Source organism: Nicotiana tabacum, chromosome 8 (genome assembly GCF_000715075.1).
Source record: "Nicotiana tabacum cultivar K326 chromosome 8, ASM71507v2, whole genome shotgun sequence".
Lineage (NCBI taxonomy): Eukaryota > Viridiplantae > Streptophyta > Magnoliopsida > Solanales > Solanaceae > Nicotiana > Nicotiana tabacum.
The window spans coordinates 113188156-113260244 of NC_134087.1; the positions used below are offsets into that span (position 1 = coordinate 113188156).

The window sequence follows — 72089 nt, forward strand, 5'->3', positions numbered from 1 at the left end:
GCATATGCTTCGCGCCAGCTGAAGATTCATGAGAAGAATTACCATGTTCATGATTTAAAGTTAGCCGTGATTGATCATGCTCTTAAGATCTGGAGGCATTACCTGTACAGGGTGTCCTGTGAGGTTTACACTGATCATCGCTACCTACATCATTTGTTCAAGCAAAGGGATCTCAATTTGAGGCATCGTAGATGGCTTGAGTTATTGAAGGATTATGACATCATTATTTTTTATCATCCGGGAAAGGCAAATGTGGTCGCGGCGCCTTAAGCAGGAAGGAAGATAGTATGGGAATCTTGGCGTTCATTTTAGCAGAGGAGAGGCCAATAGCTTTGGAAATTGAATCCTTATCTAACAAACTTTTAAGGTTGGACATTTCAGAGCCCGGCCGAGTTCTTGCATTTGTTGTTGCATAGTCTTCATTATTGGGGTAGATCAAGGCTCGGCAGTTTGATGATCCGCATTTGGAAGTTCTCAGAGAGACGGTACTACATGGTGGTGCCAAGGAGGTTTCTATTGGCGAGGAAGGTGTTCTGCGACTCTAGGGTCGCCTATGTGTTCCTAATGTCGATAGCTTGAGGGAGAGGATTCTAGAGGAGGCACACAATTCTTGGTATTCTATTTAGCCAGGTGCTTCGAAAATGTATCGTGACGTGAGACAACATTACTGGTGGCGGTGGATAAAGAAAGACATAGTTGAGTATGTGTTAGTTGCTTGATTTGCCAGCATGTTAAGTATGAGCACAAGAGGCCAGGTGGTCTACTTCGGCAGGTGACTATACCAACATGGAAATGGGAGTGCAATATGATGGACTTCGTAGTTAGGTTGTCGCAAAATTTACATACGTTTGATGTAGTTTGGGTCATTGTCGACAGATTGACCAAGTCGGCACACTTCATTCAAGTTATGACTACGTATTCTTCAAAGAAGTTGGCCCAGATTTGTATTCGAGAGGTAGTTCAGTTGCACGATGTACCTGTTTGTGTCATATTAGATAGAGGCCCTTAGTTCACTTCGTATTTATGGAGAGCTATTTAGAGTGAGTTGGGGACCCATGTATAGCTCAGCACAACATTGCATCCATAGACTGACGGGTAGTCAGAGCGGACAGTTCAGATATTGGAGGACATGCTAAGAGCATGTGTGATTAACTTTGGGAAACAGTGGGATTAGTTCTTGCCTTTAGCCGAGTTTGTTTACAACAACAGTTATCAGTCCAGTATTGACATGGCTCCATTGAGGCTTTATATGGTCGGCGATGTCATTCTCCCATCGAGTGGTTTGAGCCCGGTGAGGCTAAGTAATATGGTACTGATTTTGAAAAGAATGCCTTGTAAAAGGTAAAGTTGATCCAGGAGCAACTTCATACAGAACCGTCCAGACAGAAGAGTTACGTGGATCAGAAAGCGCGTGATGTATCATTTATGGTAGGCGAGAAGGTTCTCTTGAAAGTCTTGCCGATGAAGGGTATACTAAGACTTGGAAAGAAAGGCAAGTTGAGCCCCAGGTTTATAAGTCCATTTGAGGTGTTGAGGGAGTAGGGGAGGTCGCTTATGAGCTTGCTTTGCCTCCAAGCCTATCAGGGGTCCATCCATTTTTCATGTGTCTATGCTCCAGAAGTATCACGCCGACTTGTCATATGTGTTAGACATTAGCACTCTTTTGCTAGATGAGAGCTTGGGTTATGAGGAAGAGCCAATTGCTATTATTGCTAGACATGATCGCAAGTTGATATCCAAGAGGATTTTCGCGGTAATCATTAAGTGGAGGGGCCAACCAGTCGTAGAGACGACCTGGGAGTCCGAAGAGGACATGCGGAGCAGATATCCACACTTATTCAGCACTTCAGGTATGAATCTAAACCCGTTCGAGGATGAACATTTGTTTAAGAGGTGGAGAATGTAACGACCTGGCCTGTATTTTGCTTTCTAGAATCCCATTTCCCAAAAAAGACCCGTAGTTGTTTTATTAATTTATGACTTACTGGGATGGTTAGTTCGGGGTTTGGAAGAGCTCGAGTTGAAATCGGAACATTTGGTTCCTTAAAGTTGGCTTAAAAGGACAAGTTTGTCTTCGGTCAACATTTTGGGTAAACCACCTCAGAATCTGGATTTAACGGTTCCAATAGGTTTGTATGTTGATTTCGTACTTGGGCATATATTCTGAGCGGGTTTTGGACAACCCATGAGCAATTCGGCACCTAATAGTGAAAGTTGGCATTTTGAGAAAATTCCATAAGAATGGGTTAAGATGGATTTTTACATTCTAGACATCTGTTGGGGATTCCAAGCCTTGGAATAGCTTCGTATGGTGATTCTGGACTTAGGAGCACATACGGAAGTGGATTCGGAGGCCCATAGGTCGCTTCCGAGTCATTTGGCGAAAGTTAGAAACATGAAGTGTTTAGAAGGTTTGACCGAGGGTGAACTTTTTGATATTAGGTTTAAATTCTAGTTCCGGAAGTTAGAGTAGGCCCGTAATGTCATTTAGTACTTGCACGCAAAATTTGGCGTCATTCCAAGTTGATATGATAGGAATCAGACGTGCGGAAGTGCTTTAGAAGTTTTTGGAGTTCATGAGTAAAATCATGCGTTTTGGCATCCAATTCGTGGTTTTTGATGTTATTTTAGTGTTTTAATCACGCGAGCAATTTTGTATGATATTTCTAAACTTGTATGGGTGATTGGTGTGGAGCCCCGAGGGCTCGGGTGAGTTTTGGACATTCGAAAGGGGTGAAAAACACACCAGATTTTTGGTGCTTCTTGGCATCAGTTGCTGGTCTCGAAAATGTGAGAAATAGTTCGCAAATGCGAACCTCGCAATTGCGAGAAGATCTTCGCAATTGCGAAGAAGCTCTACTGGGGCATGGTTCACATTTGCGACTACTGAGCCACAATAGAGACCTCAGCGCAGCCTACAACATTTGTTCAAGCAAAGGGATCTCAATTTGAGGCGGCGTAGATGGCTTGAGTTACTAAAGGATTATAACATCACCATTCTTTATCATTAGGGCAAGGCAAATGTGATTGCGTACGCCTTAAGCAGGAAGGCAGAGAGTATGGGCAGCATGGTGGTTCATTTTAGTAGAGTGGAGGCTAGTAGCTTTGGACATTCAGTCCTTAGCTAACAGACTTGTGAGGTTGGTCATTTCAGAGCCCAGTCGAGTTCTTGCGTGTGTTTTTGCCTAGTTTTCGTTATTGGGGCAAATCAAGGCTCGGCAGCTTGATGATCCGCATTTGGCAGTTCTTAGAGAGACGGTACTACTGGGTGGTGCCAAGGAGGTCACTATTGGAGAGAATTGTGTTCTGCGACTCTAGGGTCGCCTATGTGTTCCTAATGTCGATGTCTTGAGGGAGAGGATTCTAGAGGAGGCACATAGTTCTCAGTATTCTATTCATCCAGGTGCTATGAAGATGTATCGTGACCTAAGATAGCATTACCGGTGGAGGCGGATGAAGATAGACATAGTTGAGTATATGGCTAGGTTCTTGAATTGCCAGCAGGTTAAGTATGAGCACCAAAGGCCAGGTAGTATACTTCAGCAGATGACTATACCTGAGTGAAAATGGGAGCGTATTACAATAGACTTCGAAGTTGGGTTAGCACGGACTTTGCAGAAGTTTGATGCAGTTTGGGTCACTGTCAACAGGTTGACCAAGTCGGCACACTTCATTCCGGTTATGACTACGTATACTTCAGAGAAGTTGGCCCAGATTTAAATTCGAGAGGTAATTCGGTTGCACGGTGTGCCTATTTCCATCATATCAGATTGAGGCCCTTAGTTCACTTCGCATTTCTAGAGAGACGTTCAGAGTTAGTTGGTGACCCGTGTAGAGATCAACACAGCATTCCATCTACAGACCAACGGGTAGTTAGAGAAAACATTTTAGATATTGGAGGACATGATAAGAGCATGTGTGATTGACTTTGGGGGATAGTGGGATCAGTTCTTGGCTTTGGCCAAGTTTGCTTACAACAATAGTTATCAGTCCAGCATCGAGATGGCTCCATTTGAGGCTTTATATGGTCTGCGATGTCGTTCTCCCATCAGGTGCTTTGAGCCTGGCGAGGCTAAGTTATATGGTACTGATTTGGTAAAGGATGCCATGGAAAAGGTAAAGTTGATCCAGGAGCGACTTCGCACAGCACAGTCCAGATAGAAGAGTTACGCGGATCAGAAAGTGCGTGATGTATCATTTATGGTACGCAAGAAGGTTCTCTTGAAAGTCTTGCTGATGAAGGGTATAATGAGATTCGGAAAGAAGGGCAAGCTGAGCCCTAGGTTTATAGGCCCATTTGAGGTGTTGAGGCGAGTAGGGGAGGTCTCTTATGAGCTTTCTTTACATCCCATCCTATCAGAGGTCCATTCGATTTTTCACATGTCTATACTTCAAAGGTATCACACCGACTTGTCACATGTGTTAAACTTCAGTATTATTTAGCTAGATGAGAGCTTGGGTTACGAGGAGGAGCCAGTTGCTATTATTGCTAGACATGATCGCTAGTTGATATCCAAGAAGATTTTTGCAGTAAAGGTTCAGTGGAGGGGCCAACCAGTCAAGGAGGTGAACTGGGAGTCCGAAGAGGACATGCGGAGCAGATATCCACACTTATTCAGCACTTCAGGTATGAATCTAAACCCATTTGAGGACGAATTTTTGTTTAAGAGGTGGAGAATGTAACGACCCGATCAATCATTTTTCTTTATAGATCTCCGTTCCCCTAAATAAAACTTCCCGTACTTACTTTTACTGATTTATAACTTATTGGGATGGTTAGTTCGGGGTTTGGAAGAGTTCGGGTTGAAATCGAATCAATTGGTTCCTTAAGGTTGGCTTAAAAGGCCAAGTTTGACTTCAGTCAACATTTTAGTTAACGACCTCGGAATCGGGATTTGATGGTTCCAATAGGTTTGTATGGTGATTTCGGACTTGGGCGTATGTTCGGAGCGGGTTTTGGACGAGCCGGGAGCATTTTTGCACCTAATAGTGAAAGTTGGCATTTTGAGCAAATTCCATAAGTTTGGGTTGAGATGGATTTTTACATTCTAAACGTCTGTTTGGGATTCCAAGCCTGGGAATAGCTCTGTATGGTGATTCTGAACTTAGGAGCGCGTCCGGAAGTGGATTCAGAGGCCCCTAGGTCGTTTCATAGTCATTTGGCAAAAGTTAGAAACTTGAAGTTTTTAGAAGGTTTGATCGAGGGTAGACTTTTTGATATCGAATTCTTGTTCCGGAAGTTGGAGTATGCCGTAATGTCATTTAGGACTTGTACTCAAAGATTGGCATCATTCCGAGTTGATATGGTAGGAATCGGACGCGCGGACGTATTTTAGAAGTTTTTGTAGTTCATTAGTAAATTCATGCGTTTTGACGTCCAATTCGTGGTTATTGATACTATTTTAGTGTTCCGATCACGCGAGCAAGTTTGTATGATATTGCTAGACTTGTGTGGGTGATTGGTGTGGAGCCCCGAGGGCTCGGGTGAGTTTCGGACATTCCAAAGGGGTGAAAAACACCCCAGATTTTTGGTGCATCTTGGCATCAGTTGCTGGTCTCGAAAATGCGAGAAATAGTTCGCAAATGCGAACCTCGCATTTGCGAGAAGAGCTTCGCAATTGCGAAGAAGCTCGACTGGGGCATGGTTCGCATTTGCGACTCCTGAGCCACAATAGCAACCTCAGTGCAGCCTACAACATTTGTTCAAGCAAAGGGATCTAAATTTGAGGTGGCGTAGATGGCTTGAGTTACTAAAGGATTATAACATCACCATTCTTTATCATTCGGGCAAGGCAAATGTGATTGCGGACGCCTTAAGCAGGAAAGCAGAGAGTATGGGCAGCTTGGTGGTTCATTTTAGTAGAGTGGAGGCCAGTAGCTTTGGACATTCAGTCCTTAGCTAACAGACTTCTGAGGTGGTCATTTCAGAGCCTAGTCGAGTTCTTGCGTGTGTTTTTGACTAGTCTTCGTTATTGGGGCAGATCAAGGCTCGGCAGCTTGATGATCCGCATTTGGCAGTTCTCAAAGAGACGTTACTACAGGGTGGTTCCATGGAGGTATCTATTGGTGAGGATTGTGTTCTGCGACTCTAGGGTCGCCTATGTGTTCCTAATGTCGATGGCTTGAGGGAGATGATTCTAGAGGAGGCACATAGTTCTCAGTATTCTATTCATCCAGGTGCTATGAAGATGTATCGTGACCTAAGATAGCATTATCGGTGCAGGCGGATGAAGATAGACATAGTTGAGTATATAGCTAGGTGCTTGAATTGCTAGTAGGTTAAGTATGAGCACCAAAGGCCAGGTGGCCTACTTCAGCAGATGACTATACCTAAGTGAAAATGGGAGCGTATAACGATAGACTTCGATGTTGGGTTGGCACGCACTTTGCGGAAGATTGATGTAGTTTGGTTCATTGTCGACAGGTTTACCAAGTTGGCACACTTCATTCCGGTTATGACTACGTATACTTTAGAGAAGTTGGCCCAGATTTATATTAGAGAGGTAATTCGGTTGCACGGTGTGCCTGTTTCCATCATATCAGATTGAGGCCCTTAGTTCACTTCGCATTTTTGGAGAGTCGTTCAGAGTGAGTTTGGGATGCGTGTAGAGCTCAGCACAACATTCCATCCACAGACCGATAGGCAGTCTGAACGGACAGTTCAGATATTGGAGGACATGCTAAGAGCATGTGTGATTGACCTTGGGGGACAGTGGGATAAGTTCTTGCCTCTAGTCGAGTTTTCTTACAACAACAGTTATCATTCCAGCATTGAGATGGCTCCATTTGAGGCTTTATATGGTCGGCGATGTCATTCTCTCATCGGGTGGTTTCATCCCGGCGAGGCTAAGTTATATGGTACTGGTATGGTAAAGGATGCCTTGGAAAATGTAAAGTTGATCCAGGAGCGACTTCACCGCATAGTCCAGACAGAAGAGTTATGCGGATCAGAAAGTGCGTGATGTATCATTTATGGTAGGTGAGAAGGTTCTCTTGAAAGTCTCGCCGATAAAGGGTATAATGATATTCGGAAAGAAGGCAAGTTGAGCCCCAGGTTTATAGGCCCATTTGAGGTGTTGAGGCGAGTAGGGGAGGTTTTTTATGAGCTTGCTTTACCTCCCAGCCTATCAGGGATCCATCCGATTTTTCACGTGTCTATGCTCCGGAAATATCACGCCGATTTGTCACATGTGTTAGACTTCAGCACTCTTTAGCTAGATGAGAACATGGGTTACGAGGAGGAGCTAGTTTCTATTATTGCTAGACAGGATCGCCAGTTGATATCCAAGAGGATTTTCGTTGTAAAGGTTCACTGAAAGGGCCAACCAACCATGGAGGCGACTTTGAAGTCCGAAGAGGACATGCAGAGCAGATATCCACACTTATTCAGCACTTCAGGTATGAATCTAAACCCGTTCGAGGATGAACGTATGTTTAAGAGGTAGAGAATGTAACGACCTGGCCTGTCATTTTGCTTTCTCGAATCCCATTCCCCTTAAATAAGACTTTCCGTACTTGCTTTAACTGATTTATAACTTGTTGGGATGGTTAGTTTGGGTTTTGGAAGAGCTCGGGTTGAAATCAGAATATTTGGTTCCTTATGGTTGGCTTAAAAGGCCAAGTTTGACTTCGGTCAATATTTTGGGTAACGACCTCAGAATCGAGATTTGATGGTTCCAATAGGTTCGTATGATGATTTAGGACTTGGATGTATGTTCGTAGCAGGTTTTGGATGACACGAGAGAGTTTCGGCACATAAGAGTGAAAGTTGGCTTTTTGAGCGAATTCAATAAGTTTGGGTTGAGATGGATTTTTACATTCTAGATGTCTGTTTGGGATTCCGAGCCTGGAAATAGCTCTGTATGGTGATTCTAGACTTAGTAGCACGTCCAGAAGTGTTAGCCCCGTAATATTTTGTCGATGTTACGTCCTGCAGTATTAAATTACGACGATGTTGAACCCTGTAGTATTGTACGTTGAATTTGTCAAAAGGTAATTGAGATGGATTTTTACATTCTAGACGTCTGTTTGGGATTACGAGCCTGGGAATAGCTCCATATGGGGATTCTAGACTTAGGAGCGCGTCCGAAAGTGTTACGCCCCGTAATATTTCGTCGATGTTACGTCCTGCAGTATTAAATTACGACGATGTTGCACTCTGTAGTATTGTATGTTGAATTTGTCAAAAGGTAATTGATGTTAGTCCATGGAAAAGATTATTTGGAGATTATAAGGTTTATGCTATTTCAAACAAGTGATGAGTAAATTCGTGAAGGTGAGAGGGGAAGAAAGTCAAAGAAATAATTTTCGTCCAAGTTTGGCATGTTGGGATAAAATAGGGGCTGAGCGTTAATACCCCGTATTTATGGACTAGTACCATATAAGGTACCATATGATCATAATAGTATGATGTATAAGGGTATATTAAAAATGAGTAGTATTTTAAGTAATTTGGGATAATTTTTAATTACATGGACAATTGATTAATTATTGGTTAGTGGGAGATTAATAAATTATTAATTAAGTAAAACAATTAGATAAGTACAAGAAACCTTACCTTTAACGTGGCGACAAGCTAAGTTTTAACCAAAATGACTCTTAGTCATTTTTGGCTGTGGAAAACTATGTTAGTTCAATAATCCTCACTTGTAATATTTTCAGAACCAAAAAAACAGCAACAATCACTATTACCTCAAACTTAGTTTAAGTTTGAGGTTGTTGGATTTAGAGAGTTGTGGAATGTTGTTTGTGGGATTACCCCTCTCTGTCACTCTTAGCCGCCAACAATCACTCAATGTTTACCAATTTCAAATTAATCTTTAGCAAATTAAGTTCGTTGCGGCAGTGAAGATTTTCATTCTTCAACCAAAATCCAACGAGATTTCTTAGCACACTAACAACGTGAGATTTTGCGATTCTAAGGGAATACGGTGTAACCTTTTTCCAAGAATATCATACGTATTTTTCTCTACTCCAGTATGTTAAGGCTATCCCTTATTTCTTTTGGCATGATACATACGATACGAACGAAACGTGCAAATGTACAAATTCCATGAATAACTCTGTGAGGACGTGATTTTTGCCCCACATGAATTACTCCTACAGAATTCCAAAGAATTAGATTTTTCTTTTAATTGTTTGTTATTTTAGGAATTATTGTAGAGTTTTTCAAATTATTTGCATTTTTGTGTGCATGTTTAATCTTATTTAATTAAATACCTTGCATTCGCATTTAGGATTTACTTTTACATTTTTTAGATTAATTAGTAACTTAGTTGTTTTATAAAATATGAAAAAATAACAAAAATAGTTCATGTTGCATTTTAACTCTTTAATTTTGAATTTTGTAGTTTTTCTTTTAATTTAGGAGTTATTTAATTTTTTTTAATATTATGTTGAGTTTTTAATATAATTTGATAGGTTAATTTAATTTTTAAGAGTTAGTTTAGATTTATTTTAATTTGAAAAAAGAAAGAAAATTGGAAAATGAAAAGAAAAGGGAAATTAGAAATAATAGAGGAATTAGAAAAGAATTGATTTTGGCCATCCTTAGTTTAATTCCCCCAGCCCAAACATTTCCCTACAGCCCCAGCGTAAATCGGGCCAACCCGCCAAACCGCCCCGCCCCATTTTCCTCAATATATAATCCCTCTTAAACATTTCCCCCAAATTCCCCAAACCTTAGAGAAATTAGAGAAACGGTGCTACTGTTCATCTTCTTCACTGAGCCCGACCCCAACTCGCCTGGAGCTCACCCGAGTTCTCTCATTGGTCCCCTCCTCTCCACGTCACCTCTATTTTCCAACGTATTTGTCAGAGAGGAGAACGAATATTCGCTCAAAATTGCGAATTTCTGTACAAAGAGGACAATTGTTGGATGAATGGGAGTCGTGGATAGATGTGAATCAATCCACGCCCTCCATTTGTCCCAAAATTGTTCAAAACAATTCGAGGGATTTTTGGATTTTGGGCAGATTGTTTGAAGTTTTTGAAGGCTATATATATGAGGTAAGTCTTATATGCTAGGTTAGAGGAAAAATCGGAGAAACTTTTCAGAAATCTTAGTCAATTTCTAGATTTTTAGTCGTCACTTTCCTTCAAGTTTTCTTTTCCTTTTTCTTTTTCAGTCTTCTTTGTCATTTTTTTCAGAAAAGATACACAAAAAATATGGCTTGAATTTAGTTTTCATTCGAGCTTTGTTTTGTTTTTTAAGAGAAAAAATAAAAAAAAGATTGTTGAAATAGATTTCTTCTAACCTTGTTTTCTTTTTCTCTTGATTTCTGTTCTTTTTTTTAGAAAGGAAGTTTGGTTTAAATCCTCAAGTTGAAGATTGGGGCTGGAGTTTTGCATTTTCTGCACTTTGTCGATTCTGTCCGAAGTGGTCTTTCGAAATTTCGATTTGGCTTGCAAATTTTGCTCGATATTGTTGCTGAATCTCGCTGGAATTTTGGAGTCAAGAAAACAGTGTATTTGTCGATTCTATAATTGCTATAAAGAAAGATTACTTAACAGGTTCGTTCTTGATTTCCTCTTATCCGTTTAAGTTTATTCAGTTTGCATCTCTTCCCGCTAAGTGTGTTGGTTTTACTTCTAAGATTGAACATTTACGATTCTTGATTTGTTTGGTTCAGACACATTGGGTTGCAAATCTAATTTGATTTTGGGATCACTGAGTTGGTATTTGATTGATTTGAGTTTTACACATGACTATATAACTTATTTGATTAATTTTCTTGCTTTAATTACGACTGATTTATTGGTTGAAGCTGTCCTAATTTGTTATCGGAAAAGATCTGTTAGTGTCCATAATTTAACTGTGTGTCTTAAAATGTGTTTGGAGCTCTTCAAATCAACTCTGACTTTGATCGCCTATAAGTTAAGTTTTGTGAATTTGATTGTGAAAATGGGTAACTGAAATACAAACCTTGGTGTTCTTACTTAATAGCCTCATTTACAATTTTCAATTACTGGTTCCTTCTCGTTTATCAAAAGTGAAGTATGATTGAGGCGTTAAGTTTGTTGTCACTTAATTGAAGCTCATGAATCAAAGTTTTATTTTAAATTAACTTTAGGTGCTTACTGTTTTAAACGCATCATTTGACATGTATTGAATTGAAGTGATAAAAAATTCATTTTCCTTGTTTTCATTTAGCTTAGTATTATGTGACTTTTCTAATTATTTAGTCACTTAGTTCATTGAATGGCATGTGTGTGTTTGTATAAACTTTGGTGTTGTTGGGTCAAGAGTTGTTCTTTGTTGGTAAACTCAAATTAAGAGAACTGCGGCTCTTAGGTAAAATTAGCATACGTGAGTGATAAATTCCACTACAATTAATTGTTAACTTTCTCTATGAAAGAACGTTGTTTCACTTCAAATAGGCATCTAATAACATGCTTATTGTAGGAGTTTGAGTTTCTGCTATGAAAAGGCTAACAAACTGTCTCGCAACAATATTGTTAGTTCATTACCTTTGTTGTTTACATCATTATACTCGTGTCTTGTTTTAGGTCCGATTTTAAAATTATTAAGACTACGGGTACTGTTCCCGTGATGTGATTGTGATAGCTAGTTTTTAAATTAGTAAAAAAATGAGAGCACCTTTAGTTTGCCTTTAAAATATAAAACTTTTTTTTAAGAATAAGTTGAGGTGTGCCATGCTTTAAATCCATAACACTTGGCCCTCACAAATTTAGATCAAATAAATTGGGGTGTGCCATATACAAATAAAATCCTACAATTTATGGATCTTATATAAATAAAAATTAGTATAGAAATTGCCATGAAATTTCGTAGTTGCTTTAGGCACGTTAATTAATTAATTGTCATAGCTATGGCTGCGGTTCCCGTGACGTAGATGTGACACCTAGTTACTAAAACCCGCGGGTGCATTTATGTGACCCGTCTACAATTTAGTCTTTAAAAATTAAACATGTTGTAAATCGTGGGTACGGTTCCCGTGACATGATTTGCAATATGTAACAATAATTATTAAAAGCGGTTAATAAGCAAATTGAACCATAGGCTAAAACGTGTATTAAATTCAGATAATAGGCCAATAACAATAGTTTAAGCGACCGTGCTAGAACCACGGAACCCGAGAATGCCTAATACCTTCTCCCGGGTTAACAGAATTCCTTACTTAGAATTTCTGGTTCGCAGACTTCAAAAAGAAAGTCGAATTTCCTCGATTTGGGACTTAAAATAAATCGGTGACTTGTGACAACATAATAATATCCCAAGTGGCGACTCTGAAATAAATTAAATAGTCTCATTTCGAATAATGTCACTTAAATTGGAAAAACACCCTATCTATACCATCGGGTGTGTAAAAAGGAGGTGTGACAGCTCTGGCGACTCTGCTGGGGAACATAACCCAGAACTTTTGTTCAGGGATTAAGAATTCGAGCTTAGAATAACTTTTATAATTGGCTTTTATTTGTTATCTGATTGTTTATTGCATGTTTGGGCCTAATGTGCTAAATGTCTCTTTTTACCGCTTTGATTTTATTTGAATGGTATATAAAATGTTACGAAACCCTTCTCTTCTTATCTTCGGGGATGTGCACGCTTGCGTGACTCCTCTTTCTGTTAGTGTCATACCTTGAAATAAGAAAGAGGCTCGGACAAGTTACAAAGCCGGATGGCCTTTTGGTTCCCGGTACGTAGCCCCCTCCTCGGCTCGAGTTGTCCGCTCGAGTACGCAAGTCTAGAACAATATACCCAGAACAATATACCCAGGTTTTAAACTTAGAATAACTCTGACTCATGCCGGATCCCTAGTAGGAACATTTGTCTGCATCATGTGCATTTGACTTTGGGGACTCAACATAGGAGTTGGGTCCGTCTAGGACAGGTGGACCCCAGAATCAAAGACCATCCTGATGCATATTCCACTTGCTACTTGTGCAGTTATTTGCTTCGGTTTGCATGTTGACCGGTTGCTAGAATAGGGAAGGAATTGGGAAAATAAAATTGAGGTATGAGAGAATTGATTACCCTCCTTTGAAAAAACCTGATGTCCAAAATACGCAGAAACTCTGCCAAAATTTTGGAAAAAAAGAAGAAAAAAGAATTTGGTTTCAAAAGTCTCATGTCTTTTCTCTATTTTTATTATGTCAAAACTGACCGAACTACGCAAGTTTCACCGGATGTGGGATAAGTAGACAACCCCCATCGGGTCCAACTCTATTTTTTTCAAAAATAACCCGAAAAAAATGATGAAATATTGTTATTCTATTTTAAATAAAATTAGATGTGTCGTTCTTGTCTAAATAGCCTAAAATGTCCCCAAAAGGACGCCAGAAGACCGTTTTTGCAAGAATAACCACCTACTTCCCTTTTTCAAATTTTTGGCTACCTAGGAAGCACAACCCTAAAATCTTCCCTCTGAAGGGCCGTATTTGCAAAAGTAGCCGTGTTATTTAAATGTTTGCAAAATCGACCTCTTTAGTAAAATCCGCTCTGTTTTAAACCAATCACCTTAATTTAAATGTGCAGAATGAGCATGAGTCAAAACTTGCCAATAAAGGTCATGACCAAGATTCCTTTGAAACTATATATGTGGTGGGAATATCTGGGTAAATCAGAACAAGATATGGTCAATCTCTACTTAGGGGGTCTCCCCGGGTTATTGAAGATCAGGTCTAGAGGAGATATAATAAAGGCACTGGTTACGTTTTTGGATCCAACCCACAACGTGTTTCATTTCTCGAATTTTGAACTCACACCCACTTTGGAAGAGACAGTTGGGTATATCGGGAGTACTGAAGCTCTGAGACACAAGTATTTGGTCACTCCAAGAGTTGTCACTCCACTCAAGTTTCTAGATTTGCTAAAGATAAGCAGAGGGGTCCAATACCCAAATTTGGCAGCTAGTTTCTCCACTCCACAGTTCATATACCAGTAATACAGACACATAGGGGGTTTCAACAATCCAGAAAGCAAATTTGCAGCAAAGGGAACCAACTAAAATTGGAAGAACACAGGTGCTTCGCTTTCATGGTGGTATTTTTAGGTCTTCTAGTATTTCCCAGGAAAGATGGGAATATCGATATACGGATAGCTGGGGTCGTCAAAACTTTGCTTACTCAGGCAAAAAGCACCCTCGCACCCATGATAGTGTCTGAAATCTTTCGAGCTCTCACAACCTGCAAAGCCAGATGAGACTTTTTTGAAGGGTGCAACTTGCTGCTACAAATGTGGATGATTGAACATCTATGTCATCGTCCTCAATACATGAACTATGGGTCGATAGGGAAAAGCTGCATAGGGGAGTTTTACACAAGGGTCGACGGGTTTAACATGCTAGAATGGGTCACAAAATGGATATCACGCCTCCGTTCCGTCACTGCAAATCAAATAGAATGGACGTTCGGTTGGCTTTCTGTTGATGAAATCATATACATGCCAGCTACCGGGCCTCATTTCCTCCTGATGGGTCTTAGAAGTATCCATCCTTATGCCTCATACCTTGTTTTGAGACAGCTTGGGAGATGTCAAATAGTGCCCAAGGATGAAGACCTTAGCCTCCATGTGGTCGAGATCTGTTCTGATGGGCAGTTTCACGAAACAGTAGTTCGCCAGATTTGGAGTGAATGCTAATATCTAAAAATAAATACCCGAGTGTATGATCTATCTAGAGGTGAAGTCTCGCCCGGTTACCTCGCTTGGTACAAAAGGGAAGTTGAGTTTGGAAAGCCAGCTAAAAGACCCCACCTCCAAGAGTTTGTCGAGGCATCACAAGAACAATGAGAGTGGCTGGCAAAAGAAAATGAATATCGGGCCACCATAAGCAGGTTAGAAGGACAGATTAGAGACCTCAAGTTCGCTAGTAATGTTCAAGCCGATGCAGAAGAGGGTGAAAAGAAAAAGTTAGCCCAAGAAAATGAAATCCTCCGGGCCCAGGTCCAAAGGATGAAGATAACTGCGAAGAATTCGGAAAGAAGCCGAGCACATGAAAAACTCATTAATGGCCTTAGGAACAAAATATATGAGTATGGGAATGATCTACAAAAATTCGAAAGCGGTTTGGCAAGAGCTAGAGCACAGTTGGCAAAGAACGCCGAGGGGCAAGCAGAGTTTGTCCAACAGTTGAAAAGAAAATATGAGGGGACAGTCACCGATTTGAAGAGAAAGTTAACTACCCTTGAAAACGAGGTGGCCAAACCGCTTAGGAACTTTAAAGCCGAAAGGGAACATTGCTATGCTTTGATGGCCCAGAGGGAGGAAGATATGTAACAATTGCAGAATCAAAACCATCATGACACCCAAGTGTTGGAAGCTCGGAATCAGCAAATCGGGCGTTTTCTCCAAGAAAAGGGTATTATCCGGGAGAGGGTTAGAGCAATTGCCGACTACATCATCATGAAATGCCATGAATGTGAGAACATGACTCGAACTACTTTCTTTGCTATAGTAATGACATTTGTTCGCCAAATAATGAGTGATCTAGAGCGGCTTCAAGGGGATCTTGCACATAGACCCGTGGCAAGAACGAATGATGTCCCACGGGCCCCAGGAGTAGAGGCACTTATGTACTTTTGATTTTCATTTATCGAGTCTGTATTTCATTTTTTAGTTTTAAAATGTTGTTTTGAGTCTGTTTGTAGTTTTTAAAATTCCAAGAAATGAGTATGATGGAGTCTTTTGTAATAGAAATGTTTAAGAGTTTTATTAATGAAAATTGGAAATTCCTAAAAAAATTGTTTCTTTATTTTTCGCATTTATTTTCTTGAACTACATAATGATCTGATTCACAATTTTTCGCATTTATTTTCTTGAACTACATAATGATCTGATTCACACGGTGTCGTGATACGTAGGCAATCCTCATCGAATCCAGTCATGATTTTGTAAATAACTCAAATAAAATAGGGATGAGGAAGGAAAAAACCGAAAGAAAAACCAAAAAGAAAGAAAAGAGAGCCAAAGAAAAATAAAAAAAAAGAGCAAGGAAAGAGAGGAAAGAAAGAGAGGAAAATAGGAATAAGAGGAGAAGCACAAAGAGCCAAAGTGGAAAGAAAAGAAAATTGGGGAAAATAAGCAAAGTCGGGATGAAACATGCAACCATTGCGAAACATGTAGAAACACATTTAGCTGTATAGGTGCATCACACACCAACATGCGATTACCTATGTGTTAATTGCTTCAAACTGACCGGTTTGTTGTCTACTGTTAAGTCTAGGTTTTATATTAAGGTGGTTGGTTTTGTGGTAATCTGGCTTCACATCTATACTTCACAAGGTCAAAAGGAAGTATTGAAATGTCTTCAGAAAGTCATCTACCAACAATCCCTATTCCGGAGGATAGCCCGATCTCGGCTATCCCAACTTTTCAGTCAGCAACTGCTAAGGAAAATAGAATTCTGCGTCTCCGCATGATGGAAATATGGGACATCTGGGCCAACGACAGAGAACCACCAAGTGCGATACCTGGATTCCCTGAGCTATTTCCCAAGGCAAGTGGGACTTCCAACATCCCCATAAGTTATCCAAATACCCCATTGAGATATCCTACCATCTCAGCCCACTTTGTTGGAACACCTTCTGAGGCTCGCCCCCAGGTATTAACTTCAGGTGTGGCCTCGAATATATTCACCACGCCACCTTGTTCAGCTACGACACAACCCACTCTACCCAGGCCTAGTTTTGACCCATCTTCCTTCACATTTCAAGCACCATCTTTCCCACTAGAACCAGCCCAGTTTACTACCAATGCTTACCCTCAGCCGCCCCGGTAAGAGTTTACCGTGGGGTAGGAGAAAACCACAAAAAAATCCTGAACAAGTGGAGATTACCAGAAAGATGAGGAGCATAGAGCAGAGTCTCAAAAATATACAGGGTTTGAGAGGGAAAAAAAGTTTGTCCTATGCTGACCTATGTATGTTTCCCCACGTGCATTTACCCTTGGGTTTTAAAACCCCGAAGTTTGAAAAGTACGATGGGCATGAGGATCCCATAGCCCACCTCAAAAGGTACTGCAACCAATTGTACTGCAACCAATTGTGGGGAGTCGGCGGAAAAGAGGAGCTTCTCATGGCTTACTTTAGAGAGTGTTTGGTCGGCATTGCTTCTGAATGGTATATGGATCAGGATATATCTCGGTGGCATATTTGGGACGACCTGGCTTGGGATTTTGTCAGACAGTTTCATACAACATCGACATTGCCCCTGACAGGAATTCATTGTCAAATTAAAGAAGTCCTCGGAAAGCTTCCGAGAGTATGCTCTCAAATGGTGCGAACAAGCGGCCAGAGTCAAACCTCCAATGGACTAAACAGAGATGGTTAGCATTTTCCTTCAAGCCTAAGAGGCTGATTATTATCAGAACATGATATCTGCGATGGGGAAGCCATTTGCCGAGGCCATAAAAATCGATGAAATGGTTGAGAATGGGTTAAAGAAAGGGCGCATTTTGAGGCAGTCTGCAATAAGGGCTACCTCCCAAGCAATTCAAGGCGGGTCTGGAGGTGTAGTAAACCGAAAGAAGAAAGAAGAAGCGGCAATGGCAACTTCATGTGTAAGAAAACCCCGTCCACCCAGACCTTATTTCCCTGAAAGAACCCCATAACATTACTATCCCCATCAGGATGTGGTCTATGCTATGGTTCCTCAGACATATGTAGTGATGAATGCCCAACTCTACGTTAGGCCACAACAACAATTTAATCAAAACCGAGCTCCATTTTCCAGAAATCAACCTCCTCACCAAGCTCAGTATAATCCCCGACCTCCACAGAACAACTTCCCCTACAACGCTCGTACCCGGGAACCACCCAAGATGGTAAACTTCACACCCATTGGTGAGTCATATTCCAACTTTTTCCCCAAACTTGTCTAGATGGGTTTGTTGCAGCCTGTACCCCAAACCAGGCAGAACCCAGCGTCGCCCGCTTACAGAGCCGGAACTCGATGTACTTACCACTCGGGGGTAGAAGGGCATGATACAGAAGACTGTTGGACCCTAAAAAGAGCTGTTGAAAACCTCATAGAACAAAAGCAAATAGTGCTAAAGGACAAAGACGTTCCTAATATAACTAACAATCCATTACCAGCTAAGAACAACGGGCCGGTTATTGGAATGATTTGTGAAGATTGAGAGTTTGAACCAGCTCTAAAAGCCATCATTTCCATATCTGATGTGGAAAAGAAGCCAAAGACTATCGCAAAATAAGACAAGCGGGAGAAGAAGAGTAAACCCACCCCTCTGAATGCAGAAAAGAAAGTGCAAACTGAAACTGGGGTAGAACCTTCAAAAGATGTCGTTCTTTATGTTCCTCGGGGCTATAAGAAAGAATAGATGTCATTGAGCCCTCCAAGAAGGTTTGAGCTAAAAAGGGATCTAAAATGTATGTGCCTAAAGGGACCTACGTGGTGCGGGGGCCAGTAATTTCACCAACGCTGAATGAGCCCGTGGTTATTGGCAGTGCACTATAGAGGCCTATGATAGATCCCACTGCCATTCCATGGAATTACAATAAGGCGGTAGTAACTTACAGGGGTAAAGAGATCTCGGTAGAAGTTAAGGAAAATAACGTAGCTGAGCAATACCTCAATCTAGAGGAAGTGAATAATTCCACGAAGAAGTGTTTCCCACTAAAGAAGCTAGTAAGTGCTGAAGAAGTAGAAGAGTTATTTCGAAAATTGAAAATGGCAGACTACGAGATAATTGATCAACTCCAAAAGTCTCCTGCTCAAGTCTCTTTGTTGTCTCTGCTAATGAATTCAACTGAACATCAAAAAGTATTGATCAAAACTCTCAATGAAGCATATGTACCCATTGAAACCACTGTGGAACAGTTGGAGAGGATGGCGGAAAGGTTTTTTTGCAGTCAATCAGATCTCTTTCAGCAAGAATGATTTGCCACCGGAAGGAGCCGCCCACAATAAAGCCCTTCATCTGACAGTAAATGCGAGGGATATTATATGAAAAGGGTCATGTTGGATGGTGGTTCTGGAGTAGATATTTGCCCTCTCTCAACTCTGCAACGAATGGAGATCGGTACTGAGAGAATAAGGCCCAACAACGTCTGTGTGCATGCCTTTGATGGCATCAAAAGAGATACCATTGGTGAGATTGATTTGGTTCTGACTATTGTTCCGATGGATTTTGAGGTGAACTTTTAGGTCTTAGATATGGATACTTCCTATAATTTCCTCTTGGGAAGACCTTGGATTCTTGCAGCATGGGTTGTACCTTCTACTCTCCACCAGATGGTGAAATTCGAGCATGAAGATCAGGAGATTGTAGTTCACGGAGAAGATGAGCAGTCAATCTACCGGGAGCCGTCAGTCCCATGTCTCGAAGCTAGAGAAGGAAGTGAACATATAGTCTATCAAGCTTTAGAGGTTGTGGTCGTAGACCAATGTGAAGAAGGAAACCCTTGTCCTCAACTCTTTCTCTCAAATGCATCAATTATGGTTGCCAAAGAAATGATCAGACATGGTTACAAACCCGAGAAGGGGCTTAAGACTTCATTGCAAGGAATTACTGAACCTATCACCCCGGCTGCTAGTGAGAAGTTCTTTGGAGTAGGTTTCCAACCCACGCCAACTGATGGAAAATGGGCAGATGACCGAAAGAACAATGGTTGGGTCTTGCCTCAGCCGATTCCATATCTTTGTAGAACATTTGTCAGGCCAAAATACAATGAGGAAGAGGAAGATGAGGCCTTCACGACCGAGGAAATTGAAGAAATTTGTGGGGATATGAGGCAAATGTTGTATGAAACCCACATGGTCCAACCGGGAGAAGGCTCGAGAACCGCTCAGGTGTTGTATATGGGGCTCAATGCCAAGCTGCAAAATTGGAAACCTACTCATTTCCCAGTCAGGCGGGAATCCTGGTAGTTCAGTCCTGCCACCTTTTCTGTATCACGAGTTATCTCAGGGTATAACTCGGATGTTTTCTTTTTAGTTTCATGTCTTTAATTTCCCACGTAAACCCTGTTATCTTCAAAATTCAATGAAATGAAATCAATATTTCATCGTTCATCTCTTTTTATTCTTTCTGATTTTTGTTAATTATTCTTAGTTCTTCTTTCAGTTCTAATAATGAAGCTTTAAATAACATGACATGCTTGCGGACTTTATGCCCAGATCCAAACATGTTGTCTAATTATGAAATAATGAACCAAGAACCAGAATACGATGAAGAAGAGGCTTTTAGGGAAATAAATAAAGAATTGGAGCTGAGAATAAACTTAAGACAAACTTAAATGAAACCGAGCCGGTAAATTTGGGTAATTCAGAAGAGGTCCAAGAGACCATGATAAGCATTCACACAGATGAAAGAACTAGGATGTCTTGATCCAACTTTTGTTTGAGTTCGAATAAATGTTTGCTTGGTCTTACGATGACATGCCGGGATTGGGTGTCGATTTAGTGGTCCACAAGTTGCCGACTTACCCCGATTATCCCCCTATACAGCAAAAGCAAATAAAGTTCAAAACTGATATTAGTGACAATATCAAAGAAGAAGTTACCAAACAGTTGAAAGCGGGGGTGATCCAAGTGGTACGATACACCACATGGCTGGCTAATGTAGTTCCCGTACCAAAGATAGATGGGAAAACTCGGGTGTGCGTTGACTATCGAGATCTGAACAAAGCAAGTCCCAAAGACAACTTCCCTTTGGCGAACATCCACATTCTCGTTGACAACTGTGCCAAACATGAGATACAGTCTTTCATGGATTGTTATGTTGGGTATTATCAGGTTTTAATGGATGAGGAAGATGCAGAAAAGACAGCATTTACAATACCTTGGGGCACCTATTGCTACAGTGTCGTGCCTTTTGGTCCGAAGAATGCCGGGGCAACTTACATGAGAGCCATAGCTGCCATTTTCCACGACATGATGCACCAGGAAATCGAATTGTACATGGACGATGTGATCATTAATTCTAGAACACGGGATGACCATGCTCGGGACTTGAGAAATTTTTTTGTGCGACCTGAAGCTAAATCCGGCTAAATGTGCATTTGGGGTTCCGTCTGGCAAACTCTTGGGGTTTATAGTCAGTCGGAGGGGCATCGAGCTAGATCCAACAAAGATAAAGTCTATTCAAGATTTGCCTCTTCCAAGAACTAAAAAAGAGGTAATGAGCTTGTTGGGCAGGTTGAACTATATCAATCGGTTCATTTCTCAGTTGACATCCACATGTGAACCCATATTCAAGCTATTGAAGAAAGATGCGGCAATCAAATGGACAGACGAGTGTCAAGAAGCCTTTGACAAAATCAAAGAATATCTATCAAACCCACCAATCTTGGTCCCACCTGAACCGGGGAGGCCTTTGTTTTTATACCTAACAGTCTTGGAAAATTCCTTTGGTTGTGTCCTCGGGCAATACGATGTGACCGTGAAGAAAGAGCAGGCAATCTACTATTTGAGCAAAAAGTTCACAAGTTATGAAGCCAAATATACCCTGTTGGAAAGGACTTGCTGCACCCTAAATTGGGTCGCTCAGAAGCTGAGGCATTATTTGTTGGCCTACACCACTTATCTCATCCCCAGGATGGACCCCCTAAAGTACATATTCCAGAAGCCAATGCTAACAGAAAGATTAGAAAAATGGCAGATCCTGCTCTCTGAATTTGACATAGTCTACATCACCCGCACGACGATGAAAGCCCAAGCTTTAGCGGATCACCTAGCTGAAAACCCGATTGATGATGAATACCAACCCTTGAGTACCTACTTTCCGGATAAAGAGGTAAATTCAGTTGAGATAACATCAGAAGACACCAATGTGTGGAAATGTTGTTCGATGGAGCTGTGAATGCCAAAGGCATTGGAATTGGAGCAATCTTGATCTCACCCACGAGTTAGCGCTATCCAGCCACAGCCCGGCTTCGGTTCTTCTGCACAAACAACACAGCTGAGTATGAAGCCTGCATCATGGGTATGAACATGGAAATCGACCAAGATGTTGAAGAATTGTTAATCATGGGAGATTCAGATCTGATTATCCGATAAGCTCAAGGAGAATGGGAAACTCGAGATGTCAAACTAACTCCCTATAGGCAACATATGGAAGATCTTAGCAGGCAGTTCAAGTCAGTTAAGTTCAGGTATGTTCCTCGTTGTCACAATGAGTTAGTCGATACGCTCGCTACTTTGGCCTCGATGCTGCCATACCCAGGCAATGCCCATATTGATTCTTTGGAAATCCAAATTCGAGAAAGGCACGGTTACTACAATACGATTGAGGCTGAACCAAATATTCAGCTATGGTATCATGATATCAAAAGATTTGAAAACTAAAGAATACCCCGAGCAAGCCAGTGGAGACCAAAAGAGAACCATTAGATGGCACGCAAGTGGTTTCTTCTTGAGCAGTGATGCTTGTACAAAAGGACTCCGGATCTCAACTTGTTAAGATGTGTTGAAGCCGAAGAGGCCGGAAGAATCATGTATGAAGTGCGCGTAGGAGTGTGAGGACCCCACATGAACAAGTATGTTTTGGCAAAGAAAATCCTCCGAGCAGGTTATTACTGGATGACTATGGAAAAAGATTGCTTTAGTTTCATCCAGAAATGTCATCAGTGTCAGGTGCACGGTGATTTGATTCATGCACCACCTACAGAACTGCATCCCATGTCATCACCTTGGCCATTTGTTGCCTGGGGCATGGACGTCATTAGGCCGATTGAGCCGAAAGCTTCAAATGGGCATAGGTTCATATTGGTTGCCATTGACTATTTCACAAAATAGGTTGAAGTAGTCACCCTCAAATCTGTCACCAAGAAAGCTGTGGTAGACTTTGTGCACTCCAATCTCATATGCCATTTTGGTATTCTCGCAACTATCATTACAGATAATGCTGCAAATTTGAATAGCCATTTGATGAGGAAAATACACGAACAATTCAAGATAACGCATTGGAACTCTACTCCTTATCAGCCCAAAGCCAATGGTGCCGTTGAAGCAGCAAACAAGAACATCAAAAAGATTTTGAGAATGATGATTCAAAGCTCCAGGCAGTGGCATGAAAAGTTGTTGTTTGCATTGTTGGGATATCGCACTACTTTGCGCACATCAGTCGGAGCAACCCCCTATCTTTTGGTTTATGGCACTGAAGCCGTAATACCCGCAGAAGTTGAAATCCTTTCCCTCCGGATCATTGCTGAAGCTGAAACTGAAGACAAGAGTGGGTCAAAACTCATCTGGAACAATTAACCCTGATCGATGAAAAGCGAATGGCCGCAGGCTGCCACGGGCAGTTGTATCAACAAAGAATGGCCCGTGCCTACAACAAGAAAGTGCGGCCTAGAAATTTTGAAGTGGGGAAACTTGTTTTAATGCATATTCTTCCCTATCATCAGGAAGCAAAAGGAAAGTTTGCTCCTAACTAGAAAGGCCCATACATTGTCAGAAAATTGTTGCCAAAAGGGGCATTATATCTGGGAGACATTGAAGGAAATGACCCTGAAACTGTTGTAAATGCAGATGCAGTCAAAAGGTACTATGTATAATCCTTCTGCAGCAATAACATTATCTGATTGGGATAACGAAGGCTTTCATTTTCGCTACCCCAAACATTCCAATCCTTTGCTAACCCTTTGAGCCGGTTACCTTTCTTTCATTACCCTCTTTGGAACTCGAAGACGTTTGTAAAAAAAAAGAGAAAAAAAAAGAACATCAAAAACCAAAAAAAAATAGAAAGAAATAAAGAGAAAACAAAACAAAACAAAACAGAAAAACAAAAGAAAAATAAAAAAATAATGTTTCCCTGAACTACGTTCGACTTGATTCCGAAAGGATGCGTAGGCAGCCTTTCTCTAGGGTTCCGTCACACCAAAAAAAATCTAATTTCCCCAAAAAATGAAACTGGGGCAGATATTATAATGGTTCGGCGATGATCCCGCCTGAACGATTCCAAAGTTATAATTCGATCCAAGTTCTTTTTACCCAAACCTTGTTCAAGTCCTTCCGATCAATCGGTGAAAGGTTTTCAAAATCAGAGAATGCAGTTGTTTGGATCCGATGCAATCAAGATGAGAGAAATAAAATGAGAGAGTCTTATTGGTGAAAATCCACGGGCACCATAAGGCGATGGAGAGCAGAGAAACTGAAAAACGAGAGAGTCTTGTTAGTGAAAACTCATAAAGAGCGCTATAAGGAGACGGTGAGAAGAGAAATGAGAGAGGTCGATTGGCGAAAACCCGCAAAGGGCGACGTTGATAAAAAAGAACAAACCCCTCACCTCCATTGGCATCGAAATAGTCCTGGCAAGGTTTCTCATTTTTAAAACAAGGGTCGCAATGGGTTTGTGAGAAGTTGGATAGTTGTGTAGATCGAGCATCCAGTACAAGAAGTATGTCATGTCTATTGAGGTCTGCATGCACTCCAGATAAGTCCTTCTTTCCTCCCCGAAAAGGGGCACTTCTCCTTAAATTCATTTTCTTATCCTTTGTTTACTTTCCTTTGAATCCCTTTCCGTCTAACTCTGTTCCGAAACTAATACAAAGAAAAGGTGGCAAGATTGGTTTTACAGGTTTCTGTTTAATAACGGTCAAGTCCAAAGAAAAGTACCCAGCCTCAGCGGGTGCTTCAAGTCGATCCCGACTGGCCATGATGGTCGATGCTCTAAAATCAAGTTATTGAAAATAAAAAGAAATCCAAAGTCAAAAACCCCTAGAGGCAGAATAAGGTGAAAAGGCCAAAGCCCCGCACGGGTAAACAGTCATCCGGAAAGTTGGAAAGTTGAGTACCTTGGTTTTAGGAGAGAGATCGATCTTCGGAAAAGCCAACAAGCAGCAGAAGTTCTCACTAAAAGAGTTGGGCCGAGATCAAGTGATCAAAAACAATCAAGGCCACAAAATCAACCACCGTTTCAAACTAACAATTGCTCTTTGTTTGAAAATTTGAGACAAGTGCAATTCAAAGCAACAGTGCAAGAAGCAGGTGTAACCAAAAAGGAAAAGAAATGTGCAAGTGTTAGAAACAACTTTGTAGCAAAATCTATAAAAAGGAAGTCCCCTCCAAATTTTTTCCCGCATTTACTCATTCCATGAAATGAAATATAGAAAAAAGGAAAATGAAATGAAAAATAGAGATAAGAAGAAAATCAAAAAAAAATGGCAGTTCAGAATCCCCAATCTCAATTTTTTACGCTTTTCCAACATAGGGATCCAATCCCTAGTTGAGATTTTTAGATATAGGGTCTCCATCCCCTAGTTGCCTTTTGCCAACATAGGGCTTCAATCCCTAGTTGAGATCAGTTTTAGACATAGGGGCTCTATTCCCTAGTCGCCTTCTACCAACATAGGGCTATTATCCCTAGTTGAGATTATTTTTAGACATAGGGCCTCCATTCCCTGGTCGCCTTTTGCCAACATAGGGCTCCAATCCCTAGTTGAGATTATTTTTAGACATAGGGCCTTCCCTAGTCGCCTTTTGCCAATATAGGGCTCCAATACCTAGTTGAGATTATTTTTAGACATAGGGCCTCCATTCCCTAGTCGCCTTCTGCCAACATAGGGCTCCAATCCCTAGTTGAGATTTTTTAGACATAGGGTCTCCATCCCCTAGTCGCCTTTTGCCAACATAGGGCTCAAATCCCTAGTTGAGATTTTTTTAGACATAGGGCCTCCATCCCCTAGTCGCCTTTTTCCAACATAGGGCTCCAATCCCTAGTTGAGATTTTTAGACATAGGGCCTCCATTCCCTAGGACTCCATTCCCTAGTCGCCTTTTGCCAACATACGGCTCCAATCCCTAGTTGAGATGATTTTTAGACATAGGGCCTCCATTCCCTAGTCGTCTTTTGCCAACATAGGGCTCCAATCCCTAGTTGAGATTAATTTTAGATATAGGGCTTCCATTCCCTAGTCGCCTTTTGCCAACATAGGGCTACAATCCCTAGTTGAGATTATTTTTAGACATAGGGCCTCCATTCCCTAGTCGCCCTTTGCCAACATAGGGTCTCCAACCCCTAGTTGAGGTTATTTTAGATATAGGGCTCCATTCCCTAATCTCTTTCTCCTAAAGACACATGATCTTTATTTTATTGTTTTCAATATAGAAATAGTGTAGGATTTGTTACAATAACTCATGAAATTTTCCTAGTGAAAATTGGGGCAGAAAAATTTCGTTCTTTTGTTTGTTTGTTGTAGTGTCTGAGCAGGTTTTACCTCGAGGCACAAGGTTCTAGACGACCAAAATAATGAGTTTCAATCTAAAATAAAGAAAAGAAGAAAAAAGAGAAAAAAAGAATGGACTCAAAGGGCTGAAGTGGAGAAGGATGCGGATTGCTCAATATATGATTGAAGTCACGGGCTTCGCGTGTCCCAGCTTGATCCAAAGCTGGAAAAGGAACCAGCACCTACAGCTGATGAGCATCAAGATTTAGATCGGAGTCTGCAACAAAAACTAGCCAAGACTCAAGATCAAGCTTCAGGAGATTTATAGATAGCAATCTTGTAACTCGTAGCTGATAAACTTAGCTAGTTTAGCTTTTTGTTTTTTCTATTTTTGTGTAATAAGAAGTTCAGCAAGCAGTAACAGCAGCAACAATAGTGAAATCACAGCTTTCCGGTAGTCTCGGCTACGTAAACTTCAAAAACTACACTAACCTGATTCCTTTATAGCCAAGGATATATAGGCAACCTCTGAAGCAAGGTTCGGTCAGGCTCTTTTCAAAAATACTTCTCATGGAGTTTCGAACGGGCAAAAATCCCTCGTAATTGCTCATTTTATCTTTGCCCGAAAATCTTTCGTGTCTCCTAGCAAAGAGGGGCAGCTGTGAGCACGTGATTTTTTTCCCACATGAATTACTCCTATAGAATTCCAAAGAATTAGATTTTTCTTTTAATTGTTTGTTATTTTAGGAATTATTGTACAGTTTTTCTAATTATTTGCATTTTTGTGTGCATGTTTAATCTTATTTAACTCATGAAAAATACAAAAATACCTTGCATTCGCATTTAGGATTTAATTTTACATTTTTAGATTAATTAGTAATTTAGTTATTTTATAAAATATGAAAAAATAACAAAAATAGTTCATGTTGCATTTTAACTCTTTAATTTTGAATTTTATAGCTTATCTTTTAATTTAGGAGTTATTTAATTTTTTTTTAATATTATGTTGAGATTTTAATCTATTTGGAAACAGCCTCTCTACCTCAGGGTAGGGGTAAGGTCTGCGTACACACTATCCTCCCCAGACCCCACTAAGTGGGATTATACTGGGTTGTTGTTGTTGTTGGTAGGTTAATATAATTTTTAAGAGTTAGTTTACATTTATTTTAATTTGAAAAAAGAAAGAAAATTGGAAAATGAAAAGAAAAGGAAAATTAGAAATAATAGAGGAATTAGAAAAGAATTGATTTGGGCCATCCTTAGTTTAATTCCCCCAGCCCAAATATTTCCCTACAGCCCCAACCCAAATCGAGCTAACCCGCCAAACCGACCCGCCCCATTTCCCTCAATATATAATCCCTCTCAAACATTTCCCCCAAATTCCTAAACCCTATAGAAATCAGAGAAACGGCGCTACTATTCATCTTCTTCACTGAGCCCAACCCAACTCGCCTGAAGATCACCCGAGTTCACTCATTGGTCCCCTCCTCTCCATGTCACCTCTATTTCCCAATGGATTTGTCAGAGAGGAGTACGAATATTCACTCAAAATCGTGGATTTATGTATAAAGACGACAATTGTTGGATGAATGGGAGCCGTGGATAGATGTGAATCAATCCACGCCCTCTATTTGTTCCAAAATTGTTCAAAACAACTCGAGGGATTTTCGGATTTTGGGCAGATTTTTTGAAGTTTTTGAAGTCTATATATATGAGGTAAGTCTTATATGGCTTGAATTTAGTTTTCATTCTAGATTTGTTTTGGTTTTTAAGAGAAAAAATCAAAAAAAAAAAAAGATTGCTGAAACATATTTCTTCTAGCCTTGTTTTCTTTTCTCTTGATTTCTGTTCTTTTTTTTTAGAAAGGAAGTTTGGTTTAAATCCTCAAGTTGAATATTGGGGATGGAGTTTTGAATTTTTTGCACTCTGTTGATTCTGTCCAAAGTGGTCTTTCAAAATTTCGATTTGGCTTGCAAATTCTACTGGATACAGTTGTTGAATCTCGTTGGAATTTTGGAGTCAAGAAAACAGTGTATTTGTCGATTCTATAATTGCTATAAAGAAAGCATACTTAACAGGTTCGTTCTTGATATCCGTTTAAGTTTATTCAGTTTGCATCTCTTCCCGCTAAGTGTGTTGGTTTTACTTCTAAGATTGAACATTTACGATTCTGGATTTGTTTGGTTCAGACACATTGGGTTGCAAATCTAATTTGATTTTGGGATCACTGACTTGGTATTTGACTGCTTTGAGTTTTAAACATGACTATATAACTTATTTGATTAATTTTCTTGCTTTAATTACGACTGATTTATTGCTTGAAGTTGTCCTAATTTGTTATCGAAAAAGATCTGTTAGTGTCCATAATTTAACTGTGTGTCTTAAAATGTGTTTGGAGCTCTTCGAATCAACTCTGACTTTGATCGCCTATAAGTTAAGTTTTGTGAATTTGATTGTGAAAATGGGTAACTGAAATACAAACCTTGGTGTTCTTACTTAATATCCTCATTTACAATTTTCAATTACTGGTTCCTTCTCGTTTATCAAAAGTGAAGTATGATTGAGGCGTTAAGTTTGTTGTCACTTAATTGAAGCTCATGAATCAAAGTTTTATTTTAAATTAACTTTAGGTGCTTACTGTTTTATACTCATCATTTGACATGTATTGAATTGAAGTGATAAGAAATTCATTTCCCTTGTTTTCATTTAGCTTAATATTATGTGACTTTTCTAATTACTTAGTCACTTAGTTCATTAAATGGCCTATGTGTGTTTATATAAACTTTGTTGTTGTTGGCTCAAGAGTTGGTCTTTGTTGGTAAACTCAAATTAAGATAACTGCGGCTCTTAGGTAAAATTAGTATACGTGAGTGGTAAATTTGACATTGGAAAGCAGCTGATCCTTAGACATATATGTATAATGTACCCGTCTTTTACCTTTGTAAGAAATTACTTATCCATTAACACTTGGATTTGATGCTTGGGAGTTGGGATATTATCATTATTATGAAACATTACAATTTCCACTACAATTAATTGTTAACTTTCTCTATGAAAGAACGTTGTTTCACTTCAAATAGGTATCTGATAACATGCTTATTGTAGGAGTTTGAGTTTCTGCTATGAAAAGGTTAACAAACTGTCTCGCAACAATATTGTTAGTTCATTACCTTTGTTGTTTAGCATCATTATACTCGTGGCTTGTTTTAGGCGCGATTTTAAAAATTTTACGACTACGGGTACGGTTCCCGTGACGTGGTTGTGATAGCTAGTTTTTAAATTAGTAAAAAACGAGAGCACCTTTAGTTTGCCTTTAAAATATAAATTTTTTTTTAAAGAATAACTTGAGGTGTGCCATGCTTTAAATCTATAATACTTGGCCCTCACAAATTTAGATCAAATAAATTGGGGTGTGCCATATACAAATAAAATCCTATAATTTATGGCCCTCATATAAATAAAAATTAGTATAGAAATTGCCTGAAATTTCTTAGTTGCTTTAAGCACGTTAATTGATTAATTGTCATAGCTACGGGTACGGTTCCCGTGACGTAGTTGTGACGCCTAATTACTAAAACTCGGGGTGCATTTATGTGACCCGACCACAATTTAATCTTTAAAAACTAAATATATTGCAGATCGTGGGTACGGTTCCCGTGACATGATTACAATATGTAACAATAATTATTAAAAGCGGTTAATAAGGAAATTGAACCATAGGCTAAAACATGTATTGTAATCAGATAATAGGCCAATTATAATAGTTTAAGCGACCGTGCTAGAACCACGGAACCCGAGAATGCCTAACACCTTCTCCCGGGTTAACAGAATTCCTTACTTAGAATTTCTGGTTCGCAGACTTCCAAAGGAAAGTTGAATTTCCTCGATTTGGGACTTAAAATAAACCGGTGACTTGGGACACCATAATAAATATCCCAAGTGGCGAATCTGAAATAAATTAAATAGTCTCATTTCGAATAATGTCACTTAAATTGGGAAAACTCCCTATCTATACTTTCGGGTGTGTAAAAAAGAGGTGTGACAAACTCTATTCATAGAAGTATTAGAGATATCTATGTTCTTGAATTTCTATGTGTCATAATATATTATCATCTGTTCATGGGTCTCAAAAAAATACAAAAATTGAAAAGAGTTTACTTTATGATATTACTCAAAGTCAAAATGGTCTTACGACATTCCGAAAGATTTTATTAACGTACTTTTCATGCATTGCATTCATGTACATTGACCCGTGACCAGATGGTGTTATATACGCATATCATAATGGGTACTCGCGCTCACTGGGGGTGTGCAGACTCCGGGAGGGACCCCTTACGGCCCAGCGCGATATCAAGCCATCTCGTGGTATAATCAATAGGCTCTCAGTCTCATATCAAGCCACCTCGTGGCGTACAACGCAGGCCCTCAGCCTCATAATCATAAATCAGTGTATCCTCGCAACACAGGCCCCCGGCCTTACTCAGTCAGAATATCATAAGCCACTTGGGCAACAATAAAACATGATGCTCAGCCTAAATTATCATTTAAAATATCATTTAATGTATTAAAATAGAGTAAACATGGCTGAGTACAAGTATAAAGTCAAAACAGTGAGAAAATATCAGTAAAAATCCCCTAAGGGCCCAAATAGTTGGCACAAGGCCCAAATATGGCATTTCGCCCAAAACATGATAATAGCAAACAATTTTCAATCAAATACGCGGTAAAACAGTCATTCGGGACGGACTAAGTCACAATCTCCAACGGTGTACGACCCCATGCTCGTCATCTAGCACGTGTGTCACCTCATTATAGCACAACGATGTGTAATCTGGGGTTTCATACCCTCATGACAACATTTAAAATCATTACTCACCTCAATCCAGTCAAAACTCCAGCCCGCGACGCCTTTGCCCCTCGAATCGGCCTCAACTCGCATTGAATTTATCCAAAATCAGAATCACAACGTCAAAATATGCTAAGGAAACGAAGCCCATGCAAAAATAATCAATTTACAACATAAATCCCGAAATTAACCAAAACGCGACCCCCGGGCCCACGTCTCGGAATTAGATAAAATTTACATCAATAGATTCCTTATCTTCCCACGAGTTCATACATATCAAAAGTCCGAAAATCCAACCACAAATGGCCCCTCAAATCCTCGAGCCAAGATCTCCAATACCAAGACCTAGTTTCCCAAATTTTAACCCTTAATTTCCATTAATCTTAGGCTAAATCAGTGAAATAATTCCATAGGATCGATTATTAGACTCAAAAATCTTATCTCCAGACGATATCCCTTGATTCCCTCTTCAAAATCTCCCAAAAAGCTCCAACATCGACTTGAAATTGTGAAGAACAACTCAAACATCATGAAGGGGTGCTTTTATACCTTCTGGACCAAGCTTTTCACACTTGCGGTCCAGATACCGCTTTTGCGGTCCATACACCGCATTTGTGGTACTCACTTAAATCCTCAATCTCCGCATCTGTGATGCCTAATCCGTACCCGCACCATCGCAGGTGCGGTTCCTCAACTGCTTCTGCGGTTCCTGCCTTCCTAGGCTCTTTCTGCTTCTGTGACTGGTCCTCCGCATCTGCGGAGGTCGCACCTGCAGCCTCCCAACCGCAGTTGCAATTATGACAGCAGTCCTAAAAACTTTAGCTGCAATTTTCAAATTCCAAACTTTCCGCCAACCATCCGAAATCATCCCAAGGCCCTCGGGACCTCAACCAAAAGCACCAACAAGTCCTATACCACTATCCAAACTTATACCAATCTTCAAAACATGTCAAACAACATCGTATCAACCAAAACACATTGGATTCAAGCCTAAGGTTCCCAAAATCTTCCGAATTACGCTTTTGAACAAAAGTCTACCAAACCATGTCCGAATGACCTGAAATTTTGCACACACATTCCAAATGACACAACGGAGCTACTGCAACTTCCGGAATTCTATTCCGACCTATATCAAAATCTCACTTATCAATCAGAAAACGCCAAAATTCCAATTTCGCCAATTCAAGCCTAAATCTACTTCGGAATTTCAACACATTCCGATCATGCTCCTAAGTCCCAAATCACCTGCCGAAGCTATCCGAATCATCAGAACTCACATCCGAGCCCTTTAACAAATAAGTCAACATCCGGTTGACTTTTCTAACTTAAGCTCCCTCAAAAGAGACTAAGTGTCTCAAACCTTACCAAAACCTTTCCGAACCCGAGCTACCAACCCGATCACACATAGAACCGATAAACAAAGTAATAAGAAGCAGAAATGGGGGAAACGGAGCAGAAATTCATGAGACGACTGGCCGGGTCGTCACAACAAGTGTGCTAATAGATCTCCTTGTGAGACACCTAGATGGTGCACCCTAAAATATTAAAACTAGATATGAGCACTGGAAGCCTTGAAGCAATAAATATTACTTTAGTGTATCTCCCGCCCGCAGTAAAGAAAGAATGTTAGGCAATTGAAAGAGCCAAGGGATGAAGCAAGGGGAGCCAAAAGCAAAAGAATATTTTGTTCGAGTTTTTAGAGTAAAGTGGTAGAAATAGATAATTAGCGGGAGATAAGAAGAGATTTAATGAAGCATTATGAGTAAGATGTGATACACGAATGATAACGGTAGGTCAAAAAAATGATGACACTATTACAGAGTTTACAGTCAAGTGAAGGAAAATACAAAAGATGACATGCCATGAGACAATAAAAGAATATAGGCCTTAAAGTCAGATTCTCATTTCAAGAAATTAGTTCGCAACTCTAGCGCGATTAACAAGAGAAAAAAAGTTAAATCCCAGATTAATAGAAATTAATATGGACTGGTGAACAAGATAAACTAAATATGAATTAGGGATTGAGTGATTTGATAATAGTCAGTATCATGAGAATTTCATATCGCGTTCCGGCAATAATAGGATGGGCAATAGAAGAAGATTCGTGAAAACTTCAGAGAATGGTCATTCAGGAAGACGCCTCCCTAAAAGCAAGCAATGTTAGCAAAGTTAAGCTTATGAGACTGTATGTACCAGTTACATTAAGTGACAACCTCGCGAGTAAGGGAATTTGTCATCCTTAGTACAGAAGGATTGTCGCAAGGCGAGTAAGGATCATTGACGTTGAAAAACAATGCCAAAGATGAAGAGGTAAAAAATCTATATGAAGATCCTCGTGGCTTCAGCTCTTAGTACACCCCTAAAAGGGGGAATATGGAGTGATGTGACATTAAGTCAGAATTAAGTGGTTCTAGTGACTATGGAATGGTAAAGGAAGAATGCAATAAATGAAAGAGGAATGAGATGGCACTTATCCAAATCTTACAGATACGCTACGATTCAAAAATGTTGTGAAAGCACGACGTAAAGGAGAGGAAGTAAAGGTTCCTGCCCATGTTGTTATTAATAAATAAGGAACCAATGCGAGACGTAAGTTAAGACAAAGGAAATAAACAAAGAAAGATTACGAGTAATATTGATATATGAATGGGCCAACGAGTAGTTAGTAATTGGTCAGGAAGATCCCAGTTATGGCTAAATAGGAGGTTACAGACGAGTCATCAGATCATGTAAGATAAACATAGTAGAACCCAACATGGAGAATTCAACCTCGAAGAATATCATTATAATACTTGAGATATATTGAAACAAGAGTCGGGGTAGTTAAAGGTACCGTATAAGTGTTACGGGGATAAAAGAAAGTGCCACTGGGAAGGCAGTCAAAATATCAGTTCAGAAGCAACCATACAAGCATAAGGGCATGGAAGTAAGCAACTACGGATGATTATAGGCAAGTAAGGACATCAAAAAGGTCCATAATAAGCTCACAGTTTTACGAGAGTCAAGGGTTCTCCCTAAGTACTACAATGAAAGACTAGCTGAGGAGATAAGAAAGAAGGCTTCAACCTAAGCACAACGACCTAAAGAGGAAATGGTCGTGTAGCAACAATCTCGCAACAACATTGTAAGCATTCCAAAGGAAAATGGCACCTACCGTGGCTAATGAACGGGAAGTAAGAATTAAAAGTAATATTCAAGATCATATGGGTTGTATGGAATTTCAAAATATGCGGGCACTAAGATAAGCCAAATATTCATGCAACAAGTGGCAGAACGACCAAAGAAAGTAATTGCTTACATTTAAAGAAAGCTGAGAAGTAACGGAAGGAATTATTCGATCAATGATCTAGAGTTAGTTGTGTTATGAATGCACTCAAGATTTTGGAGCATTATCCAGGCAGCATATTTGTTGACAATCACATATCCACAGAGGACTCCGGTATAAGTTAAAATAAAGAATTGAGTCTAGGACATAGACAAATGATTGAATTGTTAGAAGATCGTGTCATGGATATTCCATAATGCCCATGAAAGGCTAAGGTAATAACTGATACCATGAGCCACAGATCAGAAGATAGCTTAAGCCTACGTAAAGGCTGATCAAAAGGAAGAAGAAACTAAAGAATTACAACACCCAAGTAAATCGAGAGTCTGATTATTGGACTATAGAACTTATGCTTTAGAACATGACAGAATCACTCTTAATATCAGATGTTCAAGAAAAATAATACAACAACCATAATCTATAATGGCTCTACAAGGAAGCCAGTTAGAAGAAGTACTAGACTCATAAGAAGCCATTACGAACTTCCCACCGGATTATGTATGTACCAGAGGTGCAAGTATTACAATAGAGCTTCAGGTTATGGAGGTAAATTATACCTATGTGGAAGGAAGGTTATGGAAGAAATAGAAGAATGTGAGGCAATATTTTAAGTTAATTAAGGAAAAGGTGAACAACATACAAGATAATCAAATACATAAGGTTATGAATAGTCCATATTGCGGATAAGAGGCTAGAAGCGCGGGGATTCAGTATACAGGAACGATAGCAGCGTCGTCAGTAGCATACCTTTCAACCTATGGTTTCTAAGTACCAAAAGGTCTAAATTACAAGAGTAAAAAAAGAGTTTGAGACAATGCGATGTCTCGCTCGATGTTTCAGAAATAACGTAAGGAAGTCTATGGTGCAAGCAAGTTGAAGGGAGATTGTGAGTAGTATAAATGGATATGTGTAAGTGGAAAATTAAAGTATGGTAAAGCGATAAGGTTTTAGAAAGTCGGGAATAAGGATAAGAAAGGGCGAGTAAGAAGGTGACGAGAATGGATAAGTCCTCACGATTAAGCCCATGAAAACAAGCAGTGATGATGGTTTCTCTAAGTTATACAAAGCTCAGTATAGCCTGAATGAACCCAAAGGAGTCTAAGACTAATGGCATTTAAAATAAATGGAATGCTGCTCTGGTAGTAGAATGAGGGTGTAATTATGATGGATAATAAAGAATGACATTTGGGACTTTGATTGAATAATGACTTGAAGAGGATTTCACGAATTGTAAGGGAATAAAATACCCATATAAGGTGAGTCACATTGTGATGCTATTAAGTACAGTTATGGAAATATAGTATCACCCCTAGGTGGATCAATCTAATTACTCTAGATGTCCCCGATAAGACGTGGGCCCTAGAAACAATGTATTACATAAGAATTCAAGTCATCAAGTAGTAAATTATAGATCAAAATTAAGGTCAATCAACAATGGACTAATACAAGTTACAAAGTATGACATAAGATTAGGCCATCATTCTTAAAATGAATAGTAATGAGGAAGCATTAAAAGACTTTGATTTATACATATTGGATAAGCAACAAGAGTAAGCGGGAATTTGATAGCAGATCTCAGCAACGATAAATCGAAGTAAGAGTTATGGTATAGTATTATCTACCTAGATGCAGAAAAAATTACGCGGTTAGATAACCGGTTCTATGAAATAAGATGTAGCAATAATCGCAATTTTAACAAAATACCGAGAGAAAAACTTTAGTATACCTACAAATGCCCATAGGGACACTTCATCAAGCTTTGTATATATTTGCGAAGTGAGGCCTAGAGATTGGCCAAAAGTTAGAGGAAAAACAGGAGAAGAATCGCACAGGCGCACTTATAAGATCAAAGTCGTACAGACTGCATGATAAAAGGTAGCAACAGCTACGAGATTGGAAAGATCCTCACCATAAGTCGTGGTATGAGAAAGAGGCCTAAAAGGGGGAATGTCCTAGCCTTTGGATTTATTCACAGAACAATTACCTAAGTGACAAAGAGAGTATTAAGGTATTCAAAAGAGCTATAAGTTATAAAAATGATAAGAGCATCAGTCAACATTTAAGGACGAATATTCCAAAGAGGGGAATGATGTTACGCCCCATAATATTTCGTCGATGTTACGTCCTGAAGTATTAAATTACGATGATGTTGCACCCTATAGTATTGTACGTTGAATTTGTCATAAGGTAATTGACGTCAGTCCAAGGAAAAGATTATTTGGAGATTATAAGGTTTATGCTATTTCAAACAAGTGATGAGTAAATTCGTGAAAGTGAGAGGGGAAGAAAGTCAAAGAAATAATTTTCGTCCAAGTTTGGCATGTTGGGATAAAATACGGGCTGAGCGTTAATATCCCGTATTTATGGACTAGTACCATATAAGGTACCATATGATCATAATAGTATGATGTATAAGGGTATATTAAAAATGAGTAGTATTTTAAGTAATTTGGGATAATTTTTAATTACATGGACAATTGATTAATTATTGGTTAGTGGCAGATTAATAAATTATTAATTAAGTAAAACAATTAGATAAGTACAAGAAACCTTACCTTCAACGTGGCGACAAGCTAAGTTTTAACCAAAATGACTCGTAGTCATTTTTGGCTATGTGGCAAACTATGTTAGTTCAACAATCTTCACTTCTAATATTTTCAGAACCAAAAAATGACAACAATCACTTTACCTCAAACTTAGTTTAAGTTTGAGGTTGTTGGATTTAGAGAGTTGTGGAAAGTTGTTTGTGGGATTACCCCTCTCTGTCACTCTTAGCCGCCAACAATCACTCAATGTTTACCAATTTCAAATTAATCTTTAGAAAATTAAGTTCGTTGCGGCAATGAAGATTTTCATTCTTCAACCAAAATCCCACGAGATTTCTTAGCACACTAGTAACGTGAGATTTTGTTATTCTAAGGGAATACAGTGCAACCTTTTTCCAAGAATATCATACGTATTTTTTCCTATTCCAGGTATATTAAGGCTATCCCTTCTTTCTTTTGGCATGATCCATACAATATGAACGAAACATGCAAATGCGCAAATTCCATGAATAACTCTATTCATAGAAGTATTAGAGATATCTATGTTCTTGAATTTCCATGTGTCATAATATATTATCATCTGCTCATGGGTCTCAGAAAAATACGAAAGTTGGAAAGAGTTTACTTTATGATATTACTCAAAGGCAAAATGGTCCTATGACATTCCGAAAGATTTTATTAATGCGCTTTTCATCCATTGCATTAATGTACATTGACCCATGAACAGATGGCGTTATATAAGTGTATATATGTATGTATATATATGTATATGGGATATAGGAAAGGTTATGGAGTTATATACGTACCACCACCTGATCATTTGGTATACGATGATGATTTGGCCCACAGTGGTCGATATGATATGATGGGATGACCTTAGAGGCTGATGATGTTATGAAACATATACCTATGCATGACATGACATTCATACGCATATACATGATGCTAAAAGTAATTTATGATTTACAAAGTTATCCAGACTTACAAGTTGAGTCGATTATTCTATATTTCTTCCATGTTTGTTATGTACTTATTTATGTGCCTTACATACTCGGTACATTTTTCATACTAACATCCCTTTTCCTGGGGACACTGCGTTTCATCCCCACAGGTCCCGATAGATAGGTCGAGAGCCCTCCAGGTAGGCTATCAGCTCAGCGGAAGATGTTGGTGCGCTCCATTTGCTTCAGAGTTGCTTGTTTGGTTAGTATGATTTAGACGTGTATTGTTTGGTATAGCAGGACTTTATCCCGACCTTTATGACATTTATGTACTCTTAGAGGCTTGTAGACGTATGTCGTGTATGTAAAAGATTGTACGGCCTTGTCAACCTATGTTTTGAGTTTATAAATGATTATGTTGGCCTATTAGGCCTGTATGTCACATGTATATGATGATGTAATAAGAAAGATACGTTACATTGGTACTCGGTTAAGTAAGGTACCGGGTGCACGTCGCAGCCCATCGGTTTAGGTCGTGATAAGAAGTGGATTCGGAGGCCCGTAGGTCATTTTGGAGTTATTTGGCGAAAGTCCGAAACTTGTAGTTTTTAGAAGGTTTGACCAAGGGTGGACTTTTTGATATCGGGTTCAGATTCTAGTTTCGTTAGTTGGAGTAGGCCCGTAATATCATTTAAGACTTGCATGCAAAGTTTAGCGTCATTCCAAGTTGATTTGATAGGAATCAGATGCGTGGAAGTGTTTTAGAAATTTTTGGAGTTCATGAGTAAATTCATGCATTTTGGCATCCATCTCGTGGTTTTGATGTTATATTAGTGTTCCGATCGCGTGAGCAAGTTTGTATGATATTTCTAGACTTTAGTGGGTGATTGGTATGGACCCTTGAAGGCTCGGGTGAGTTTCGGACATTCGAAAGGGGTGAAAACACACTTGATTTCTGGTGTTTCTTGGCATCAGTTGCAGGTCTCGCAAATGCGAACCTCGTGAAGAGCTTCACAATTTTGAAGAAGCTCGACTGGGGCATTGTTTGCATTTGCGACACCTGATCTGCAATTGAGACCTCAGCATTGATCGCATTTGCGGCCCCTGCATCGCATTTGCTACCTAAGCAGCTAAAGCCAGTCTTCGCATTTGCGAGTGTTTTATCGCATTTACGAACCTGGTGTTGCAAATGAGACATCAGAGGCCTGTGTCCAGCTCATTTAATGCGGGACTTAGGCCATTTATTGCATTTCACTTCACCTCTTGGGCAATTTTTGGAGCGTTTGGAAGAGGATTTTCACCTAGCACTTTGAGGTAAGAAATTTCTACACAACATGAGTTAAATACATAGATTATGGGTGGATTAACATGTAAAAATTAGTGAAAATCAAGGGTTTAGATGAAAACATAGGTTTTTGATAAAAATGTGATTTGGCCATGAAATTGGTTATGGAACTTACTAAAAATAATATATTATGTTCCTTAGGTCATGGACAACAACTTCTTTCAAAAATTTCGGGAATCCGGGCACGTTGGCCCGGGGGTCAACAACTTCCTTCAAAACTTTTGGGAATCTGGGCACGTTGGCCCGAGGGTTTTAGGAATCTTACATTTGGGGTTGGGTAATCACTTTAATAGTTAGAATATGAACTTTTGAACATACTGGTTTTTACACTATTTGAATATTTTTGGATGGTTCGGCTCCGATTTGAGGGTTTGAGCGCATTTTTGAGTTTAGACGTAGGCCTTGAGACGAGGTAAGTCTCTTTTCTAACCTTGTAAGAGGGAAATTTTCCCATAGGTGAGTTGAATTAATATATGATTATTTGTGGGGGCTACGTAGGCACGAAGTGTGAGAGTCCGTATATAGCTACTATTCATGTTATGTCTGGGTAGTTCTAGGCTTACATCATGCTTTGTGGGCACCGTTATCTGAACATACTTGTTGATTTGCATTGAATGGAAGTAAATTGAGGATTTCGAGATTTCAAAGGTTTCAAGTATTTGAAAAGAATTGAGAAGAGTTTCGTTATATTTATAATTAACCGCGTCGCAAGTATATTCCGCAAGTGGGGTGACTATTTTCACTACTCTCATGGGAGCGGGCCATTCGTCTCGGCCGGTTAATAGATGCATCTATGGTTCGCGTTGTTCGACTGTCGGCAGTACACATTTTATATTTTTATGTTGGATCGGGCCGAAGTTCTCGGTGGAATCTATGTGTGATAATATAACTGGAAGTCCCTTTTTATAATTGGTATAAATTCACTGCTTTAGAGATCATTTGTTTTAAACAGAGGAAGTGTTTTGGGCTCTTAAATATGATGGAAGACATGTTTAGTTATTTCTTGTTCTGAGTTTATTGTTAGTTCTATATATCATGCTTGTGTAGAATCACACATCATTATATTATTGGCCCTAGTAAGTGTTGAAGTCCACTCTCGTCACTACTTCTTCGAGGTTAGACTAGATATTTACTGGGTACATATTTTATGTACTCACGCTACACTTCTGTACTTGATTGTACATGATTTGAGGCAGGTGCATCTGGCCACCAGTCCGGCGCGTAGACTTGATTCCCCAGCTTGAGACTTCCCAGTGAGATGCCCTTTTTGAGCCGTTCTGCAGCAGCTGGAGTCTCTCTTATGCCTTTATTTCTTTCTATTTCCTTTCAGACAGTAGACTAGCATGGTTTTGTATATTCTACTAGATTACCTACATACTTGTGACACCGGGTCTTGACACACACACTAGTAGACTCATGATTTTGGTTTACTTACATGATTATGATTCATACTTATTGCCTCCATTTATTTAAGTTATAATTTCAAACTCCTAAATCTTTTAACAAATAAGGAGAACCTATCACTTACTAATTTATTTAAAACGGGAATTCACTAATTGATCAGTGTTGGCTTGCCTAACAACGGTATTGGGCGCCATCATGGCCTATAATGGAATTTGGGTCGTGATACAATGAGCTGGTAACTACTATATGAGCTTAAATATGAACTTTTGAGCATGTATTTACTGGTTTATATGACTTCTGATTAGTTTTGGAGTCCTCGGCGTCGTTTGAAGGGTTCTAGTGAGGTTGGAAAGCCGGATTGAGACCCAATTCCTGAGCCCGGTCGCGATGTCGCCTCTCGTGAAGACAAGGTCAGCCAGACCAAAACGGAACACTTCTTTTCAATGGTTAAATATCATAAACAGTTCTAAACATGATATAATAGCCATAATTTGCGGAAAATAGCGATGACAGTAGAAGAAACCATCCGGACACAGCCCAAACCGGGGTGTCACAAGTCACGAGTCTATTAGGGTATAAATACAACTACAAGGTCTAAATTATACGAAACAGGAATAATGAACAAAAGGGGGGAAAGCGGTGTTGTGAACGCCGGCAGCCACCTCACTAAACTCCGATAACTCTGCCTCTAATCAACCAAAACCCGCTACCGGGTGTATAAATACCTGTATCTGCACACAAGGTGCAGAGAGTAATGTGAGTACTCCGACTCAGTGAGTAATAAAGGTAAATAACAACTGAGCGGTAAGAAATCACGTAAAGCAACCAACATGCTGTATAGAAGCAGTAAAAAACCCTTTGAGAAAAATAGTGAAGCTGCGAATTCTTTAGAAATATCTTAGCTCAGTTTAACCCTTTTTTGAAATGACTTTCTCAACAGTTACGCAAATGAGTGCAAACAAATAGTGCAGATAAGCACGGAAATCCGCCCCTCGGGCATAACACTCAATTAACAGATAATGACAGGCAATCAGATAGATATCACATGAAGTAGCAAAACAACAGATAATGGCAGACAAATGAACCAAAGTAAACACATAAAACAGTACCAACACCGCTGCGGCGTGCAGCCCGATCCATATATCGCTGTGGCGTGCAACCCGATCCATATATTTCATCGACGGCACTCACTGGGGGTGTGCAGACTCTAGGAGGTGGCCCTTACGGCCCAAGCGCAATATCAAGCCATCTCGTGGCGTACATATATCAGGCCCTCGGCCTCATAATCAATCAGTATCTCACTGTTGCGGCATGCAGCCCGATCCAAAAGTATCCTCACAATACAGGCCCTCGGCCTTACTCAGTCAAAAATCACATAAGCCCCTAGGGCAATAGTAAAACATGATGCTCAGCCCAAAAATATTATTGGAAATATCATTTTCAAGTGTTAAAGCAAAATAAACATGGATGATTTTTGAAAACAGTGGAAAAAGTATAAAAATCAAACAGTGAGGAAATATCAACAACAGTCCCCGAAGGGTTCAAATAACTGGCACGAAGCCCAAATATGGCAATCAGCCTAAAAACATAATGATAACAAATAAGTCTCAGTCAAATATGTGGTAAAATCATCAATCGGGACGGACCAAGTCACGATCCCCAGTAGTAAAAGACCCCACGCCCATCATCCAGTGCGTTTCTTGCCTCAATATAGCACTACGATGCGCAAATCCGAAGTTTCAAACCCTCATGATATCATTTACAATCATTACTCACCTCAAGCCGGCCAAAACTCTAGCTCGCTATGCCCTTGCCTCTCAAATCGGCCTCCTCCAGCGTCGAATCTGACCAAAACCACAATGAATACGTCACAATAGGCTAAGGGAACAATACCCAATCAAAAACCATTCAAAACAATCGAAAATTCCGAAATTGGCAAAACCCGAGCCCCGGGCCCACTTCTCGAAACTCAGAAATTTTCACATCATTAGATTCCTTATGACCCCACGAGTTCATACATACCAAAAGTTCAATTCCCACCTCAAATGGTCCCTCAAATCCCAATTCAAAAGTTCAAAATCCCAAGCCCTAGTTCTTCCATTTTTAGCTAAATTTCCATGAATTTCTAGGTTAATTTCACAATAGAATCACGTTTTAGGTTCAAAAATATTACCTCCAATAAATTCTCCTTGAATACCTCTCCAATATCCCTTAAAGAGCTCTCAAAATGGTCAACTATGGAGGAAAAATGGCTAAAATCGCAGATAAAATGACTTATAAACTTTCTGCCCAGGTCTGACCCTTCCTTCTTCGCGAACACGGTCAACGCAGCGCGTTCGTGAAGCACATACTTACGTTGACCAACTTTTTCCCTACGCGAAGGCGTCACCCTATCGCGAACGCGATGCTTCTGCCTCCTACACCTTCGCGAACGCGATGAACAAAATTCCTTGGACCCCAATTTGCTCTACGCGAAAGCTTAATTTTGGCCTTCCTCAAATCCTTCTACACGAACGCGAAGAGAAAATTCTTCTGCAACAGCTGAACAACAATTTCTACAACTCTCAAAGCCAAAAATTGTCCCATTGACCATCCGAAACTCACCCGAGGCCCCCGGGACCTCAACCAAAAGCACCAACACATCTTAAAACCTCGTTCAAATTTGTTCCAATCATCAAAACACCCCAAAAAAACACCAAATCCACCTATTTACATCGAATTCAAGCCTAAGTTTTTCTAAAACTTCCGAAATACGCTTTCGATCAAAAACCCAACCAAAACACGTCCGAATGACCTGAAATTTTTCACACACATCCCAAATGACATAAAAAGCTATAGCCACTCTCGGAATTTCATTCCAACCCTCGGATCAAAATCTCACCTATCAACCGGAAATCGCCAAAATACAAACTTTGCCAATTCAAGCCTAATTCTACACCGGACCTCCAAAACCACTTCCGATCACTCTTCTAAGTCACAAATCACCCAACGAAGCTAACCAAATCATAAAAATTCCGTTCCGAGCTCATATACAAATATGTCAACTCTTGGTCAAACCTTTCAAATTCAAAGCTTTCAATTGAGACTGTTCTTTCAAATTCGTACCGATTTCTGTGAAAACCAAAATCAACGATTTACATCAATCATAATACATCATACGGGGCAAGTCATGCCCGAGAACTGGCGATCAAAGTACAAAAGCTCAAAACGACCGATCGGGTCGTTACATCCTCCCCCACTTAAACACACGTTCATCCTCGAACGTACCTAGAGTTGTTCTAGCAACCAAACAATAGCTGAATTGCATGCTTATACCCGGGGGTGATCCCACGTCACTCTATCTCATATAGGTCCGATAACACAATATAACTGAAATTTCACAATCCATCCTAGTCCATAAACCATAGAACCACATTTCTGCTTCTAAAATCCTCAATACGATCAGAATCTCACATTCATACTGTGAATAAGTCCGAGCAAGCTGTAACAAACCATATCTGCTATCTCAAGTGCAATCACATGATATACCACATAACTCAAACACTTGTAGCGATAACTTCTAATCACAACAGCTGCACATAACAACCAAATACCGATAAAAAACCCTCTTATCAACTAAAGTCTCGTTCCAACACTTCCATATACTACCAATGATAAAGGAAACACGCAATAAATCATAACCATTTCTCAGATCAACCATCCATAATGCTACTTCTCCTTTGGCAAGGACCATAGCAAATTTCTGAGCCGAACCGCGATATTATCCTTCCAACATGCTGAAATTGAATCTGTTCGTATTCATTAATAATCCCAACGATCTCCTCTAGTCCAGCACACCACCCTGGTGACATGACACATCAATAGAGACCTAAGTCGCAACTAGTATAATACACGCACCAATAAGCAATGGTCCGAACATACTCCAATCATGAAAGTGACTCAAATGAAATAGTCGTACTTCAAGCTCGCCAGTACCACCACAACACAAAGCAGAGAACCCATCTCACATCATGGAATAGAACACACAAATCTAGCCCGCAAGGTCATATCTCCATATAGCTTCGATGCAATGCGCGATCCTATGAAACACTACTCCACATAAGACACCCCAAGTCACTATGATCGAAAGCGACAACCACGCATAATTTGATGTCTGGAACCAAAGAAAATTCATTACACCCACGACGAAGCAATTAACATATACCACGCAAACCCTATAGAACATAACTGATACGTCATTCACCGAGCAACACCCAATTACTCTTCCCGCTCGACTTCGACTATGAACCCTAATAGAACCGCACCATATGTTCCCACAACCAACATATCATACATCTCGCAACACAGAAAGGCAACTCATAGATCTCCCAGATCACTAGTAAGCTTAATAACGGTCAAACCAACATATCCCTCAACAATACAATTTGGGGCCAACTAAGCCAACTCAGCTTGAACACGCATCCACATTGGCCTACCAGTGAACTCTCTATCAAGGGGAAACCTAAAGCTATTCCTTTAACTCCTTAACTCTGCCAGTGCCATACGACACGGTGCCCGGCACAAAATCAATACCGAAATCGACAACCCTGCCTGGAGACATGCCCGGCCACAAGAAACACATCCGAAAAGTCCCTCACCACCAGAACTGAATCAATATGAGGAGCCTCAGCATTGACACTCATCACAAGAGCCCAAGTAAGAAAGACAAATCCTTCCCAGCCATCCGCTAAGTCTTCAAAATGTAAAATCACTCTACCAGGACTTAATCCGACGCACCTCACTATTCAACCCGTGGCATTTTCGGAATAGCCCATAGCGCAATAGTCCAGAATAACCCAACATGGAGACAACCACTCTAATCCCTAATATCACATCCAGAATCTAACATACCAAGCAAAGAAAGATCCACTTGGGCCTCCAAATCCCGATAGTCGCTAAACAGTACCGAATACCCACGATCTACAACCCACATAGCCTGAATATGAGAACTCATGTCTCCACATCCACACGGCACATGAATCACCATATCTAATCCCAATTTCGTTGTCCGGACACATGTCACACCTTTAATACCCAATCATCCCACGATAGATACTCTAAAATTTCCCTATGCCAACAAGCAATCCCGAATATCACCAGTCGATCTAACAAGAAAATGCTGCAATACTACCGAAGTGTCATCAACTTAATTACATTGTCTTTTCTGAAACATATACCCTCGTCAAATCACCCCAATTAGCACTACCACTTCCTTAATCATCTCAACCTGCTTGTGCTGCCTAAGAATTCATGACTTTCCATTCAGAACTGAACCGTAACCTTCCACACGCAATTATCAATCCTCCACAACCTACCGCATATACCATACCATCTCAGGATAACATGAAAACTTCATCTTTCTTCCGAGCCACCAACATCTACGTACTCAATTGGTCAAGAACTTCACATTGGTCCCAATCTAGAGGAAAAATCACTATACCTCCCATGCTTCGCATGCCCACTGAAATATACATCTCCAAACTGCGGTAAAACCATCAAGAACTCTCCGAGTTCCCTTTGCACAAATCAGACCTGTCAAGACTGAATCATTCTAACTCGATCAAGTTAAGCAAGCCCTTAAAACCTAAGAGCATCGCCGCAAAATACCTGAAAGAGCTTATTACCTCGAACACACACAAGGATTCGGTATACTATCAAGCTACTCCATCTATTTAAATTTCCTTCTGATTCATCTTCAACTTGATATTCTCTCTTGTTGTAGCACCAAAATTCCTCAACCCAGGATTACGACACGAGACCCAAGCATACAACCACACTATCTAAGATTTATAAGCCGTTGAATACTCTCTAAAATATTCCCAAAAGCACCACATTTGAAATACTTTGCTCTGAAGAATTTCCTGTGAATCTAAATCTGTTACCTCCTAATACTGATACATAGAATCCCATAATTAATATAGAAAAAACCACAAGTCTTGACATCTTCCAATGAAACTCAGTTTCTAACCACATATGCGACTTTGGAATACTCAATTGATATAGGCAGACCCTTGAACACATTAGAATCATTCTCGCAAGTCATCCACTCTCCTCAAACAGCAATTAGCCTGATCAAACGAACCGATCAATCTGTGCCTCATTAGCACTCCGACACCGCAGAATGTGACATCATTCCATTACAACCAAGCAACTTCCTGCTCTATGCACCTAGCATCCTTTACCAATAACAACTCAAGACATTCCGTGGTTCTTACACACTTATGAAGCATACTATATACCTTGTTAAGAATATTTCCTTTACTCAAGCCATCCTCGGTCTCAATTCCTGTAGGCCATAGCTGATTCACCCGCACCCCTCAAACTGGAACCAACATAGCACCTAACCGTGCAATCAACTGCTCACAGCAGACTCCCCCACTTGGCTCGAAGCCATAGATCAAATTACACTCAATAACTCATAACGCTTATATTACATTGATGCCACAATACTATAGTGAGATTAAACTCGAATCCTTTATAAGCTTGCGAAAACACAGATCATCTAGTACTTAAATCTTTGGCAAACCTCGCACTCATTCTCACAATAGTTAAGCCCACTCTCTTAAGTGACACAAAATTCAAATTTCAACACTTACATTTCATTTGCACATGAGATCTTCTAACAGTCACATAAGGGTCACACAACCTCAGAATTTTTTGCAAGAGATAACCCACCTGCTTTGCCTTCAATTAACATTTCTGTATAACTTCCACTGTCATAATCATATGGACCTCGGTGTCGCCGCTTTCAATTAACATTGCTTTGCCTTCAATTAACATTGCAAGAGATAACCCATGTCGCCGCTTCCGAATCATATGGATACTTCTCGAAGTACTAAAATACTCATCACATAATTATCCAGCCATCACTTCCACTAATAGGGACAATACTGAACATATAAGTCCGAAACACTCGCTCACACAATCAGCACCTCGGTGCTTAAGCCATAGGCAAAGATCCGGCCTCAAGTCCTTCAGACTGGCCCAACATCAAACTCACAAAGATCACATCTCGCCCCTCGATCAGGGAATCACAAGCCATCAAGGCACATCTGATACCGAGCGCTCATGCACGCATGTGAACACGTGGAAGGAATTTCAAAAGTTACTTTTCAAGCTAAATCAAGGACGCACGATAAGAATTCAAGAATGTGAAGTTTTCCTAAAAGTTCTGCAGCCTCTCAAGGATAAATACAGACGTCTCCATACTGATCCGCGAGACTCTACAAAACCTGCTCATGACTCATGATACCTATGTAACCTAGGCTCTGATACCAACTTGTCACGACCCAATTCCTGAGCTCGGTCGTGATGGCGCCTCTCGTGAAGACAAGGCCAGTCAGACCAAAATAAAACACTACTTTTCAACGGTTAAATATCATAAACAGTTCTAAAAATGATATAATAGCCATAATTTGTGGAAAATAGCGATGACAGTAGAAGAAACCATCCCGACATAGCCCAAACCGGGGTGTCACAAGTCACGAGCATCTATTAGGGTATAAATACAACTACAAGGTCTAAATTATACGAAACGGGAATAATGAACAAAAGGGAGGAAAGCGGTGTTGAGAACGCCGGCAACCACCTCACTAAACTCTGATAACTCTGCCTCTAATCAACCAAAACCCGCTACCGGGTGTATAAATACATGTATCTGCACACAAGGTGCAGGGAGTAATGTGAGTACTCTGACTCAGTGAGTAATAAAGGTAAATAACAACTGAGCGGTAAGAAATCACGTAAAGCAACCAACATGCTGTATAGAAGCAGTGAAAAACCCTTTGAGAAAAAGTAGTGAAACTTTCTCAACAGTTACGCAAATGAGTGCAAACAAATAGTGCAGATAAGCACGAAAATCCGCCCCTCGGGCACAACACTCAATTAACAGATAATGTCAGGCAATCGGATAGATATCACATGAAGTAGCACAAACAATAGATAATGGCAGACAAATGAACTAAAGTAAACACATAAAACAGTACCAACACCGCTGCAGCGTGCAACCCGATCCATATATCCCTGCGGCGCGCAACCCGATCCATATATTTCGTCGACGGCGCTCACTAGGGGTGTGCTGACTCCAGGAGAGGCCCTTTACGGCCCAAGCGCAATATCATGTCATCTTGTGGAGTACATATCTCAGGTCCTCGGCTTCATAAACAATCAGTATCTCACTGCTGCGGCGTGCAGACCGATCCAAAAGTATCCTTACAATATGATGCTCAGCCCAAAAATATTATTGGAAATATCATTTTCAAGTGTTAAAGCGAAATAAACATGGCTGATTTTTGAAAATAGTGGAAAAGTATAAAAATCAAACAGTGAGGAAATACCAAAAACAGTCCCCGAAGGGTTCAAATAACTGGCACGAAGCCGAAATATGGCAATCAGCTCAAAAACATAATGATAACTAATAAGTCTCAGTCAAATATGTGGTAAAATCATCAAGCGGGACAGACCAAGTCACGATCCCAAGTAGTAAAAGACCCCACGCTAATCATCCAACGCGTTTCTTGCCTGAATATAGCACTACTATGCTCAAATCCGGGGTTTCAAACCCTCAGGATATCAATTAAAATCATTACTCACCTCAAGTCGGCCAAAACTCTAGCTCATTACGCCCTTGCCTCTCAAATCGGCCTCCTCGCGCGTCGAATCTTACCAAAAACACAACAAATACGTCACAATAGGCTAAGGGAACAATACCCAATCAAAAACCATTCAAAAATATCGAAAATTCCGAAATTGGCAAAACCCGAGCCCCGAGCCCACTTCTCGAAACTCAGAAATTTTTGCATAATTAGATTCCTTATCACCCAACAAGTTCATACATACCAAAAGTTCTCAATTCCGACCTCAAATGGTCTCTCAAATCCCAATTCAAAAGTTTAAAATCCCAAGCCCTAGTTCTTCCATTTTTAGCTAAATTTCCATGAATTTCTAGGTTAATTTCACAATAGAATCACGTTTTAGGTTCCAAAATCTTACCTCCAATAAATTCTCCCTGAGTCCCTATTCAATATCCCTCAAAGAGCTCTCAAAATTGTCAACTATGGAGGAAAACTGGCTAAACTCGCAGATAAAATGACTTATAAACTTTCTGCCCAGGTCTGACCCTTCCTTCTTCGTGAACGCGGTCAACGCAGCGCGTTCGCGAAGCACAAACTTACGTTGACCAAATTTTGCCCTACGCGAACGCGTCACCCTATCGCGAACGCGATGCTTCTGTCTCCTACACCTTCGTGAATGTGACAACCTTACGCGAACGTGATGAACAAAATGCCTTGGACGCCAATTTGCTCTACGCGATCGCGAGTGCCTTCTCGCGAACGCGATGCACTGCTTCCCATCCTTTCGGGAACGTGAGGCACGTCTCGCGAACGCGAAGGCTTAATTTTGGCCTTCCTCAAATCCTTCTATGCGAACGCGATGTTCCACCCCCGAACGCGAAGAGAAAATTCTTCTGCAACAGCTGAACAACAATTTTTGGAATTCTCAAAGCCAAAAATGGTCCGATTGACCATCCGAAACTCACCCGAGGCTCTCGGGACCTCAACCAAAAGCACCAACACATCTTAAAACCTCGTTCAAACTTGTTCCAATCATCAAAACACCCCAAAAACACCAAATCCACCAATTTACATCGAATTCAAGCCTAAGTTTTTCTAAAACTTCTGAAATACGCTTTCGATCAAAAACCCAACAAAAATACGTCAGAATGACCTGAAATTTTGCACACACATCCCAAATGATATAACTAAGCTACAACAACTCTCGGAATTCCATTCCGACCATCGGATCAAAATCTCACCTATCAACCGGAAATCGCCAAAATACAAACTTTGCCAATTCAAGCCTAATTCTACACTGGACCTCCAAAACCACTTCCGATCACTCTCCTAAGTCACAAATCACCCAACGAAGCTAACCAAATCATAAAAATTCCGTTCCGAGCTCATATACAAATAAGTCAACTCTTGGGTAAACCTTTCAAATTCAAAGCTTTCAACTGAGACTGTTCTTTCAAATTCGTACCGATTTCCATGGAAACTAAAATCAATGATTTACATCAGTCATAATACATCATATGGGGAAATTCATGCCCGAGAACTGGCGATCAAAGTGCAAAAGCTCAAAAGGACCGGTCGGGTCATTACAACCTAGGATCGAGGTAAGTCTCTTGCCTAACCTTGTAGAAGGGAACTTATCCCCTTAAGCGTATTATTGTTGTGTGCTACTTGTGTGAGGAGCTACGTATGCATGAGGTGACGAGAGTCCATATGTAACTATATTTCATGATATGTCTGGGTAGACTTAGATTCACATCATTCTTTTTATTATACTTTTTATGCCTGCCATATGTATTAATTGTCTTGATTAGAGCTGAGACTTGGGATTTAAATTGGAATTATCGACTTAGCTTCTTATTTCAGAAAACTGGGTAATACTTAATAAATTATGAAAAATCCATGTGTTCTCGTTTCGCAAGTACTTCCACGAGCGAGGTAAATTTCTCTACTCTAATGGTATCGGATTGTTCGCCTCAGCAGTGTGATAACACCACTCTTATGGGATCAAGCTGTTTGCATCAGCAGTATAATAACACTACTCTTATGGTATTAGGCCATTCGCCTCAACAATATGATGGTAATACTATTCTTATGGGAGCGGGTTGTTCGCCTCGATAGTACTAAGTACCACTATTCTTATGGGATTGGGTCATTCGACTCAACAACTTGAAATGGTTTCGGCTTGGGTATAATTGAGTTAGCACCTTCACGGCCAACTATGATCTATTGGTAATGTGACACGAACTCTTGATTTTATTTATTGTAGTTGCTCTTACTTGCTTCATCGATACTTGTTATATACTCATCATGTCTACTTTACGCACTTATATTATTTATTATTATTTGACATCTAGTAAGTGTCAAGTCAACCCTCCGTCACTACTTATTCGAGGTTAGACTAGATACTTACTTGGTACACGTTGTTTTTCGCACTCACACTGATCTGTAGGTACTGAGACAAGTAATACTAGTGGTCACACGGGCACATAGACGATCATTCCAAAGACTTAGTGGTGAGCTGCTTGCCTTGCTAGGATCTGCAGCATCGTAATCTCCCTCTATCTTATTTACTATTCTGTCTGTTACTTTCAGACATTGCTTGTAGTAGTTGGTATATTTCCTAAATTGCTCATGCACTTGTGACGTCGGGTTTTGGGGGATCTTTAACATTTATGTATTGCTGTAGTTATCTTTTCTTTCACCACTATGGATGTTCTTATTATGATGGCATTTTGTTTCAAAGAGATCTTACAGTGGCATGAAGTCTAGTTTAAGTTGTTCTTTAAAAAGGAAAATTTCCATTCTAAAAATGTTTAAAAAGGGGGTAAATAAATAGTAATTTCACTTTTGGGCTTGCCTAACGGTGGTGTTAGGTGCAGTCGCGACCTATTATGAATTTGGGTCGTGACATTTCTGAAATGTAGCACAGTGTATATCATAATTATATGATAATTGTATTAGTATTGTATCATATATTATTTCAGGTATTGATATATTAAATATATGTTAGATATAATTATGATACAAGCATGATACATTTATGATACAATTATGTTTTAGGTATTGATGTAGCAGATACAATTCTATACAATTATCATACGAATTTTGCAACTTCTTCTTCGAGTTTCAATCTGAATTTTCGCTTAAAACTAACTCTATACTTAACCAATCTCCCTCAAAATTATAAACTCCAAAGGATATTCCTAATCACTTGCAAAAACGCCCTATTCAAATAAATCACAAAATCATAAAACCCGAATATCAAATTCAAAGCTTCAAAATCTTTTAATTTAATATTTAACAGATATATTAATTGAAATTAATCTACTGCTTATTTTTCTCATTAATCAAATGTAGTATAATAAACTTTGTGTGTATTGACTCGCCAAGCATTATGTGTGATTCTCATCGTAGAACATGGGGACCACAATTAAGTGAAAAGTTGCGTGAACTGACAGTAAAATATGCATTAAAGAAGAGGGAGAGAGGAGAGAAAGGAGGAAAAAAAATGATATAGAGGGTGTTTGGATGGGCTTAAAAGCTGTCAAACTAGCTTTTAAGTACTTTTTAAAGTTTTGGAGTGTTTGGCAAACAAAAAAGCTGCTTAAAAAAAGTTAAAAATACTTTAAAAAGCCAAAAGCAGCAAGGTGGCTAGCCCCAACCTTTTCGATTTTAGCTTAAAAGCCATTTTAGTTTGACCAATAAAATTACTCTCTTGTCCCTAATAAGTTTTTATAATACCAAAATTATCCCCGGTCAAATAAAACCTAAAACATTGTACTTCTCCTATTTCCTTCACTTTGAAGACTGTCATTCCTTAAATCATCTTCATCTCTGTGTCATCTTCATTTTGAAATACTAATTAAAGCTTTTCTGTTTCTTATACTACTTTAGCGTCTTCATAAATACTAATTATATTTCCTCCAATCTTCTCTCTTTTTTGTTTTTGTTATTTATATATACCACTAGTTGACAAAAGAAGTTGATGAAAACTTAGCTACTTGTCTTGCATGAGCGCTTCAGTTATGGTTTTGAGGATTAACAACATCAGATTAGTAGCTACATTTCATGATTCCTAGCCAGTTAGTTAACTTTATGTTTCCATTTCAGTTAAATGGAGAGTTTGAACTTTAACGACTTGGTATTTTAAATAGGTTGAGACTTTTATGGAAGTTTACTTGATTGAAAGTGGTGAAAAAATAAGCATTCAAGAATTATATTTATAAAAATTATCTAAAGTAATCAATTAAACTGAAATTAAGTTAAAATATAAATTATTTTTTATTTGCATTAATTCATAATTAAATATATTATAGTAATCAGCTCCTTTATAATGTTAACAGCTTTAAGAATATTTTTGTCTCTTTAATAGGAAAAAGTGCTTACCGGCACTTGTTTGCCAAACACTTCAACAACTTTTTTTAAGCTTCAGCACTTTTATCCAAACAGGAAACTACTTATTTATAAAATAAGCTCCAACTCTTAAAAGCTGCTGCTTAAAAGTCATTTTTTAAAGTCAATTCAAACGGGCTCATAATTGAATCTCTTAATTAAAAACATTAATAATAGGGTGAGAGCTTTTTAAGGGGATTATATATAAATTGTTAAAAAAGTAAAGATAATTACTAAAAACAGAAAAACTTTGAGAGAAGGTATTAAATGAGTCATTATTATAGTATATATAAGAAAAAAACCCAATCTTTTAAGTATAAACCTGAAATTTTATGTTATAGAACAGCTATAAAAAAAAAAATTAAAAAGCCAATTACGATCAGGAATTTTTCTTCACCAAATCACTTTTTTCAAGTTGACTCGAATTGTTGCTTTAATACTCCAAACTCAAAAGGAGAGATGATGGTGAATTTATCAAAGATTTGACTATAGATTAGCGAACAAAAATGAAAAGTTCCAGCCTAGAGAAGTTGAAGTTCAGATTAATGCTCCTATAACAATTAAACCAAAACGTTACAGCCCATAATAGGAGTAAATCGACTTTAATTCTTAGTGAAGGAATATAAATGAGACCATAATGTTGTATTGTTTATTTCCAAATAATGTTGTGATTTACGCACAAAAGAAAAAGTAAACGCATGATTGATTGGTGAAAGAAAAAACAACGCATGATTGATTACATAATCACTGCCACGACACCTCCTCAATCATTTTTAAGATTGATCATAATTCATAAGTACCATTAGCTAGTAATTTCTCTTCCGATCTTATGTGATCTGACATATTGTTTTAGTCTGTTAAAAATTTAACTATACTTTTCTTTTGAAAAATATGTAAATCTTAACTTTCTTATTCTGCTGTTATTAACCTGATTTGTTGGTAATTGTACCAATTTAATGTAGAAGTTTATTCTTACAAGGAAAAATAAAAAGGGGAACTCTTAACGCCCCTAATTTAAAAAATAATTTTGGTACTTTATACGGTTAACTTATATGGTGATATATTTTAAAAGTTTTTCAAATTACATATTCAGTCAAACAGTTCAAATGGAATATTGGTTGTATGCAAATAGCTATACCATGAATCTCAATTAGCTAGATTTGTAAGAAATTCGGTACGGGGAGACAACAGGTCGAGGACGGACAGTTATTGATAAGGCCGAGGTCGGACAGACAAAGGTCGGACAGACAAAGGTCGGACAGGTCGAGGTCGGACAGACCAAGGTCGGACAGGCCGAGGTCGGACAGTTATCGATAAGGCCGAGGTCGGACAGACCAAGGTCGGACAGTCATCAATAGGGCCGGTCGTACAGACATCAATAAGGTCGAGGTCGTGCAAACCAAGGTCGGACAGGCCGAGGTCGGACGATCATCAGTAAAGTCGAGGTCGGGCAGTAACGAAATAGCTAGTTTGCTTTGGAATCCTCAAAGAGAATATTCTACTGAATATTCCCTCTAATTGTACTTTTTTAGGATTTTCTATGGACACCCCTTATAAATAGGAAGAGAGGACTTCCGAAAAGGGGTCTCTCTCTCCTTCTCCCTCTCTCTAGAAAACATGTAAACACTCCTCTTTAAAAAGATTAGAGGATCTGTGATCCCAGACCTTGATGAGATCCAAAAAGGGTCCTAAGTTTCTTATATTTGTCTATCATTCATCTTTATCAAATGAAAAAGAATCTGCCTCACTCAGGACTGGGTGACTCTTTTCCTTTATTTACATTTTATTGTCATCTAATGTTACTTAATGCATCTCTCTTTATGCTATTAAATCTAACCATAATCACTGCCAGCACTTATACTCAGCTATGTTTTTCTACAAATATTATTCATTTCGGATCTAGAATTAATTATTCTTAACTAGGATTTACCCTCATCATCATCATTAATTGATTTAATCAAAAAGTTTTCGATATCTTTTGGTCAAACAATTTGGCGCCATTTGTGGGGATTTTCTAGTTACATTTTAGTTTCTTCTAGATCTAAAATTCGATTCTTCGTAGAGTAGTGTTGTTGTTTGGGATTGCTGCACAAAAGGAGGATCAAAATCTATCTAGATCTAGATCTAGCCGAAAATGGAAAAATTCCGGTGATTACAGTGAACTCATTCTTATTTGACTATGTACAGATTCATCATTATTACAATGATCCCTCTCACTCATATACTAAACAGATCTCTCACAATTACCCAAAATTCCTTAAAATAAGAAACAGAAATTTCTTCAACCCCATTTGCTCCCATCGGATGAAAGATATCCTTTTTCTCTTTCGCTTTCATTGTGCAGGAATTGTATCCGGTTGCAAAAGATTCAGTATATAAGCTATGATTCTTGAAGCTAATATATCTTCACCTCATATGAGGTCACAGACTGCATTTTCAACTTCATCATCATTAAAAAGGCAACATTCACGAGGTGATAAATTTGGGAGTTGTTCGACTTTACTCCACCGTTACCGCTTCCTGCTACCTGCGCTTGCCCTCCTAGCATTTCTTTGCACTAGATCAAATCGAGGTAAAAAATGATTTTATTTGGTTTAACTAACTATTTTTTTTAAGCGGGATAGAAGCACGAGCATTCTCTCAGATGCGCGACAGGAAACGCCAAATATTCTCCAATGTAAGCAAAATTAACTGACACTCACCCAGGAAACATACAAAAGCAAACTGGGACTCACCTAGAGGATGCCCGAAACTCTCCAAAAACAGGGACTCACGACGGGTTAACATTTCGACCAGCTCGAAATAACACCCAGACGGCCAAGGGCCATCGCCAAAAAAAAGAAGAGTTGAACCTCGTTCGAACGATGACGGGTTAAAAATTAGACAAGGTGGAAATAACACCCCGACGGCCAAGGGCCATCGCCAAAAAAGAAGAGTTCGGCCTCGTTCGAACCACAATGGATTAACATTTCGACTAGTTCAAAATAACACCCCAATGGCCAAGGGCCATCGCCAAAAAAGAAGAGTTCGACCTCCTTCGAACCACTACGGGTTAACATTTCGACCATCTCGAAATAACACCTCGACGGCCAAAGGCCATCGCCAAAAGAGAAGATTTCGACCTCGTTCGAACCACGACGGGTTAACATTTCGACCGGCTCGAAATAACACCCCGACGACCAAATGCCATCGCCAAAAAAGAAGAGTTCGACCTTGTTCGAACCACGATGGGTTAACATTTCGACCGGCTCGAAATATCACCCTGAAGACTAAGGGCCATCGCAAAAAAAGAAGAGTTCAACCTCGTTCGAACCACGACGGGTTAGCATTTCGACCGGCTCGAAATAACACCCCGATGGACAAGGGCCATCGCCAAAAAGAAGAGTTTGACCTCGTTTGAACCACGATGGGTTAACATTCCGACCGGCTCGAAATAACACCCCGACGGCTAAGGGCCATCGCCAAAAAAGAAGAGTTTGACCTCGCTTGAACCACGACAGGTTAACATTTAGACCAGCTCAAAATAACACCCCCACAGCCAAAGGTCATCGCCAAAAGAGACGAGTTCCAACTCGTTCGAACCACGATGGGTTAACATTTCGACCGGCTCGAAATAACACCCCGACGGCTAAGGGCCACCACCAAAAAAGAAGAGTTCGACCTCGTTCGAACCACGAGGGGTTAACATTTCAACAAGCTCGAAATAATACCCCGACGGCCAAAGGCCATTGCCAAAATAGAAAAGTTCGACCTTGTTCGAACCACGACGGGTTAACATTTTGACCGGCTCGAAATAACACCCCAACGGCTAAGGTCCATCACCAAAAAAGAAGAGTTCAACCTCATTCGAACCACGACAGGTTAATATTTCGACCATCTCGAAATAACACCCCGACGGTCAAGAGCCATTGCCAAAAGAGAAGAGTTCGACCTCGTTCGAATCACGATGGGTTAAAATTTTGCCCAGTTCGAAAGAACACCTTGAAGGCTAAGGGCCAGCACCAAAAAAGAAGAGTTCGACCTCGTTCGAACCACAACGGGTTAATATTTTGACCAGCTCAAAATAACACCCCGACGACCAAAGGCCATCGCTAAAAAAGAAGGGTTCGACTTTGTTCGAACCACGGCGGGTTAAGATTTTGACCAGCTCAAAATAACACCCCGACGGCCAAGGGCCATCACCAAAAAAGAAGAGTTCGACCTCGTTCAAACCACGACGGGTTAACATTTCGACCAGCTCGAAATAACACCCTGACGGCCAAAGGCCATCGCCAAAAGAGAAGAGTTCGAACCACGATAGGTTAACATTTCGACCGGCTCAAAATAACACCCCGACGGCTAAGGGCCATCTCCAAAAAAGAAGAGTTTGACCTCGCTCGAACCACGACAGGTTAACATTTTGACCAGCTCAAAATAATACCCCGACGGCCAAAGGCCATCGCCAAAAGAGAAGAGTATGACCTCGTTCGAACCACGACGGGTTAAGATTTCGACTGACTCGAATTAACACCCCGACGACTAAGGGCCATCACCAAAAAGAAGAGTTGACTTCGTTCGAACCACGACAAGTTAAGATTTTGACCTGCTCAAAATAATACCTTGACGGCCAAGGGCCATTGCCAAATGAGAAGAGTTCGACCTCGTTTGATCCACGATGGAATAAAATTTCGACCAGCTTGAAATAACACCCCGACGGCCAAGGGCCATCGCTAAAAAGAAGAGTTCGACCTCGTTCGAACCACGATGGGTTAACATTTCGACCATCTCGAAATAACACCCCGACGGCCAAAGGCCATTGCCAAAAGAGACGAGTTCGACCTCGTTCGAACCACGACGGGTTAACATTTTGACACGCTCAAAATAACATCCCGACGACCAAAGGCCATCGCCAAAAGATTTGAGTTCGACCTCGTTCGAACCACGATGGGTTCAGATTTCGACCGACTCAAAATAACACCCTGACGACTAAGGGACATCACCAAAAAAGAAGAGTTCGACCTCGTTCGAACCACGACGAGTTAACATTTCGACCAGCTCGAAATAACACCCGGACATCCAAGGGCCATCTCCAAATGAGAAGAGTTCGACCTCGTTCGATCCACAATGGGCTAACATTTCGACCAGCTCGAAATAACACCCCAACGACCAAGGGCCATTGCAAAAAAAGAAGAGTTCGACCTCGTTCGAACCACGATGGGTTAACATTTCGACCATCTCGAAATAATACCCCGACGGCCAGTCGCCAAAAAAGAAGAGTTCGACCTCGTTCGAACCACGATGGGTTAACATTCTGACCGGCTCGAAATAATACCCCGACGGCCAAAGGCCATCGCCAAAAAAGAAGAGTTCGACCTCGTTCGAACCACGATGGGTTAACATTCTGACCGGCTCAAAATAACACCCCGACGGCTGAGGGCCATCACCAAAAATGAAGGGTTCGACCTCGTTCGAACCACGACGTGCTAACATTTCGACAAGCTCAAAATAACACCACGACGGCAAAGGGCCATCGCCAAAAAAGAAGAGTTCGACCTCGTTCGAACCATGATGGGTTAACATTTCGACCGGCTCGAAATAACACCCCGATAGCTAAGGGCCATCACCAAAAAAGAAGAGTTTGACCTTGTTCTAACCACGAGGATTTGTGTACCCAATGTTGATGGGCTTCGGGAGTTGATTCTAGAGGAGGCTCATAGTTCGCAATATTTCATTCATCCGGGTGCCGCGAAGATGTATCAGGATTTGAGACAGCACTATTGTGGAGGCGGATGAAGAAAGATATAGTTGGATTTGTAGCTCGGTGCTCAACGTAAGCAAGTGAAGTATGAGCACCAGAAACCAGGTGGGTTACTTCAGCAAATAGAGATTCTGGAATGGAAGTGGGAGAGAGCCACCATGGACTTTGTGGTTGGGCTCCCACTGACTTTGAGAAAGTTCGATGCTATTTGGGTGATTGTGGATCGGCTGACCAGGTCCGCGCACTTCATTCTTGTGTGTACTACTTATTCTTTGGAGCGGTTGGCGGAGATTTATATACGGGAGATTGTTCGTCTGCATGGTATTCCAGTTTCCATCATTTCCGATAGAGGTACTCAGTTCATATCACGATTCTGGAAGGCCGTTCAGCATGAGTTGGGTAATTAGGTGGAGTTGAGTATAATATTTCACCCTTAGACGGATGGACAGTCCAAGCGCACTATTCAGAATCTTGAGGATATGCTCTGTGTGTGTGTGATTGAGTTTGGAGGGTCTTGGGATCAGTTCTTGCCATTGGCAGAGTTTGCCTACAACAACAACTATCAGTCCATCATTCAGATGGCACCGTACAAGGCTTTATATGGTAGGTGGTGTAGATCGTCGGTGGGTTGGTTTGAGCCGGGTGAGGCCAGATTATTGGGCACACACTTGATTCAGGATGCTTTGGAGAAGGTTAAGGTGATTCAGGATAGACTCCGTACAGCCCAATCCACAAACAGAAGAGCTACGTGGACCGGAAGGTTTGTGATTTTTCCTATATGGTTGGAGAGCGGGTTCTGCTTCGGGTTTCGCCTATGAAGGGTGTTATGAGATTTGGGAAGAAGGGGAAGTTGAGTCCGAGGTTTATTGGTCCTTTTGAGATATTGAGGCATGTTGGGGAGGTTGCTTATGAGCTTGCCTTACCTCCCAGCTTGGCAGGAGTTCATCCGGTATTTCATGTTTCTATGCTCCAGAGGTATCACGGTGATCCATCACACGTGTTGAATTTTAGTTCAGCCCAGTTGGACAAGGATCTATCTTATGTTGAGGATCCAGGGGCAATTTTGGACAGGCAAGTTAGAAAGCTGAGGTTAAAGAACATTGCATCAGTGAAGGTTCAGTGGCAGGGTCAGCCGGTCGAGGAGACAACTTGGGAGACCAAGCAGGATATGCGCAACCGTTACCCTCATCTTTTCACTACTTCAGGTATGTCTCTATGATCGTTCGAGGACAAATGAATGTTTAAGTGTAGGAGGATGTAACAACCCGGCCAGTCATCTTAAGAATCAATGCCTTGATCCCCTATTAACTGCTTTCCCCGTGTTTGTTTCTGTTGTTGTGAGTTGCTGGGGGGAAATTATTGGGAGTTTCGGAGAGTTTTGGGACACTTAGTCCCTAAATAAGAGCTTAAGTTTTGGAAACTTAATCGTAATCAGAACAATGTGAAGATAGCCTCGGAATGGAATTCTAATGGTTCTGTTAGCTCCGTTGGGTGATTTCGGGTTTAGAAACATGTTCGGATGGTATTTTGGAGGTCCGTAGCTAATTTAGGCTTGAAATGCCGAAAGTTGAATTTTTGAAGTTTCCGGTTCGATAGTGAGATTTTGATTGAAGGGCCGGAATGGAATTCCGGAAGTTTGAGTAGCTCCATAGTGTTGAATGTGATGTGTGTGCAAAATTTCAGGTCATTCGGATGAGGTTTGATAGACCTTTTGATCGAAAGCATATTTTGAGAGTTTTTTAAGTTCTTAGGCTTGAATCCGATGCTAAATTGGTGTTTTGATGTTGTTTTGAGCGTTCCGAAGATTGGAATAAGTTTGCGTGATGTTTTAGGAATGGTTGGCATGTTTGGTTGAGGTCCCATGGGCCTCGGGTGTGTGTCGGATGCTCAACGGGTCATTTTTCGAACTTAGAAATTGCAGAAAAATATTGCAGCAGTCAATTCTTGTTTTCTTCTTTGCATTCACAAGTAGGGTCTCACATTCGAGAAGAGGAGCTGGGGCTGGTGAGGAACTTATGCTTCGCGCTCGTGAAGTGTCTCTTGCGTTCGCGAAGCTGGGAGTTTTATACCTACATGTTCGCGATGGTGTTCCCGCGTTCGCGTAGGAGGAGGAAATGTTGCATCGCATTCACGACCTGGGCATCGCGTTCGCGATGAAGAAATCTGGACCCAAGTGAATTTGTGCTTCGATAACGCGAGGGGCCTTCCGCATTTGCGAAGAAGGAATATCTGGGCAGTATTTAAATAGCCCATCCGCGACCCTTCTTCATTTTTCCACCATTTTTGAACGGGATTGAAGCTTTTGAGGGTGATTTTTGAGGAAATCAAAGAGGAATCACTTGGAAGTAACATTTTTGATTTCATAACTCGTTTATATGTGATTAAGGACATAATTAGTGGTGAAACATTTGAGAAAAATGGGTAATTAGGGCTTGAGATTAAGAGACCATAAAATGGGTATTTGAGGGGATAATTCAACTCTGATTTTGGTGTTCGTGTTATGTATAGACTCGTGAGAGTATGAGGATTCTAAAAATATAAATTTCACCCAATTCCAAGATGTAGGCCTGGCGGCCGTTTTGGTCATTTTACTTAATTTCGCGTATTAGCTTAGAATGTTTTTGTGGAATCAGTTACTTGAAGTGTTATTTACATTATGCAATTGAATTGAATAGATTTGGGCTATTTGGAGTCGAGTACTCATGGCAAGAACGTGGTTTTGGGTTGATTTTGAGCTGGTTTGAGGTAAGTGGCTTGCCTAACCTTGTGTGGGGGGCATTCTCCTTAGGATTTGGTATTGTGGTAATTGAAATACCTTGTACGTGAGGTGATGAATGCGTACTTGTGCTAATTGTTGAAAATCCTATTTTCACTTAAGTAGCTTTAATTGTGTTTTCCTTTCTTGCTTACTTTACTTGAAATTTAAATCTTCTATTAGCTTAGAAAAGCATGTTTAATTTACTTAATTTCATTATTGTATAAACCGCCGTAATTGTATTATGTGAAGCATGTTAGGTTAGAATTACCTGTTTTTATTTGGTACGAAATTTAGCTTAATTGAGTATTCCTTGTGTTGTTGCTGTGTGTTTTCTTTGGGAATAAGGGACGGCATCCTGGGAGATCCCCTGCACGTATTTATGATTTGGGTTGAGGTGCGGGATACCGAGAGATCCCTAGTACGTATATTGAGGATACCAAGAGATCCTCGAGATACAAAGAGACCCCTAGCTTATATTGAGGATACCAAGAGATCCTTGGGATACTAAGAGATCCCTGGCATGTATTGAGGGTACTAAGAGATACTCGGGATACTGAGAGATCCCCGGTCATTATCTTTGAGAAGAGTGGAATTCCTGGTGATTGTTTTTGTTTCTCTTTCAGTTATAGTTATCCTTATTATCCTGTATTGATCCTTATTATTATCTTCCAACTGTATTGCTTTATCTTATACTGTCGCACCTTATATTTCATTTAATCTCTGTAGGGCCCTGACCTTCCTCTTCACTACCCGACCGAGGTTAGGCTTGACACTTTCTGAGTACTACTGTGGTGTATTCACGTCCTTTCTGTGTATATTTTTCAGATGCAGATCCAGGTACCTCCACTCAGACTCATCACGCTTGAGACGAGGTGCTTATAGAGACTCTGAGATATATCTGCCGCATCCACAGACCGAACAGTCTCTTTCTACTCCCCCTTTTTATTATTAGCCCTTCTGTATTTTCCTTTTTCCTTTGGATAGATATTCTGGAGTTAGATATTTCTAGACATTCAAAGGCTTGTGATCATGAGATTCCGGGTTTTGGGAAATGTATTTAGATTTTGAGAGTTGATATTGTGTATGCCGAGCGGCACTTTTAAACACTGTTTTGCTTCACTATTTCATTTTAATTATTTCTTCCGTAAATTAGTTTATTTTATGCATTGTTAGGCTTACCTAGTCGTAGAGACTAGGTGCCCTCATGATAATTCACGGAAGGCGAACCGGGGTCAGAACACCTTTCCACTTCAAAGACTTGCTAGGCTTATACCCAATATCACCTGTAACTTCTGCGGAATTCATCATTGTAGGCGTGGTAACTAATATGCTGCTTTGTGCACCTTGCTGTAATATGAAAAAAAAAAAATATAACTCCAAAATATAATGAAAGTAATAAAGTGAGAGTAAAGTGGAAAAACACTTACATTAACACAACTATAACTAGTCTTAGATACAAATACACCATGCTCCACAACTCTTGGACTCTTGTACTTACTTCTGCTTGCTCTAGATTCACCTCCCTTGCTTGTAGATTCTTGTTGACTGTCAACACTTCCCTTTCTTGTACTTCCAGTGGATGACTGTTGTGTAGCATTATACTGACATATAACAAGTTAAAATAGAAATATGTCAATAATTTAAAGGTAAGCGGGGTATATAAAATTTACCTCTATTGTGACACCTGTGTTTCCTATGGCTACTGTTATTCTTGTGGCTGATGTTGCTTCAGGCCTTGAAGGACAACTTTTTTTGTTGTGTTTAATGGACTTGCAAATCGAGCATGTCATAGTTATTTCCCTTTTTGATAACTTTCCAGCTCTTTTAATTTCTCCTTCCTCCTTTCTTCTATTCTTCTTTGGCATGCCAGACATTTTTCTAACTGTGGGTGGCTCAATCTTTAGATTTGATATAGCTGGCCACATTATCATATTAGGAACAGGTTGTATGAATTGGAATAAGCTCTCAAATATGTCTTCTTTCTGTACCATGATGCAATTGACTCAGATGTATCAATCATCCTAAACTGCATTGCTGTTATGGTATGTGTACAAGGAATACCTTTTAATTGCCATGACTTGCAACTACAATATCCTCTTTCCAGGTGAATAATAAACTTAATTCTACCTTCCATAATTTCAAAGACATGTTCTCCATTCCAATGAATCTTACATTTCATTGACTTCTCCACATTAGTGTTGAAGTTCTTCAGTGCCATTGGAGATATCTCATCCACCCAAGTTTCAGCAAAGGCCCCCATCTTAGCTATCCTTATCATGACCTTGACTCTAATTTCTTTTACCATTGACACAATTGTCTTGTGTCTAGCTCCCAATATCCAGGCATTAAAGCTTTTCGATATATTATTGTCCACGCTGTCATATTTGGAGAATTCTTTGAAGTAGACTTTGTACCATCTTTCTTTATTGTATGAAATAAGATCTTCAACAATATTGTGACCCAATATATTTAATTCATCTAGCCTCTTTTTCAATTCGGCCTCATATGTTGCTCTAGCACAACTCCAAAACTTCTTCCTTCTCTCAATTTCCATCCATTTTTTGACCAATTTGACAGAATATGTCTTGCGCACATTTTGTGCTCACAAGCTGGAAATACTTCTTCAGCGGCACTAACCAAACCCTGAAAAACAAAATGAAATAATAAATAACAATACAAACAGTAAAAGGCAATAAATAACAATATAGTATCGTACCTTTTGCATGTACTAAAGATGTAACTGGTTGTTTCCATCTTTAGCAACTGCAACTAATAAATGTCTTTTGCATATCCCCTTCAAAAAACAACCATCCAGTCCTATACACTTTCTGCATCCCTCCATGAATCCCCTCTTCATAGCAGTAAAGCATATATAGAAGCTTATAAACTTTTTTTTACCATCTTCTAAATCAACTACCTTAACTATACATGTGCTACCAGAATTTGTTTGTAGAAGCACATCTCTATAGTCAAAAAGTCTACCAAACTCAGCAATATGATCTCCCATGACTTCTTTCAAAATAATTTTTCTTTTCTTTAAACAATAGCCTTCCCCAAATAAACACCAAAGTCTTCCCTACAAGATATTGTATTTCCCACCCTTTAATGGTAGGTTGTGAAATAATCCTCTCCTTATAACGATTAGCTAGATATTTTGAATTGCAAAGAAAGTTGATGTTGGTCTTATGGCATTTATGTCTAGGATTATATGTCTTGACTGTGAAATTTGAACTCCAACCTTCCTTGCTAGCATATATCATTCAAGGACAGCCATCTTTGCATTTCACCCTAACTCTACTTGGTTCATTCTTATATTTGTCTAGTTGAACCTCTTTCTTTACAACATACTTGGTCAAAGCCTCTCAGAACTCTTTCACATTCTCAAATATTTAACCAATCTCCCAAATAACTTTCTCACAAGAAGGATCATATACTACCCGGTTACTCTTTCTTGTTAGCCTCAAGCTTTTCTCTACTACTTCATCATCACTGACAACTTCACCTTCAGATTCACTAGCAAAGTTGTCAGCCTTTGATGAGTCATAATATGGCTCATCATCATCACCTCCCAATTTATCCTTTAGATTTTTTCTTTCTTTATCAATATTAGCATAACCTTCATCCAGTCCAGCCTCACCTAGAAACCCATCAGGTCTTTCTTTCCTACTTTTTTCCCCTTTGTTTTTTACTTTGTAAGCCTTCAGATCTTGTTTTACAACCCTAAGTTCTTCATGAACATCACTTCCATAATCATCAGAAAGCTCAAATTCTTCCTCAATGCCTGCATCTTCTTCAGAGGAAGTAATGGGATTGTTTAGATCTCCACTAGCAAAACCTTCTCTCTGGACATCACCATTGGCAGCATCTACTTCCCCTCTTATATTTTTCAGCCCTTTCAGAAGTATTTAGAGAACAAGAAAACTCTAGATCTAGATCTATAGTTGGAGCTGGTGCAATTATTGGTGGGTATGAATAAATAAAGGTTCAGATTCCCTGCTACCCCCATTTATATTAGTTAATTCACTACCACCTCCTTTTTCCCCATTCACATATTGGCTAACATGCCCCACATCCTCAAAATTAGAGTCATTATAGAAAAAATATATCTATTGTGTCCCCATCATTCAACAATACTCCAACGTCTAACAAATCCTTGTCTTTCTCTAGTTTTACCAATTTGCCACCCTTAGAAGGTGCAATATAAGTGGTTCCCAATTTAATAACCCCAAAATCCTTTGCAATATCTACTAATTCAGGGATAGATAAGTGATCAAAATCAACATTGAAGGAATCTTCAGTCCTACCTCCAACAAAAACTGGCCCTACTTCACTTACCAACATTACACCAATTTTCCATCTAAAATTAAAGTACTTAGAAGCCATGAGACAACCTACAACCATATACATAATTTATCAATATTTAACTTCTAAAATTAATAGTACCATATTGTAACATATTAAAGGAATGTTGGATACAATAAAATACAGAAAAAGATTCACTTTTACATAAAATAATTCATGAACAATAAGCTAAACTAAAATAGCAGAAGAATCTCGTAATACCTTCAAAATAACTAAAATAACCCGAATAACATACTTGCAAACAATTCCAAAATATAAAAAATAAAAACCCCTAAATTTTGTAAGTAATTACAGAAAACCCTATACTCTATGCATGCAAAAAATCACTAATTTTACACATAAAAAATTCAATTTTGAAAGCCTTAACTCAACAAAATAGAAGATGGAAAGAAAATCGATATTTATCTTTGTTATATATCACAAAACTCTAATCGAAAAGTAAAGCTTGAAATTCCTAACCTTTTGGTTTTGTCTGTTTGAAATAGTTGGAGAAGATCACTGAAAAAGCTTGATTACTGGAGAAGAAACCACAAATGATTAGAAAAACACCACAATATAAGTCTTATTCTACGCTATTGGGAGAGGATTTTGAGAAATTTTTTGACAGAGAGAGAAGGGTTTAGAGAAAATGTTATAACGTGTCAAGGCAAAACGTTTAACGTGTTGCTGCCTTTCACCTTTTCTTCATTTTTTTCCCTTTTTTTTCTTTAGTTATTAGTATAAAATTTTAATATCATTTTATTTGCCTACGTGGAGTACAAATTGTCCAGATGTAACTCGCGTGCATACACTTAACAAGGTGTATGGGACCTGAGGGGTTTCTAAATTCACTTATCCTAGTGTAGGGAGTAATTCAAACTAGAGATAGTTTAGGAAGGAAACTAATAATTCCCGACAAGTTTAGGGGTACCAAGGCATTTTGCCTTCTTTTATTTGAAACGTTCATCTTTTATCTCCCTGAACCCCTTTACCAATTTACCTAATCCCTTCGCGTTTCTTCTCTCTTTCTCCTCCTTCCTCCCCCCCCCCCCCCCACATAAAAATTGGAGCTTGCAGATGAATAGTAGGACTGTTAACTGTTAAGTGTATCTCATCTACTGATAGGGTCAAATCATATCCAATACTCTTATATACAGAATGTGTTTACCTCTATCGGTCTATAACAATCGAAAGTATCGTTTGGGTCTTTTTGATTCTTTCACTTTTCTACCATATATAAGTGGGTTGAATTTCTCAAACTAAATATATTTTCCTTGAGATTTACAGTGTTTTGGTTAGTATTTTGTCTTTGATGTTTTCCTTCGTTTGTTTATCCTTTTTCATTTTGTTAAATTTTCCTTTTCCAAGTACTCAATTCTTTTGGTTTAATTATCCTCCAGGGTTTCTTAGTATGTGCAGCTAGGGTTACACTCTCCAAGGTACACATGCATCCTGATAAACTAGATAGATTTTGTTTACCCTTAAAATCGGATAATAACTAAGCTTATAAGTACTTTTAATGATATGTTGTTTCACTTAGCCCAAATTAAGAAATATAAGAAGTAATGATAGAAATTACAGTAAAAATAAGCAAACCACTATGATGAACAATTATGGCCTTTGAGCTAATTGCCCTCGAACCGTCCGAAAGAACTATTAAAAATATGAACTGCACAACGGAGCTGGAAGAGATAAAAATGTGATATATTGCTTTGATATGCGTGAATGTAATATGGTTACATAATGATTAGAACCCTCTTTATATAGTACAGGAATCCTATTCATGGTACAATTCTAATTACAGAAGTAAATCTCATGATGGGCTAAATAACCGTTCTTGATTTGATCTGTTTCGAGATTCCCGCCATGATCCTCAGCCAGTCACGTATATATCGCCTTTCTGTTATTATGCTATCTTCGGTCTTGCTCGATGCCTATCCTATTTGGCCTTGATCGTCACCGGTCTCGACCTCGATAGGTACTTCGAATCCCAAACTTGGTGCCTTATCCTTATACCTCAATCTGATATACTACGGGATCGCTCCTCGATCTATCCCCCTTGTCATAGTTAATCAATAAAATCGGGTGAGCCCGATTTTTACCGTATATAGATAGTCCTCTCATTTTTTGGAGTGTAATGACGAGAAATGAATTGAGTCTTCTATCTTTACCCCGATTTGTCATGACGTCATTATCGTGGTGTAAGCGACAAAAGCGATGGAAACGTCCCAACGATTCAATTTCCTAGGCATTTAAGGTGCATCAGTTGCCGGTCGGCCACTGGAAACTTTGAACTGTCGCCGTGAACCTATAAATAGGCCTCTTTTCCACTCTTTCCAACTTATTTTTAATTTATTCTGCTCTAATCTTCAAAACTCCTCGAATCCTTCAAGTTAATTATCTGCAAATCTTCAAGTTTCATTGCCAACCTCTTTTTTCCAAAATAGCGAATATCTTAATCTCTGCTCATCCCTATACAAAAATGGCTAAGATCTCCAAAACTGTTCCGCATAAAGAGAATACTTCCTCGTCTCAACCAGTCAGCAAGCAACTAGTGGTGGACCCATGCCCTAAAGAATTCTTTCCTCCGCCTTGCGTTCTTGACTCTGACTTTAAGGTTGAAAAGACCCCTTCGATTCCAGGCCGGTGTGAGCCAATGTCGAGGTACATATGTATAACCACCGAGGACCTTCTAGACAAAGTTAAAAAGGATTGCAACTAGGTAAATAAGCACGTGGTGGGGGCCTCGTCTGAGGAATCAATCACCACATATGAGCGGGGGGTTTCTGAGTGTCTACACTTACCCTTTCACATTAGTCCTCTAGATCCAATTATCCAGGACTTCTGCAATAGGTGCGAGGTCACCCTCAGCTAAATTCATCCTTTTTATTAGAGGATAGTGATACTGCTTCGAATTTTTGTGAGCAAAGTTGAGGGGCTTCCCTTCACCCTCGACCACCTCATTCTCCTGTATAGACCCAAACTTTATCGGGGAGGATTAGTAAAGCTTCAACGTCGGGCCAACATGGAGGCCTTCTTGAGCATAGATGAGGACAAGGACCGGGGTTGGATGGGCCGATTTACACGAGTAAAGACCTCAGACCTGATCCCTGCCGAAAGAATGTCATTTCCAGAGCAATGATATATGAAACGTAAGTTTAGTTCCTTCTTTTAACATCTATTTATTATCTCCGCTTTTTCATTCTTTCTTGCCGGCATTTTATTTGGTGCAACCGATGCCTGGATGCCGGGTGTGATTCCCCATCTTCAAAACTGGGTCAGGAGCCTAGTGTCGATATCGAATCATGCTGAGTGCGCATGGTACGAGTTGTCGAATGGTTGATGGGAGGCTCGAAATCACGGTAAGTTTCAACAATTTTGATCGTCATCCGGATTTTCCCTCGACTTTACTTGTCTTTCTTTTACAGGTCTAAGGAAGGATGTGATGATGAGGCCCCTGTCTAGTGAAGAAGAAGACTCACTCCCTGCCCCGAAACCGGCAAAGAAAAGTAAGAGGAAAAGGGCTTCGACCTCCAAGGGGCCAAGGACTAAGAATAAAGCGACCCGAAAGTCCAAGAAAGATGTGATTCCCATGTCCATGGAGTCAGTTCAAATTATAAGAGAAGAAGAAGAAGAAGAAGAAGAAGAAGAAGAAAAAGAGAGTTGTTCCGGTCTGGTGGCTCGAGCTCGAGCTAATACCGAGGGTCAAAAGGCCACTAGATCAGCCAAAAGTGGGAAATACTTTGCCTCGATCTGACGGGGCCCAAGAGGGGGATTCAGTCGGAGTCCCTGAGCCAACTGGAGTTGAGGGTACCTCACCTCGGGGTGAGAAGGCGTCAAAAATGGCTGCGGAGGCCGGTCCCGAGGCTCCTCGAAATGGAGAGAACGCCACAGGCGACCTACTTGGGGCAATAGAAATTGGAGATTTCCTTTTGCTTCCTTAATTCTCCGAAGAAGAAGTTCGGGAGGCTTGGGCCATGAAGATTCCTCACGTAGAGGGAGCCCATGGGGAGGAGGATCTTTTTGCTTGGTTGTTTCGTAGGGGTCGATGATGTCGATGGCTCGAATGACTTGGAGTTACCGAGGAAGGGTTTGGGCAAATCTTCCTCGAGTTTTAGATTAACCATATATTTCTGGCCCCTAGTGTCAATCCTGAGTGCAAACGAACAATCATCAGTTCGATCCCGGGGGATGCACGAGTTTTTGCGGCCGCCTTATGGGTGGCTAGTTACCTTCGGAGTCGGGTCATGGAGGAAGACCAAGCTTTGATGGACGAGGTAGGAGCACAGTCTCTTTTTAATGAGGCCTAGTATGCATTTAATCGGGTAAGCGTAACTTTCTTTGCCAATTTCGGCCTTTATACTTGTGTTTTTTTTTCTTCTTGCCTAATTTTTTCTTCTATTCGTGTAGGCCTCGGTGCTCCATCATGAATCTTACTTTAGGTCTCGAGGGGAGCTGAGCCAGTATGAGGCCGAAATTCAAGGTCTTAATGAGGAGAGAAACGCTCTCAAGCTTCTCGGTGAGCAAAAAAAGGAGAAATCAAGGGCATTCGAGCTGAGCTGGCTGCGGCTCAAAAAGAACAGAGCGAACTGACTGAGCAGGTAATAAAAGTCTTAGAATATCATGGCATATGTTCGAGGGTGGTTGCTAATAATTCGATCTCACAGGTCAAGCAGCTGCGCGAGATGATCAACCAGCTCTGTGGAGAGGTAGATACGGTGAAGGTGGAGACCATAGTGTGGAAGCAAAATATAGACCGCCTTGCCTCAGAGAAAGAGGATGCTCAAGGTCAGTTGTCCTTGCCTGAAAATCAACTTCAAAGCTTGAAAGAGAAGAACTTGGCATAAGCCAAGAAAATTGAGGAGCTCCAGGCTCGGTTGGTCACAGAACTTGCAGCGGCCAAATCTAAGGCTGAGACGGCTAAGGCCTATGCTGAAGCAATCGTAGCTGTCTACCAGTCAAATGTCGAAGCCGTTCAAGTTCAAGCAAAGGAGGTTGCTGATAATGCTCAGACTGGAGAATACTGGGTTGTCGAGCATGCCAAGTTCCAGTCTCGAAGGGAAACTCTCGAGGAGCTCCACGCTCATGGCTTCGATCTCACTATTGAGATCAAAAATGCAAAAAAGCTTGAAGACGAAGCCAAAGCATTGCTCTCTTCTGATGATGATGATTCTAGGAGTATGAGCGGGTCCGAGAATGGAGAATACCCCGAGGGTGAAGATATTTCTCCTGGAGAAGATTAAGTATTCAGGATATTTTCTGGCTCTCTCGTATGTAATTTTGATTGGGCCATATTGCCCTTGTAAATTACTTTGGACGTGTATAAAGGTCTCTCTCTTTTTGCCTTGTGCATTTTTGTTTCATTTCTGATTCATGAAATTTGTGTTTCATTTTTGCCTTATGAAAATGTTATTCATAGGCTCGAGGTTTAGGAAATTTAACCGAACTAGCATAGTTTATACGATCGAGTGAGTGCTTTCTTGGATTAGAAATAAGAGAACCCTTAAGTTTTATCCGAACAAGGACGGTCTTTCAAATTCAAAAGAAAAAAATAACCCTTGGGCATGAAAAACAGTCCCCGAGTGAGAATTTGTTCGAACTCGAGTTGAAGTAGCCCTTAAGCTTAATGATTGAGAATTTATTCGAACTCGAGTTGAAGTAGCTCTTAAGCTTAATGATCCACTGAGGACATGCTCAAACACGGAATTAGGCAGCCCTTAGGCTCTCTAGTCAAGTGAGAAGGATCTTTCGAACTT

General features: G+C 40.0%; 2 protein-coding genes and 2 long non-coding RNA genes across 5 annotated transcripts; 3 read left to right on the forward strand and 1 right to left on the reverse strand.

Annotated features, from left to right (window-relative positions):
• Positions 1–10029: 10029 nt before the first annotated feature.
• Positions 10030–15658, forward strand: LOC142162786 (uncharacterized). Its single transcript, XR_012694184.1, has 2 exons — positions 10030–10512; positions 13499–15658. It is a non-coding gene; the product is annotated as an uncharacterized LOC142162786 (long non-coding RNA).
• Positions 15659–19134: 3476 nt separating this feature from the next.
• Positions 19135–23568, forward strand: LOC142163251 (uncharacterized). The gene is made up of 3 exons (XM_075220519.1): positions 19135–19593; positions 20428–20814; positions 23452–23568. Exons 1-3 carry the CDS (start codon positions 19135–19137, stop codon positions 23566–23568), a joined length of 963 nt encoding a protein of 320 aa, XP_075076620.1.
• A 3698-nt stretch (positions 23569–27266) lies between these two features.
• On the forward strand, positions 27267–38227 carry LOC142162784 (uncharacterized). 2 transcript variants are annotated; one of them, XR_012694182.1, is made up of 3 exons: positions 27454–27802; positions 27949–28164; positions 37915–38192. It is a non-coding gene; the product is annotated as an uncharacterized LOC142162784 (long non-coding RNA). The 2 variants fall into 2 exon arrangements; XR_012694181.1 differs by having other exon boundaries at positions 27267–28164; positions 37915–38227.
• Positions 38228–63919: 25692 nt separating this feature from the next.
• Positions 63920–64546, reverse strand: LOC142163252 (uncharacterized). The gene has a single exon (XM_075220520.1). The coding sequence runs from the start codon at positions 64544–64546 to the stop codon at positions 63920–63922; it is 627 nt and encodes a 208-aa protein (XP_075076621.1).
• Positions 64547–72089: the final 7543 nt, after the last annotated feature.

Coding starts and splice junctions, on each gene's coding strand:
- LOC142163251 (XM_075220519.1), top strand. CDS start 19,135: ATGGATACTTCCTATAATTTCCTCTTGGGAAGACCTTGGATTCTTGCA. Junction 19,594..20,427: donor ACCGAAAGAACAATGGTTGG/GTCTTGCCTCAG, acceptor CCCCCTATACAG/CAAAAGCAAATAAAGTTCAA. Junction 20,815..23,451: donor TTGGTCCGAAGAATGCCGGG/GCAACTTACATG, acceptor TTGTAAATGCAG/ATGCAGTCAAAAGGTACTAT.
- LOC142163252 (XM_075220520.1), bottom strand. CDS start 64,546: ATGGAAATTGAGAGAAGGAAGAAGTTTTGGAGTTGTGCTAGAGCAACA.